The 66236-nt window shown below is 48.9% G+C and overlaps 1 protein-coding gene across 2 annotated transcripts; it reads right to left on the minus strand.

The window, feature by feature from the left end:
* Positions 1-28804: 28804 nt before the first annotated feature.
* On the minus strand, positions 28805-60739 carry FAM174B (family with sequence similarity 174 member B). Of its 2 annotated transcripts, XM_027083146.1 has the most exons (3): positions 60262-60739; positions 42600-42731; positions 28805-31329 (listed from the first exon to the last, which is right to left on the minus strand). In XM_027083146.1, the coding sequence occupies exons 1-3, from the start codon at positions 60606-60608 to the stop codon at positions 31326-31328; spliced, it is 483 nt and encodes a 160-aa protein (XP_026938947.1). In that variant the 5' UTR covers positions 60609-60739; the 3' UTR covers positions 28805-31325. The 2 variants fall into 2 exon arrangements, with proteins under 2 accessions (XP_026938947.1, XP_026938948.1); XM_027083147.1 differs by lacking the exons at positions 28805-31329; positions 42600-42731 and adding an exon at positions 56524-56918 and having other exon boundaries at positions 60262-60709.
* Positions 60740-66236: the final 5497 nt, after the last annotated feature.

A 66236-nucleotide genomic window follows, 5' to 3' on the forward strand; every position in this document is an offset into this window, starting at 1 on the left:
ATGAGAATTAATAACCCGGGAACTAGCGAGCTATAGCAGCGAGATATGACTCCACATTCACGGGGGTGTGGGGGGGGGACTCCCAGCGAGCTCTTGGGCCAGTGCTCTGGGATGTGAATTTCAGGGAAGTTTATAGTCCTTGAAGGTGCTCCTGGGGAACAGGGGTTATATTTGGCCTCCCAAACTTGGAGTCAGATTGAAAGAAAATGCAGGGCGACTGCTAGCAACCGTAACCCCAAGGCAAGTAACTACTACCTACTGTAAACCAAACTACCTTGTTTCCCTTTTTCTGTTTTTTTTTGTTTGTTTGTTTTGGTTTTTTGTTTTTCAGGGGGAAAAAAACTAATAAACAGTCTACAAAATAGTCTAGTGTCTAGGGCGTTCAATAAAGGCCAAAGAGGAACAGCTCCCCTAGCAGGGCGGCGTACAGGAACTGTGGGTGGTGTCCCAAAGGGACGGTGGATGCCGAGGGAATCCTGCCTCTCCCCTCATCCAAGTTTACCTCCGGTTCCAACCTTGCAAGACCTAGGATTCATGAGTGGGGAGCAGTTCCTTGGCTTTGCTCTGCCTCCCCTCTCAGCTGGGCTGGTGTAAGCGGTCTGGAGCCTCCCTTCCCCAGTAAAAGCACTGGCTGTGCGCCCGGGGCAAAGTCTAGGGAGAGGTGGGTTTCGCTCAGCTCACCTAAGGGTGTTCACCCCCGTCCACACGGCTCTGGGAACCCATCCCAGCACACCTGGAAGCTGTCACTGAAGAAGCCACAGGGTTGCCTCTTAACAGGGGCAAAGCAAGCCAAAATGCAGCGTGTGAACCAATTGCCCCTGGACCTCTCCTCGGTAGGCCCATGATTCTCACGGCCTGGGGCCCCCCCTTCTGCCTAGGGGTTTCTGAAAATGTGAAAGGGTCTGTCCCTGGGGGCGGCCTTCACCAACGATGCAGCCTCCAGGACCCACCATGGCTTGCTCTCCTCTGCTCCTCCGCCAGGTGGGCTGCCCTCTCAACACTTAGTCCCTCATTGTTCCCCAAGGTGTCATTTGTCTCTCCTACAATGCAACCTGCAGTTAGGGTTGGAGGCACCCACAAGCACCTTTCCCCCACTAAGTTGGTGCAGTTGGAGGACATGGGGCAGAGAGCCAGGCGGGATAGGAAGGCTGGCATGCTTCGTTGTGAGATTGTCAAGTAACATCAGTCTCCTTGGAGGTAAAATCTGGTTTTGAAAGTCTTTGTTTTGTTTCTTTAATTGGCTCTACCTTCTAACCCAGAAATTCCACTTCCAGAAACTCGTTCTAAGACAATTAAGTATGTGTTCAAAGATTTGTCTGGAAGGATTTCCATCAGAGCCTTATGTATAATGGCAAACTAAAATTAAATAGCACCTAACTCTCTAAGACAGGAAGCTATTTCAATAAATTTGGGAACATGCCCATATGGGAATATTATCTCACCACCAAACTGGATGCTGTAAGGTTACATGATTTGCCTCCAGAAAGGAGACCTGAGTGGCTGGGAAGCGGGCAATAAAAGGTAGCTTTCCACGGAATCCTCTTTTGTACCCGTTGCACTTTGAACCATTCCAATCATAGATAATTAGATAGGTAGGTAACATTTTAAGGAATGTTTTGAATTATAGTAGCTCAGACAGAGACAGGTATTCAAGAAGTATTAAGTGAAAAAGATACGTTACAAAATACTAAGGTTCTGCGTGATACTATTTCTACAAAAAAACAAAATGTCTGGAAGGAAAATGACTCCAAAGCAACAGTATATATTTCTAATGGATGGAATTACAGGTGATTTTTATTTTCTTCTTACTTATGTTTATTCCCCAGCTTTTCTACAAGGAACTTGCAATCGTATTTGGCATGGGCGGGGGCGGGTGCAGGGGCAAGGAAGCAGTAAAAAGATATTTTTAATTTTTAAAAAAATGCTCCAGTGATGAGTCCTGCACTTCCTCTCCTTCCTGTCTTGGTCAAACTTCGAGAAAGAACACAGAGACACGCTGTCTCTACTTCCTCACCCCCCAAGCTACCCAACTCCACCCGAAATACAGCCTCCTCCATCCCTCCCTCCACACCTGCCTCTTCCTGGAAAGGGTCTGGCAAATGCCCCACACCCGCTGCCAAACCCACCGGATGCCCTCCGCACCGCCCCGCCTTATTGGCCTCTGTGCTGTATTTGTGTTCAGCGGATCTGACAAACATTCATTTAGTGCCCATTGTGTGTCAGGCACCGGTAAGGGGATAGCAACCCTAAAGCTCGTGCCTTCAGGGACTCCCTCCCCGGGCTGGTGGGAGACCACATGGCACCCTGCCCCGCCCCCCTCTGCCTGTCCCTTACACCTCTGTCCCCAGGAATCTCTGCTCGCGCACCACTCTGCCTCACCCTCCCTGGGCTGCATCTCTCATCGGCTCCTATTACAGAAGCTGGTGTCCAACAGCCCCACCTGGACAGAGGCGACAGAAAGACACCTCCCCTTCTGTTTCCCCCCCGAGGCCACAAGAGACCTCGTCATCCTCACCCCCACCTCTGCTCCTTTCTTTGTTGGTGACATCTACCCGGGACCACCCCTACACAAGCCATCACCCATCTCCTCCACTCAAGCCCTCGTCCCTGTTCCCCCACGCTGAGGGCTTCTTCTCCTACCGGGTCTGTTGCAGCGGCCTCTTGGCCTCACTTAGGTCTGTTCTTTGCAGACTGGAGGCCAAGTTCCATCCAGAAGGCCCCGTGGGACCCCTCGCAGCCCTGTTGCTCACCAGTTTCTGCAGGATAACAGCTCTCCCTGGTTCCCCCTGCTCTACACGCACCTCCCACTAGTTTCCTGGACACTAGCTCCCATCAAGTCCCCACCCTTGGTCTGTCACACCTCTGTGCTTTCGCCCAAGCCAGGGTGTCCGCACCGCCCGCTGGTCCCTTGGGCCGTGGGTTTCAGTCGCAAGTTCTAATGGCCTGGCTGAGTCCTGTCTTCATCAGGGTTCAGCTCGGGCTCCCTTCGCTCTGGAAACTGCTCGGGAACTCGGGCCCTGGGTGGGTGCCCCTCCTCTGCGCCCCTGTCTGTCACAACCAGAGCAGAGCGCTCACCCCGTTGTGTGGACGTGACTCACACACCGGTGCTTTCCTCCCAAGCCAGCGGCCAGCTCCCCTGGGACAGTCACTGTGAATAATCACTGTATCTTCAGCTCTTGGCACGATGCCTGGCCGACGCAGGCCTGTCCTGAAGTGAGCCATTGGCTGCTACCATCACAGAAAGAAACCAGCAGAAAGTTGGCCCTGGCCACAGAGCTTTCGCTTAAGTCCCAAAGCATTACAGGCCCGAGTGGAAGCCATCTGTCAGAGATGCCTTTGTGCATGTTGTAACCGACAGCCCGGACACCCCAGTGATGGGTCCCCACCTTGAGAAGGGGCACCGCGGCCTGGGCACCACCCCAGGTGTGCCCCTTCGCTGTTCATCCCAACCCAGCAAGGAGACCCTCCCCACCCAGGGGCACAGAGTTGGTCTGAAGGCCTTGGTCCACCAGGAGAATGGGGCCCTGATCCCTCTGGCAGGAGACACCCCCAAAGGTGCACAGACCTCCCACGAGGAATGAAGAGTGCCAGGAGGGCTCATTCACAAAGGGCCTCAAACCACAGGCAGTGAACCTTCTCTCCCAATGAAGGTCTACCCAGCCGCTGTATTTGTACAAGTGTTAAAAGGCATTTACTTACTAAGCATTTAAATAAAATATACCTTCTACAATTTTCTGTACCAGTTTTTGGCATTTTTCTTTTTTCTTTTCAAATATTCAAGGTACTCAAAAAAGGAAAAGACTGGGGCCTCTTTCCACCTCCAAAATGCCCTCTCAGGGCTCACGCAGTGGAGTCCAGGAGTGTCAAGGCAGGGGTGGCCTCTTCTCCAGCCCCCTCCCAGTCTTCTCCCCCAAGGCCCTGCACACACTTGGTGACAACAGAGCACAGCAGCCCAGGGAGGCAGGGCCCCCAGAAGGGGGGTGGCAAGGAGTGGACACCTCCACCTTGGGGACATCCAGTCTCCTCTCCTTGTAGCTGTGAGAAGGGGAAAGGATGACTAAATCCAGCATACACATCTTCACACCATCTCTGTGGGTGCATGCACTCGTCACCCACCAAGAAAGACACAAGAACCGTGGCAAAGCACAGGCACACCCTAGGGAACAGGAGTGGGGCCGTACGAGGGGGCCACAGCCCTCCGGCCACAAACCTCTGTTGGACCAAGTCTCCCACATCAAGTTTTTCTTCTGCTAAGGCAGGCAGAGCCCGTGGGAAATGATCAGGCAGTGACCAGAGGGGTCTCACGGGCAGCCGTGACCGGCCTAGAACCCATGCTGGGAATTAAGTTACTAGATGGATTCATCACACGTTCCCTGAGCATTTCCAGTGTGCTAGCTGCTGGGCTCCCGCACAAAGGTTTGGACCACGTCCCTGAGGCCTGATAATCTACCAGGCTGCAAAACCAGGCCACCAACCGCTGAGAATTTTAACGAGAGAAGATTCCGATGGCAGTTGACGGCAACAGTTGAGTGAAGCCAGGGGCCAGCAGGACTCACAGTCCGGGGAGGGGCACAGAGTTGGGCAGCACACTTCAGGGTCTGCAGGGAAAAGCTGATGGGAAGCGGCGGGGAGGGTGTGGTCAGTGGAGATCGTGCTGGCTACAGGGAAGAAAGTGACAGGGTCCGGAGGGCGGGGGCTCGGTCATTGCTATCAAGTGGCCCAAAGGCAGGCTCTGACAACTTCTGTGTGCCCATGTGGGGACAAACTCAGGCCTTTGCCACAGTCATTGAGCTACCTGCCTCTCTCTTAGCTCCAAAGGCAGGCATCCTGGCTGCTTCTGGGGCTGAACCATAGGTGGGGATGGTGAATCAAGATCTCAGCCACGGCAAGTTCAAAGGAGCTGGCCGGTGCCAAGGCTGAGCAGGAGAAATGGAGCAGAGACGTCTGGGAGCGGGCACCTTGCCGAGTGTCTATCAGATTGCGTACGTGCTGGAGCCGCACCAGACCCACGGTGTGCCGAATATTCCCGGTTCAAGGTGCCCTACTGCCTCAGTAATGTTTTGCCGTGCCCCTAGGCTAAAAGAAATACCTGATAGTTCCATTAATAAGCAGTTAGTTCCAAACAACTTAATCGCGCGGAGTCTGACAGATGTCGCTGTGTTCACTTTGAAAATGTTCAAATATTCAGTGGCACTCAGGAATTTGCTGCAGTGCCCTGGGGCACCTCGGTGCAGAATTGGGGAAACACAAAGACAAACCATTGATTAGGAGTCCTGGTTGAGTCCTTCAGTGCTTACTACCTATTATCAGAGTGAGAGATGGCAGGCATGCTGGTCTCAAATTTTTATAAGTTATGTTTATTGCCAAGGCAGTTTCGGAGTGAGTTGTTTCATTTCCCCAGCCATCTAATACCAGCCTTCTCGGGAACCTTTGCTCGTAAGGAATAGTTTCGTTCACTTGAGTCCACACTGTCAAAGTTGAAGCAACTGGAAGGATGCTCCCAAGGGTCTCAAAGTTTCCCCACTAACATGGAAAGATGTTTAACCTGCAAAACACACCCCATGTTAAAGCAACAATAGCAGTGAGATTCTGTTCTGGACAGTCGCACGCTTGGTCTCATCCTAGCTGTCATTGTCCTATATTCCATGTGTCTGTTTCCATGCTTTCCCTGATCATACGAGAGCCTTGTGGAGGTCAGAGGTTCTGGCCTCCATCCTCCTCTGATCTCTCCCCAGGGCACAGTGACAGCCAACTACGGAATAACGAAAATGACAATAATGCGGTACATACTTCGCAGGTAGCCTCTGCTCGGTAAGGAGCACCAATAGGATCCTTTCTGGTTATTCCCAAATGGGAGTAAACAGAAATTCCAATCGGTAGAGAAACAGGCCTGGGAAGTAGCTTAGACTAGACCCAACACCTGAATCCATCCCTTCTCTTTGTCAAGTTAATTTTTCTATCCTCTTCATGGTGTATTGAAAGCCAGGGAGATGGGGAGCCCTGGAAAGGGCGGGGGGGTGGCTACATGAGGGAACAAGGGATGGGGGAGGGAAGTGAGGGGGAGTAACGGGGTTTTGAAAGATGAAAAACAATGCACACGTTATCGAAGCTCTGAAAGTCGGAGTTTTCATTTAACTCTGGAATCTCAATTTCAGCTATTTCTTCATGCTGCCTGCACCCCGGGGCACCAACACCTCTCCTAGTTTCCACAGTGACTAACAAGCACAAATTTTGAAATCTTTGGTGAAACTGTTCTAACTAAATTAAGCATATAGTATATATTTAAAGCAGCGGGCTAGATACTGTATCTTTTATTTTTCCTTATGAAATGTGAAATGTGCCATCTCTCCGTGTAAAGGTCCCACCACCCTGATTCAGGTGTGCTTGACACAGTGCATCCTCCCAGCTGAATGCTGTCTCTACCAGAAACCAGGCAGGAGTATCGTGTGTGCGCGCACACGCACATTTACATTCTTTCTCCTCCCTCTCAGCATTCTGGACGCTATTCTCTAAACCTCTGTCATTTGTGAAGCATTCCCACCGTGAATGATCAAAGGCTTGCCCTCTTTTCTCTTTCTCTACTGCAGCTTGCAGCTAGCCGAAACGATGGCTTTGAGTGAGGAATCAGGCAGGGCCTGCCCCCTCCTCAGACCCCTGTGCTTTCTGTAATGGTCTCCCATGGGGCCCTTTGAAACTGATCTGCCAGGAAGAAGACCCCCATCCCTGGCACCTCCAACTCTTCCAGCGGTTCTTAGATTTCATTCTTTTAGCAAAGCGTGCTAAAAACTTGAGCGTGCATGCTCTCGCCCATCCCCTAAGCTCAAAGAGCGTGTCCCAAAAGGCCACTGACACTCCCTGACAAATTCCTTGTTTCCCATTCTGCCTTGCCATCCTCCAGGTCTTCCAAGTTCTGCTGGGCTCTCTTTCCAGTCTATATGTCTCAGAAGCGAACATGAGCCCCAAACCGATACAGAGCGGCGGCATTTAAACAGCTAGAGGCACCATCAGAGTCCTCCAGAGGAGGTTTCTCATCACAGCCCTTCCCATCTGGGGCCCCCAGCATGTCCTCTCGCCAAGGAGAGATGGGGCCCCACCGGTTGGTCACCTCAACCCAGGCCTCTGGGTCCATGAGGCCAAAAGAGGCCCCAAGCTTCAGGCTTGGTCTCTCTCTGTGCTACTCCAGGGCCAGCTGGTCCCAGCAGGGATGTTCTAGTCTAGACCAATGTTGTTCAACTTGCTTTGACCCCCAAAACCACACTAAGAAATATGATTTTTCATCACCACCCAGTACAGATATCTAGATATCATAGAGGTATAAGCATAGTTATAAGTATGGAGACATGTACATACATTGGAAAAAAAAAAAAACATTGAAAAACAAACACCCTTTCTATATGCCATACACTGAGGCTTTTGTTTTTAATCTGTTGTTGTAAAGTGCTGGCTGTAAACCACTAAATTGATTTCACAACCCACTAATGGTTTGCAACCGGCAGTATGAAAAACACTGTAGTGTGAAATAGAAGGTACGTCTAATTCAGCCTTGCACCCCAGCAAGCAGCCTTTTATTCTTGAGGGATACAGAGGAAATCTCCAAATTTGAACAGATCCCAGAACAACCCTCTGCACTGGACACGTCCCCCTGGGGAGGCTGCAGGAGGTCGGCTGCTGCACTGCCTTTTGGGGCGTCTCCGCTCCCAGAAAAGTCTCCTGGAGGCCAGGCTGGGCGTGGGCAGGGCTCAGCCACATCCCTCCCCATGGCTGTCTTCCCTGAGCCTCCCTATTCTCCTTCCCTCTCTCCCCATCGTTTATAAGACTGTGGGGTGAACTGCGTCTGAGCCCAGGGTGGCCGCAGCTCTGGTGGGAGGGGATCGAACAGGGAGAAGTGGGCGCGAGGGGAAGGAAGGGCAGGTCAGGTCCTGCTCCTGGAGGCGGCGGGGACGGGCGCTGTCCCCCTCCCCAGCATCCCCAGGACAACAGTCAGTTGGCACCACAGCCCAGGCACGCCTGGGCACCAGCCTCTGCCCGCCTTCCCCCCGCCAGGTGGAGGACCAGATCTTTCAGATCTCAACCCCGTTTCTCCACCCAGAAAACCCTTTCCGTAACAGAGACCATCCCTGACCTCAGAATCCAGTGGAGGGCGGGTTGTCACCCATGCCCCGAACGGCCAGGCTTTAGGGAAACCTGAGATGATGTTCTGCTCCAGCTTAAAGAGAGTGAGACCCTGGGAATCACTTGACAGAGGATTTTAGTTCCGACAGAAGAAATCTGCAGTCTTCTGGCCCCTCCCCCATGGCCACCACTCGCCATCCCCCGTCTCCGTGAGCGGAGTGGGGGCAGGCAAGGGGCCTTTGCCACCCCAGCCGGAAGCTCCTCTGCCGCCAGCCCACATCCGCACTCACGTTCTTTTCTCCATCCCTCACCGGGAGGTGAAGGTCGCTGTGTGCTTGAGACACTCACTTCCCTGAAACGGGGGGTCCTTGTGTCCATGACGTGACTTCCAGCCCCAGCAGCCTCTCTGCTGACCCACAGTCAGGTTGTCTGTCGCACCCCCTGGCATGTCTGGGCAGCCAGGGTGGGTGCAGCAAACACTGGGCACAGGGATGGCAATTTCCACTCAGACCGCTCTGGGGCTGGGGCAGTGCTGGTATTCCCTGTCGATGGGTACAGAGAGTTTCCACTTCTCCCTCGAGAGCAAAAGGAGCCACATCTAGACTCTTCTTTCCTCTCTCCCTTTGTCTCTGCTCACTTCATCTCAGCCCAACCTTGACATTAGTATTGAGTTGATGGCTGCCTCTCTCTACCACTGAAGACTGCAATGCCCCTAGACCTGGCCCTAGGGGGTCCTGGGAGCAACCAGCCTGCAGGGCGAGCGAGCAAGGTCTTCTGGCCTTTTGTTCAAGGCTGAGGCTTCAGAGAGCCACAGAACACAATCTGCGCCCTCGAGGAATTTACAGTGTCTTTGGAGAGATGGGCAACCAGGCAATACAGGCAGCCATATGAGGCAGCAGACGGAAACTAATCAGTTTGTAAGATTCCTAAAGAGGGCTGGGCAACCACGGAGTGGGGATGCAAGCTGGAATCTGAGCAAAAATCAAGGCCCTTAATGGGGAGAGGAGTCGGGGGTGTGAGCCAAGTGCTCAGCAACAACTGGGGAAACGTCTGGGCAGGGATGGAAGGTGTCTGCAGGAGAAGAGTGAGGGCCACGGAGGGTCCAGACGCTCACCCCAAGTGAGAGTCTGGACGTTCATCTCTGGGTGATGGGAAGATGTTGAAGGTTTTGTGAGCCAGGAAGAAATGCCTGGTTAGCGGTGTCGGGGGAGAATCACTTGTTAGCGGTGGCTGGAAAGGACTGGAAGAGTTGAGCCTGGAGACTGGGAGACCAGTAGGGAACCAGTGTAGAATTTCCATGACTGACAGCCAAGCCCTGGAGTCATCTGGAGACGGGGTGTGCCTGAGCGGGTGGGCGTCGCAGTGAAAGGGCTGGGGCGTGGGAATCGACGCCATCTGTTAACTGGTTGAGTTGGGGTCAAAGGTGATGTCCGGTTTGGGAGAACTGGATGCCATTACCCAAGGGGGGATCAGCTGTCATTGGAGAGCATAGTCCAAAGAGTTTCTTTGCAGGAGTGCTGGGCAGTGGGGTTATTTGGAATTGCTACATCCTTGATGTGGTATTACAGAAATCCATCCCACCAGGTGGACGAGGCAGACTAATGTACTCATTTTCTCCCTCTGGGCTCTCTCCCACCACCCCATCCCTTCAGGCATTAGAGTAGGTTGCCCGTGGACCTGGGTGTAATTCTGCCTTGAGCAAGACTGGTCTTTCTTAGCTGATAGATTTGCAACCAACTGCCCTACCTACCAGGCGACCCAAGCAGAGGTCGAGCCACACCCCTGGCATAGCAGGTCCTGGCAGTTCATAGAGGACAGCCAGTGTGCTGCCTGGAGCACCCCTGAGCCCCTCAACTGACTTGTCACTGGGGAACTGTAGTGCCACTTGTGTTTCTATTGGCCCAGTGGAGTGGGCAGAAGCCCCACCTACATCTTGTGATTCGGGCCTCCCTTCTTGCCCAGTAGGTTGCTGGGAGTGATGGGGATTCCTCCAGAAAAGTGTTAATGCCCAGGAATAAGGTCAATCCTGTTTCCCCAAGGTCTGATCATGTATCTACTCTTGTTCCTTACGATGCACAAAGTCAAGTCTACCTTAGACCAGACATCAAGGCCGGTGCTTTGGGCGCCTGTATCTGGCTACTTGCCCTGAGGTACCATTTCTATTCATACCCAGGATATACGGGAGGTCCTACCCTCCTCTCCTTTTTGGTATTGCCCAAGCATCGCAGGGCCCTTGGCCTCTGCCTCTGGAATAGCATCTGTGGTCAGCAGTTAGGATACCTCTCCCAGCACTCTGGTCCCTGGCCCCACCTAGATGGGGGGATAGCTTGTGTGGCAGGCAGCAGGAGTAGGAGGGGGGAGCAGCTGCCGCAAACAATGATCAGAGGGGAGAAGTCCAGCCCGACCTCTGGGGGCTCTTCCCCAATCCAGGGCTGGTTCTTTGGAGGGTCCAGTATTGTGGAGCGAGCCCTCCTGTGTTTTTCCCTCTGTTCTTTGGTCTTGATGGCAGCCCTCATGCCACCAAAGACAGCTGTCCCTGCCGGTGCTGGATCTCAAGTCCCTTATGCTTGGGGCCCCGCAGCTCAAACCCTCTTTGGCCTCAATGCACACAAGGCAGCGGCCTGAGCCATCGTAGGCTGTGGCCAACCAGACACCGGGACTGCTGCTCCAGGTGGCGGTGTGGAGGCATGCTGGTCCCAGTCTCAGAAAGGCTGGTGCCAAGCAGAGGACATGCACAGGGCCCTCCAGGCCACAGTGGCCTCAGCTCTAAAATGAGGTCTTTGGACCTGGGGAACTGGAAGTGTCCCTCCAGCACTGGCAACCCATCATTTTCTGAAACCTCATCGCTCTTTCATCTCCAACCCTGCTCAATTTTTCCTGCCTCTTACCTGTCAAAGACGCAAGTAGGAGTCAACACAGTGGCCTGGTGACTATATCATGATCATTTGTCCCACATTTGCCTGAATAGAAACCAGGCGACAGCACCTGGTTTCAACGGGAGAAGGACTCCCGTTTTGAAAGCACTTTCATTCCCTAAGCATTGACTCAGTGTTTCCCGTGGGTACAGGGAACCTGCCCAGCAGACGAAAAACGAACAAATGACAGACCCTGCCTCCACACGCTCAAGGTTCGGTAGGAGAAACAGACAAACAAGCAACAATCTAAATTCCGTGGTCTTTACTGGTGGACAGAGCCCTGCCTCCTCCCAAATTAGCATAGGATTCTGGACTCATGGATCCAGCAGTGGGGAGAAAGCAGTGATATCCCTCCCAATTCAACTCAATAGCACCGAGACCCATTTTGCTTTTCCTTTATGCTTTGGGACCTTCTTTGTTTTTCGCTTTACAGGTGTTTGGGATCTTTACATCTTAAGACACTTTTATAAATTTGGCTGATGTAACACTGCTTCTTCCTTCCCAGAACTGACTTCAGGGGATTAGTACCCCAGGCTCATTTCCTGATGGGCCAGGGGCACCAGAAGAGGGGGCAATCTTGTCTGAACGGCTCTTCCCTGGGTGTATTAATGGTGGGGCTGTTGGCTCTGGGAAAGCTGGGGGTATTACTGAGAATTGGTGGCAGGAACTGTCCACCTGTTTGTACCAACCGTCACCCCAGGACCTCCCAAGGGAGTGCCAGTTTGTCCTTTTTTCTTCACCCTTCCCCTCCTCAGCCCACTTTCCTCCCAACCAGAGGCCAAATCCACCTGTTTGGGTGACATTTGTAAGCCACGGCCACTGTTCCCCCCACCTGCCCTAACTCTCCTGGGGCTGGGAGGCCCCACCTTCCTTCCCTACCATTCACCTGCCCCATCAATCTTGACAGGAAAAGCCTAGAAGTACTACAGTCTCAAAGTAGCATAGGAGTGTGTTGGCTGGCAGGGTTGGTGGATGGGGTCCTTTCCACAAATAGCTTTGAAGCTGCCATTCAGCACATTCCTCCCCCCGACTGAGCAGCACCCCGACCGGAAATAAAGTGGCTTCCAACAGCACCCAGACACCACCTTCTCTCCCTGCACCTGGAGACTGACCTCCTCCAAATCTTCTGTGGACATTTCAACCTTCCAGAGGATAAAGTGAAGAGTAGATTGACAGGATCTCTGCCCTCAGGAAACCAGTCGTCTAGAGGGATAAGATAGACATTAATCAAATAATCACTCAAGTTCTTACTGGCTGCTCTCACTGCTGGGAGGGAAATGCCCAGGGTGACCTGAGAAGAGTGCAGATTAAAGTGGAGAAAGGGACTTTGGGAAACTCAAGTTCCCTCTACTCCCGGATGAATTCAACGACTCAACAGCTTTACTAGTGGTCTGAGATGGTTTCTTCCTAACTTCCCTTCCAAAACGTGAGATAAAAGGGCTCCCCTGCAGGTAACTCTAATGTTGACTCCAATAAGACGTGGCCTGTAGGGTTTGAATGGTTCCTGGGGCTCCCGGGGGCCCGAACAAGACTTCCTCACCCACCTACTTCCACTGGCTCCAGCCTAAACACACAGAAACACTGCAGCCGCGCGACAAAAATAACCAACAACCTTGCGCACTCAGGAAGGTTCGGTCCCTAGACTGCTATTTTTATTTTTTAACTCTTCTCTGTTCCACATTCCTATCACTCGTTTTCAAAAAGGCCCAAATGATTTTGAGCCTGGTTCTAGAAATAGAAACTTAAAGCACTTTGTAGCTGCCCCTGGTGCCTGCCCCCCTGGAGAGGCCCTGTTGGCTTGGGTCTCCTTCCAGTCCCTTCTTGCCATGGACGGGGTGCTCAGAAATCCCTCCGGAGAGTTTACCTGCGGCTGCATGGTCGAAAGAAGACCCACCTCTTTGTTTCTCATCATAGGTTAATTTCCAGCAGGAAGGCGACACTCCCTGGGGCAGGTCTAAATGTGCATTTGCCCCCAGATAACCCTTAGCTGAATCTGTTGTGCAGCCCATCTGGACCCCAGTTGGCTCACCTCTCAGGATGCAGCTAATATTCGTCTGAAAGCTGTCTTCATTTCTTGCTCAACTCCCTTTCTCTAGGAAGAGTCCTTGAGAAGCACCTAGCTTGACCAGAAAGGAGGTCAGAAAGCTTGGCTTCCAGGAATGGATTCAACAAGTGTCACTTTGGTCTGCCTTTCTCTGGCTGATTGGAATCCCGCCAAAGGACAGTGTTGGCTCTTGCAAAAGTCACCAGGAAAGAGAAGCGGAACCTGACTAGCTCTCTCGTGCTGTTGAGCCTTACTACCACATGGTGTCGCTGTTCAACACTTGATTCTGCACAGCTCCCTGGACTTGGGCTAAGCCTGCCGTGCGGACGCCCTGCCTGGCTGGTTGGTCCCAGAGCAGGCTGCAGGCATCTTAAAAGGAAGATGGTCCCACTTCGTAGATGTTAAGTTCACTCTAGTTTGCTCCACCTTTGAGCACGCATGCACACACACACATACACATGCGCACACACACAGCACTCACAGTCACTATTTTCCAAAGCACATCCAGTGTGCCTGAGTGTCTGGGTCAAGGGTCGCTTCCACCCTACCACACTCTGTGCTAGAATCCCACCCTTTCCCCAACTTATGCTCTCTTTGCACCTTGCTTATGTTGAGCCTGAGTCAGCAGTCTTTTCTCAAGGTAATATTTTATGCCTGAGTTTGGCCTACCCTCATCTACCCCCAGAAGAGTGCAAGATTTTGACACTATCAGGAATTAGGGGTTGGAGTCTTCGCCAGAAGACCTTAGGTCCTATGCAAATAACCCACCTCCTCACCTAACTAGCTTTGCATTCAGGGCAAGTCACAGAAGGTTCTATAACAACGAAAATCCATAAAAAATGACTGCTTGCTCTCACTGTTTCTGCATAACTAAGAGGGATGCTCAAGTGGATATTTTTGGGTTTTTTGGTTTTTTTTTTTTTACGTTGCGCGGGCCTCTCACTGCTGTGGCCTCTCCCGTTGCGGAGCACAGGCTCCAGACGCGCAGGCTCAGCGGCCATAGCTCACCGGCCCAGCCGCTCCGCGGCATGTGGGATCTTCCCAGACCGGGGCATGAATCTGTGTCCCCTGCATCGGCAGGTGGACTCTCAACCACTGCGCCGCCAGGGAAGCCCCATGCTTTACTCTTATAATTCTTAATTTTTTAAGTTTTAGTAAATGTCATTTCATTCTTAATTAAATCAAGTTTTTGCTGTCTTCAGCTAATGTTGTAACAAAAGAAAAAGGGATTTAAGCAAAATGGTCTAGAGCCAAATTGGCTTACTTGTTTATCATCTCAAGGGAAAAAGCTTTTAGGAATAACATAGGCTATAGCTTGTGTTGAGTTTTGACTCCATTGACAAGAAACACTTTGAAATGTGCTAAATGAGATCAATTCAGATCCCTGCACTGATGCCTGTAGGAATTCTGTACTTTAGTATCAAAACAAGGCATATAGAAACTGTCATCTATCAGGTAAGAATTTCTAGTATAGGTTCATAAGAATACAGTCTTATAGCCATTCGCATTTGTTAGTGACTTGAAACCACTTTTAGATGAACCAGATACAAGTCCTCCACTGTATAGGGGTAGGAATAGTTGAATTCTCCTCCATGCACATAACATGATTTCATTGCCATTAATAGACAACTGGCCCTATACCCCAATCAGCTATTGCAAATTCTGCCCCCATAACTTGGCTATATCCCCATACTTTTATTAACTGGGGTGACATTTTGAAGACATGTCTTTCTTGAAGGATGCAGGAAACTACTTTGCTCAAAGTTAATTGAGCATCTTATAGTGATTTCAGAAATGTGTCTCTAGGCTAAGGGGGCAACAGGTTACAACTATTCAGAATGATTCAAGCCAGACGAAAAAGCACAGTCAACAAATGTGAATAAACACGTATTGTGTTTGGTTTGGTGGAATCAAAAATTAAAACCTAAGATTGAAATTTAACTACATGTCACAGCTTCAAAAATAGATCAAAGCTTTAGAAATATATGATTTTTAATTGCACGAATTTCCACACTAAAAATACTGGCATGGGTTCATGATTGTTATGTTTTGTTCCTAAATGGTAAGAGAGAATGGTCATGCACATTCCACATTTCCACGTATAACACGTTACGGCAAAAGAAGGCTTTTCTTCCCACCTCCCTGAAGTGCATGTTCATTTTCCTCTTGAACACCGGTTTTTGAGGTACCTCTTGATATCAGCGTACTTCAGAATGTTCTTCAAACTAAGGATTTTGATGAGATGAAGGCAACCTAGACATCTGACAAGGGTTATCCTGCAGCACATCTGTAGAACTATTTTCATGCTTCCGCTCTGCATTGACTTGTAATTCAACATCAGGTTTCCCTTTTCTTCCCAATTTAAACTAACAAGTCCATTCTGGGTCTAAAACAAATACCAGAGGACTAAGGTAAAAGAGTTAAAACTCTTCGTTGGTCAGAAAGCAACTTGGCAGCTGGCAGTGATCAAGTGAGAGCTCAGCCCCTCAACCACTAGAGTCCTGAAGATGCTCAGAGTCTCCCTGAACTTCCTCTATATGCAGCCAACACATGCACAGAGCGTCCACACTTTGCCTTAAAGGGGAATTGTTTAAAAATACGTATAGATTTTTTTTTTTAATTAGACACTTACCTCCTTTAATTCCTCCACATGCCTCTCAGAGTTCATGAACAAACATTTGGGAAACGTCTTCTAGGACACCTGATGGAAAGACACAATGACTAGGACTCTGAAAAGTTTCAAGTGTTTGTTTAGGGGTGCTTTTGTCACTTGGCTCGTTTGGAGGGTGACATTGTTCCTACAGGCCTGTGTGTGCTTTCTCAACCCCATGCTCTTCCAACCCATGGACTTGTTAGGATTCTCAGCTTTCCCAGAAGATCTCAAACCCACTCCGATTGTACTGCATGTTAACCAGCATTGTGAAGTACTCACACATGTGGGATTCATCAGGGATGATATACCATCCAGTTGAGAAAAGGAGGGAGACTATCCTGAAATATAGGCCAGTACATTTGGCACTCCAGAACTGCCTTGTTCAAACCCGGTCCTCATTTTAATAAACCCCCAAACCGCATGCTGTCCTTTTAAGTTATCTGAAGTTTCAAAATAAATTCAACCCTATAACTTGAAAAGTCAACCCTCAAGACAACAAGAGAGCATGTTCAAACTCTATAATAGAAAGGAAGATCCAAAATGTTTGATATATCTGTAGACTACAGTATGATATGCACCAAGATAATAGAAGAGCATCAACTGGAAAATTCTTAGTATTAATAAGATATTAAGGAAGTGGTAAGATACAAGATAAATATACAAAAATCTCCCAAATTGATACCTTTCCTATATTCCAACAACTGGCAGAATATATAGGGGGGAAATTGCACTCATAAGAATATTGAAAAAATGTATAAACAACACTAATGAGAAATGTCTAAGACATATTAAAAACAAACTTTTGACAGAGATTAATAAAAGAGAAAAGTTCATTGAAAGACATGAACTGCGATTCAAACACTGGCTATATTGATGCCGTTAATCCTTGCCAAAGTAATTTTTAGGTGAAATACAATCCTAATTAAATTCCAGTGGGATTTTTTTTAACTTGATGAAAGATTATAAGCTCATCTGGAAGAAAAAAAAAGAAAAGATGAGAATAGCTAAGAATTGTTTAAAGAGTATCAAGAGATCAGGGAAGTACTTTCCCTAAGAGATAGATTTAACTATATTATTATTATTAAAGTAATTAAAATAGTGTGGTGCTGGTGTAAGACTATGCAAACCAATCAATGAAGTAGAACCAGACAATCCTGAAATCTATTATATATTTTTTAAAAACTTAAATCTGATAAAGGGATCACCAAAAAGAAATAGTTGGGGGGAGGGGGACAAATTAGGAGTTTGGAATTAACAGATACTACTGTATATAAAATAGATAAACAACAAGGACCTACTGAATAGCGCAGGGAACTAGAGTCAATATCTTGTAATAACCTATTATCGAAAAGAATCTGAAAAGGAATTGGTATCTATATAAGTGAACTAACTTGCTGTACACCAGGAACTGACACAACGTTGTAAATTAACTATACTTCAACTTTTTAAAAAAGCAATAGTTAATGGTTGAATTATCTAAAAGCGAAATTAGAAAATGCGGCTTTTGGGGGGGAAAATCAAATTTTATCCCTCATACCACACTCCAAAATAAAATCCCAGTGTGTTAGTATAAAAAAAATAAAGAATCCAAAAACATCTAGAAGAAAATAGTGGAGTATATTTAACTAAAGCCAGGATGAGCGAAAGCTTTCTGAGCACGAAACAAACGAAAGTGGTGATCGTAACTGAAGAATCAGTTATTTAAAAACAGTATCAACAGCCCGGTGCTTTGTGACCACCTAGAGGGGTGAGATAGGGAGGGTGGGAGGGAGACACAAGAGGGAAGAGATATGGGGTTATATGTGTACGTATAGCTGATTCACTTTGTTGTACAGCAGAAACTAACACACCATTGTAAAGCAATTATACTCCAATAAAGATGTTAAAATAAATAAATAAATAAAATAAAGTTTAAAAAAAAGTATCAAAAACATCCTACATAAAACATAAAGAGAGAAGATTAAGTGGTTAAACATTTTTGAGGGAAATGAACAATAGGCTTAATCCAGCAAATACTTCTATACATTAATAAGGAAAACAACCATGGGCAAACTGAGAAGCCAGGCATACGATTGTTAGAAGAAACACGTGTGTAGCTAAATTCATGATAAATGTTTGATCTCAAGGTTAATCAGAAAAAAGGCATGCCAGCAAAATGAGACCACGTTTGCAGTTAATCATTACGTATTTTGACTATATTCACAGTTGATCGGGTGAAATGGGGCAGTCTTGGGTGGGGGAGAGGTGCTGCTCAGTCACCTCCAAGAGAACCTGCCCCAGGGAAGCAGAGCTGACTGACAGCTCCAGCTGCCCGCCCCCTCCTCACCATGGAGGCCCCTAACCAAAGCTGGAGAGTGAGGAATGTCCTTGTACCAGCCCATTCCTGCCGGACTCTTGGAAATCCACCTGCTAGAAACTTGGGTGGGGATTTTCCGTCCCTGTCCAAAACTTTCTTAAAATCGTGCAGCGATCCAAGAGTCTCCTACCCAATCCTGTCCTCTATCGCCTCCACAGACATCAGACCTGAAGGCTGTCCTGCCTGTCCTCTTCTCTCCACCATTTCCCCTCCCCTGGCATCCTCCTCCCCAGATCCATCTGGGTGTGTGTCTCTCAGACACCAAACTGGCAAATGAAGTGACACAAGCACTTTCATACTGATGGGAATGTAAATGAGCACTTTTTGGAAACTTCTGCATAATGGAATTATGATACTCCCTCATTCAGTAGACTCTTGTGTGGTCAGTAAATGTCAGGTTTGGGAAGAGCCCTGACTGGGAAAATACTCGTGTTATAATCTTAGCCAGGTAGAGTGAGAAACTACTTTGACGGCATGGTATCAATTTTACAAACCATAACGTATAATGGATACATACAGGGAAAAAAGGAAGCAAATCCACCCAGATGTACAGGGTGACTATCTCCAAGGATGCAATGATGAATTATTTTTTCCCTTTATACTTTTCTGCCTTTTTCATATCTTCTGCCAAAAGTATAAATTCTTTCGTAAGCAGAAGATGTTGCTTTAAAAAAAACCATATTCAAACGTTAAGCCCAAACAAGAGGGTTCAGTAGATCCAGAGCCTGGTGTAATGTCCAGAAACTGCTGTGAAAGGCAAGAGGACCTCTGCCTGGGCTGGATGGAAAGGGTGACATTGAGACAAGTGGAGTGGCCATGGTCATAGGGAAGAAATGATATGCAAAGAGCATGATCTGAACCACCAGTGGGAATGAGGGCTTCGGAAAAAAGGAACAGGAAATAGTAAGAGAGAGGTCCAAGTCGGACCAGCAAAGAGTCTTCAAGTGTTACACTAACTAGCAGTGGACACACCTGAATGTTGTTGGCATGGCCAGTTGACTAACACCGCTTTCTCTTCAACCTTCCTCGAAATCCCCCAACTAAACTGTTCACCCAGAGAAAGCACTGACACCCCTCAGTAGCCAGAAGGAGTTCAAGTCTTAATGGTCATGTGTGCTCCTACCTGACTTGACAGAACCCATCTGGAAGAGAGCCTGGGCAGCCGCAGCCCCTGGGGCAAACAGAAACGGTGGTGGTACCATCCCCACCTTCCGATCCAGGGTCTCGGGGCTTCCCTTGAAGAAGCTTTTTCTTGGAACTTGTTTTTCTTCTCTTTTACTTAGTCTGTGTTTCAGATTTGAAAGCGGACATTTGGGAAGGAGTTTGTGAGTGTAGTGGTGGTCACACACTCCAAGAATGTGACTCTGAACATCCTCATGTTCTAGGATGCGGGCATGTTGTTGTACTCTGGGATGTGTAGAAACCTCAAGAAACACTGTGAAGGTGGGAGGTCATGATAAACAGAGCCAGTACAGATGCTAATCTCTGGGAGAGCTCTTCCCGGTAGAAGCACGCCTCACTGTCCCTCACATGGACAGTCTCTCTACTCCCACCCAAATTCAGTCCCTGTTTCCAAGGTTACTACATATACGACTGCCCATCTACTACCCTGTTTCCCAGTCACACTGTTAGGTGTGGCCAGGTGGCAACGTTCTCTCCAAAGTGAGCGGAAGGGTGTGTGCCACTTCCAGGCAGCCCATGACACCTCCCAGGTGTTCTCCTCTACATTTTCCCATGTCACATGCCTGGAATGATGCTGATGATGATAGCAACCTTGGAAGCCACTTGTCATCAGCCTGGGCGCCTCAGGGAATCTTACAGCAGAACTTCCTCCTCCAGTTCCAAGAATGTGGAACTATTGCCCTGGACTATTATGTGCGAAAGAAATAAACATCTATTGCGTTCGAGCCATTGTATTTTGGGTCTATTTGTTTTAGCAGTTTGGCCTACCCTCACGTAATCTCAAAGACCTGAGTTTTCCTTTATCAGTCCACTAAGTGACTAGATACACAATTACTTACAAATAAATATGGGTGTTGACAACCTAGGGAAAGAGGCAACTAGGTGGTGATTTCAATGAAGGGTTACACATTCATAAACTTTCTCTAACATCTTTCAGAGGTGTCAGCCTTTGTTTGGTGTATCTGCATCTGAATTTGAAGGCAGACTTGGAAAACCGTTCTGAGGAGGCATCTAATTGGGGATTGTTTTCCAATTCCACAAACATCTCCTGAGAGCCTCCCAGGTAGACCAACTCCTGCAAAGGGAACTGTGTACAGAACAGAGGAAACAGCCAGCCCTTGCCCCAGCTAGTATAAGCAGGTGCCGTATAATAGATAAGTATCAACAGTTTATTTTTGGACTCTGCCCTTTCTTCCTGCTTGACCCAGCTGCTTCCCGGCTCGGGGCACACCTTGTCTGATTCTGCCTGAAGCAGTTGACAGGAGTTTGCTGAGCTTGCGGGTGTAGGGGCCAGAGCAGGGGTTCGGGATGCCCTTCCTCACGCCAGTCCTGACATTGCGAGCTGTATGTATGTTTCAAGTGACCGCCTAGAAACAATGGTGTCCTTTATTGGGCTTCAAGAAAGCAATCAGATACAGAGACCCAACGGATTCCTGCCTGCCAAGCTCCTTCTGTAAGCCCTGGAGAATACCGACACGGTGCTAATGTGGCACATATAAAAGAGAGAAACTAAGAAGTTCTGGAAGGATGGGCTGGTGCTTTCTCTCCACCCTTAGAATGCTCCTTTGGAGGAGAATTGTGTCTTAGGAAGAAAACTACAGTTGTCAGCACAGTATCATCCATGACCAGGAGGAAAGCAAGGGGGTACCTGGACTGGGGAGAGACACTCGCCCTTGGACAGCTGCTAAAACGCCCTCATGAGCCCTCTGTGATGCTCCCAGAGTTTACATTTTTAAAACACATGTAAAGTATGTGCTTGCATGGTGCGCACCATAGAACCTGATGGATAGCCTCTCCCCAGGCCCCATTAAAATATCCCAAAATGTGTCCATACCTGCGGTAGGGGACGGACCCTCCCTAAGTGCTTTATTTATTCATGGTGGCAGATGGAGAAGACACACCAACTGCCCTCTTATCTAGAAGAGGACATCTTGCCTCCAGGGAGGCACGAAACCACGCTGGCCTCACCTGTCTGCCCCTAACTCTGGGACTCAAGAGCTTCACCAGACCTGAGGCAGCTCCTCTGTACTCCCAGGAAGCTAGCTTCTGAGGGGGAGAGGATGGAGCACCAGCCCTGCCCTCATCAGAGCCGTGTCTCCATGTCAATTCAGACAGAACTGACACTCTGTCTGAGCCCCAGTGCCGGTGGGGCTCACAGCCAGATTTAGCAGGTGACTAGGCACAGGTGTATTGCATCCCGGAAAAGATACTGTGCTGTGAACACACCAGCTGTCGTCTCCCTTCCCACCTCCAAAAGTTCTGTCATCACCTCCATTACCTCCTGCGGGCTTGGGCAGCTCAGTGAATGGACAGCCCTTTACCTGGCTGAGTGCGATTAAGGGGTTGGCACATGCAAGCTTAGACCTACAGGGGAGGACTTCCCCTCCTCACAGGACAGGACTGGGGGAGGAGAAGTAGCTATTGGTGGGAGGGGCCCTGCTGGTGGCATCTCTGAGGACTGGATGTGGCTCAGCATGCCACCCCCGCCTCCCTGCCTCGTTGAAGCAGCCAAGTGTGCAGAAAGGACCAAGAAATGTCTGGTTGCCCTTCCTCACGCCAGTCTTGACATTGTGAGCTGTATGTATGTTTCAAGTGACCTCCTAGAATTGGTCTGTCTGCGGAGAATGGTGAAGGAGCTGTATTTCACATTTGCTAATTCAAGCAGAAGTCTGAGGCCAGGGGACAGTGAGAAGCCCCCTTCCAGAAAGGGGCAGGAAAAACGCAGGCGTGCTTTGGCTTTCTGTTGACCTGTCGCCTGGAGCACTGGTGATCATGGGATCCCACAGGCCGCAGATGATGCGGTGGCGTCCCCGCCCAAGACAGCCAGGAGGGGCCCATCCAGCAGACCACCCTCCAATCTTGCACAGCAGCCCTGCTGGTCTTAAGGGAGCTCAGTCATTGACACATTTTGAGAAGTGCTAAATTGCAATCATGCAAATATGTGATCCATCCCATTTCTTAATCTGTGTAATGGAAAGAAAATGCAAATGAATGCATCCAGAAGACATTTAGGACTGGATCAAGTCTTTTTTTTCAACCGCTGCAGCCTTCTGAAGATAGACGTTTAAACCCCAGCCATGTCACGATCTCAGCTCCTAACATTGGGCTGAATGAACTTCTCCTGTAGCTCTCTTAGGTGACATCTGGGCCACCCAGGGAGTATGCCACATGCTGCATCTGACTGGACCCCAGCCCACCCCCTAGCCTCCCGAGCCCCGCATTCCTCCCTGCGATGAAAGCCTGCTGGTGCCAGCACTGAGCTCTGGTTTCCCTGCAACTCGCCCCAACCCACGGGTCTTACACTTAATAAAGGGATCTGCTCAGCCCACAGAGGCTAGTGATAGAAACTAAAGAAATTCCATGCACCCTAAGCTGCTGGCAAATACAAGCTCTGGAGGGAGCCGTCCTTGTTCAGGAACAGGTCGACCTGGGGGGCGGAGGGGGGAATTGTGTAGCACAGGGAGAGGGAAATCCTACTCCGAGGGCTTAAAAGAGTGAAAGACTCCTAACGTTATCCTCATGCAGGAAAACGTTCCTAAGAATATGAAATCTAGACGGGCAGGGCTTTTTTGACCTGCTTTGTAGGCTGGAGTGTCCCCCGAGCTCAAAATAGGGCATGACGCACAGTAGGTTCTCAGTAAATATTTGTGAAATGAATGAATGAATCAAGTCCTGTGCAGTTACGAAGTTGAGGAGGGTCCCTGCCAGCCGAGCTGCCGAAGGCGCGGTTACCAGAAATGCTGGTTACTGATAGCTGGCTCGCTACCAAAGGGCATCCTTCTCCCTAGAGGCTATGGGAGAACCAGGGGAGGCAGGAGGACCTCCACCCTGGCTTTGCAAGCTCAGAAGCCTGGTTTTCCTTGGTATCCAAAACTGATCACCTCCAAGGCCAAGGTAATCATTAAGAAAAAGAGAAAGACTCCATCCCAGGGACCCTCCTCTCTTATCTTCTGAGGTCTGCAAACCCCTCCAACAATCCCAACTCCTCTCTCCTCCTGGGGTGTCTCCAGGACACACGTGGAGTTGACAATGTAGGAAGTATGGAATCAGGACAAGGCACATTAACAGGGGAGCCTGGGTGAGACTCATGTTATCTGAGGCTTCTTGGCTCGCAAGCTGGTACAAACTCTGTAGAAAAAATAAAAGCAATAGTATATAATATACCAAAAACTTTTGCCCTGAGATCCCATTTTCAGGAATCTATCCTGAGAAAGGATAAGAGAAGGCAATCATAAGATGCTCGTAAAAGGTTTTTCAAAGCATTAATTATAACAACGAAAACTTGGAAGCCACATAGGGGTCCCAGGATAGGAGAAGGTTCAGATAAATGACAGCACGTTCCTCAGGAAACCCATCCGTGCCCTCAGCTACGCTGTAGGACTAAGAGATGGCAGGAACCTCAAATTCAACCAAACCAACCCTGCAAAGGACTCTGTAAATTTGCAGGAAATGTGGGGTTTTGTGGAGAAGACTTACATTGCAGAGTGTGCAGCATTTGACTCAAAAGAGAAAAAGTTCCTGTCTTCGGTTTTTGTCCCAGAGTCTCCCGGGCTCACCTCCAGCCTCCTGAGCGCCCGGCCACCATCTAGACCCTCTGGACTCAGCATCCCCATTGCCTCTCTCTTCCTCCTTATTTGATATTATAACAAGAAAGACCTAAATACAATGTATCCTCTGCCGAAGAAGGGATCATTGGCACAGCTGTCCTTGAGACGTGGCAGAAGAAGGCCTTAGGTCAGAAGGCACAAGCTGACCACAATAACATAGATGATAGATAGATAGATAGATAGATAGATAGATAGATAGATAGATAGATAAAATACATATATAAGTATACGGGAAAATAATTGGAGTGAATTTGAAGAAATGTAAATGTAATTTGATTTCCACTTGGGCCTCTCTTTTTATAACACTGCCTAAGTTCAGGGAAAAAAAAAAAAACAGAATACCCTACGTAAATGCTTAGGTGGGAGTCCCCTAAAAATATGTGAGCTCTTTATCTCTTCAGGCAATGTGATCCCTCCTCTCTGACCCTTTGAGGTCTGCAGGTGCCTCCAGCACTCCTGACTCCTTTCCTTCCAGGCTGTTCCTATCCCCAAAGTTCCTGAGGGAAACATGGACTCAACAGCTGGTGAATGAAGACGCCAGTTCTAGAGGCTTCCTTGGGTGGCCCAGAGGCCCAGATGAGCCAGCTTCCACCCCTGCCCCAGGGCCCAGCTTGCCTCCCTCTGCCCTTCCCCTACACCAGCTCTGCTGGATGTTGTTTTCCCACAGTGGGCATCTCTGAAGCTGGTAAGAAGTCCCATGTCAAGGAGGTACCAAGAGAAGTAACTAAGACTTCCCTTGGTGGAAATGGCCCACTAGGCCATTGAAACCGTCCCCTGAAGACAGTTTTTTTTTTTTTAAAAGGTAGAATATTATAAAATGAACAATCTTCTTAAAGGCATCAAAGAGATAACAAGATAGTAGGGAATTACTGGGCAGAGTTATAGAGAAGAGGACCCAGAAGAGTAAACCCAGCCCTCGAAGCTTCTTTTGCCTTGAGGATTCAGCTAAATCTGCTTAGAAACCGATCTGTGCTTCCAGTGGGTTTGTATACAAAAGCCACGGCACAGTACCCACCAAAGTTGGGGACCCTACCGAGCCCTCCCCTACCTCCCTTACCCTAACCCTGAAGGGCTATGCTCTCAGAGTAAAGGTGAATGAGCCAGTCCTCCGTGGACTTGCAGCTCAGCTTCCTGTCATCGAGTTGATTCAGGGGACCTCAAGCTGTGAACTTGGATTATGGTAGTGCCGTCTGGTACTGCCAGCAGTCATGTGTCAGAAGCAGAGAAAACGATAACATCATCCTAGGCTTCTAACTTTTCCTACAAAGAAAGAGCCATCCTGTAACTCCTTTCTCACCAGGAACTCCTGGCGGGTCCCCATCCCTAAAAAGACTCATGGGAGTCACCTCGCAGGGATGCTGAAATGTCTGAGCCGGGGGCAGTCCCAAACCTCACCCCTCCCCAAGCTGCAAGGAGCCTTCACTGTTCCCTTTTCTGAGGTGAAACTAGATCCAGATGCAGGTTCTCTATGAAATCAACTGTCTTGTTGCTAGAGGCCTCTTCTTGCCAAGTGAAATGTAAGATCCAAACTAGAACAATTAAAACCCATCACCCTCTTCTTCCACATTTTTCTTTGCAAGGAGTCACGAGGCTCTCTTAGGAATCAGGTAGCCCTGCCCTGGAGAGGGCGTCTGACACTGGGAAACCAGCTCCAGTCTCTTCAATAGGAAAGTAGGTGGGGGTCTCAGGACACAGCCCACCTGGTAGCCATTTCTCCTGCGCCTCACTCCGGGTCCTCCCTCATCCAGCCCTGTCCCTTCAAATTCAATTCAGGGCTGACCACCGCCTGTGCTCCATCATCCCTTAGAGCTCTCAGCAGGATGGCAGGATTTTTATTTGCTCCATGTCTGTCTTTTGCTTAGTATAAATTCCACGGAAACCGAAGCTAAGTCTGTTTTGTCCACTAGGGTGTTCCCAGTTCCTAGAACAGTCCCTGGCACAGAGTAGGGTGAATGAATGAAATCACAGCGTTTCCTATGAAGCCCGGAGACTCAGGACAGTCAGCTTCGGGGATTCACCCCTGCTTTTGCTGCAGTGATGGACTCCCCCTTCCTCTACAAATACTGGGAGTCCCTCCCCTTACCTCACTTCATTCTCTTCTTTTGTCTCCTCCTTTTGTACGAGACTTTTCAGGATCAACGAGGGCTTTCAGAGTACTCTTATAGTAAAGTGCTGGTTGACTCGATTTGTCACTCTAAAAACTTCCAAAGTCGCTCACTGCCGGGTCTTCCTACTACTGTTATTGTCACTGTCAAAAGGGATTACTGTCCCTCCACTCAAGTGCCCAGACTTGGCACAAAAAAAAAGAATTAACAGTCCATGGCCTCCTGGAAGCTGGAGCATCATGGGGAAGGCTGGACCAGTGAGTGCTCTGATGACCTTGCAGTTATGTCAACAAGTACCTGGGGTACGTCTGAACAATGGCACCTTCTGAGAGAAAGAGTGTTGTTTGCTTGGGGCAGGGCAGTGGGGGAGAGTGTGATCGGGGCTTAGGGCAGGAGGGGAGGTCCCGAAAGCCTGAAATGGACCATCCCAAGGCTCAGAGAAGAGGGTGAACTAACTGCAAGCAACAAGCAGGGGGATTTGGAATTTTTTTTGGTTATGGGGGAAGGGATGGGAAGAGTACACAGAGGCAAGAGAGGATGGGCGAAAAGAGCAGTGTTGGCAAGAGTATGAGGCTGGACGTTGGGAACAAGGGGACATTCCAGCAGCAAGAGGATGGAAAGCATGTTTACAAGCAGGAACATGCAAAGCCCCTTTCTAAAAGTGTGTGCACTTGTGCCTGCGGTTCACACGGTTAGCCCTCCCCCGGAACACCCCCTGTTCCTCCAGAAAGTCAAAACACCGCCCCCAGACATTTTATGTGATTGAGTTTTGATTTGAGTTTTTCACCTGTAGGTTGCTGAGAAGGAAAGGAAACTCTGTAGTACTTTTTTAAGTTTTTTTCCCGCTCACCAGGAAGAGTCAAATATCCATGTGGGTTGACAACCAACCCTCCTCTCGGACTAGCTGACCCTTCCTCAGACATGAGGGTCATCTTCCCAGGTACCCAAGATCTCGGAAACCCTGATCCTCCAAACAGGGTGGTTCTCTTGGGCATGGGAAGGAAACTGTCACCCCACCACGTCCCTGCTCTCTTCTAGGACATAAGTGACATCCTCAGCCTTGCTTTCTGGCCTCCAGTATCTGGGACGAGTTGGCACAGGTGACCCTTCAATTAGGACTTCCAGGAGCCATAACAGTAACTAGGGCTCTTGCAGGAGAGCGGGCAGGTCCGGGACGATGCTGGGCCTGTGGCCTAAACCTCCAGGGTCAGAACTCAGAAAGCCATGAGTGGTGGCGAAGCAGGGTGCAGGAAAAAGGCAACCTACCTTCTTGCTCTTCAAGTTGTGGCCTCTCCTGGGAGCTTATTGGAAATGCAGAGTCTCAGGCCACAGGCCTGCTGACTCTGGGCTCCCGTGGTGAGCTCGCGTGCATCTTCACGTTGCCTTGGCCTCCGTGGACCTCACAGTGGGCCCCACTGGGACCCGTGCCCCTCCTCCTGCCCCCAGTTGGGCGTGCCCTGGCGGGGCCTCCAGACCAGAAAACATGCAGCTGAAGCCCCAGCAGGAGCAGCCCCGGTTGGTTATGGCCAACATTCTGGGGTTGCCACTCTCGTCCCCCTTGGTGAAGTTCAAGGCTTTCAGACTCCATAGTCACTGAGCTCACTGCTTTTGGGAAACACCTGACGGTGGTCTCCCCCGGCGGCACGGCACTGTGGATCTGAGGTTTTTTTATAGGTGGGTCCAAATCCACTCTCTGCCCCGCGGGCAGTCACCACACCCTCTCCAGTCTGGACGTGGGGGAGGGGTGCCCCCGACACACCCCTCAGCAACCCACCATCTCCCCGCCAGGTGGGGCGGGAAAGCCATGAGGCACAGGTGTAGAAGGGAGAAGCGGAGGAACCGGAGAACCGTGCTGAGGCGACACCCACAGCGGTTCTGGGAAGGCTTGGTGGGGCTCTGATGGGTCTGCCGCGGGGTCAGGAGCCCCAGCGTACTCTGCCCTCCCTGGACAGGCTCCACACGGGCAGCAGCTGCCCTTTGTGGGCTCCACTCAGTGACACAAGGACAGTCACTGAGCTGCTCAGCCAGGGTGGGGACAGCCGAGGGTCAGAACTGCACACAGCTGGGTGGTGATGGCCAGGCCTGGCCGCGAGCAGAGATGATGCTGGACCATGGTGAGCCGAGCTCTGCGCTCAGGCAGACATCATCCTTCCCCAGGCTTCAGGCTGAAATATCGAAAGAGGAGAAAAGGAAAGGAAACCAACCGTCGTCTGAGTTCTCCTTGGGGGTCCAGTTCAGACCCCAGGGACCTCACTCCTTGTACTCGGCATGGGGCCCCTCTTGTTCTTTGCTTTTGCCAGTAGAGATCAGAGATGGGGTCCCTCGTCGTGCAATTCTACAAAACACAATGCTAAGGCTCTTTTTAAAACCGTTTTAAATATTTGTGGACACCAGGAAATACTCATAATGGTAAGTGAAAAAATCAGGTTGTAGGACCCAGATGTGTAGAGAAAAACACGAAAAGGCGCTCACACAGAAGCCCAGAGGCCACTCGTAGCGTAAAGCAGAGCTGGCCCCTCCCTTGTCAAGTCTTCTGAGGCCCTCGCATCCCTGTCACAGCCCTTTATGCTCTGTCATCCCTCTAGGTCACGTGTCTGGTCTTCTCCCGAGACTCAACTTCTCGAGCCTTCCAATTAACACAGAGCCCAGAGTAAGTGGGCATTCAATAAAGGTTTGCAAAGGATAAATACAGATAAATGACGGAAGGAAGGAAGGAAGGAAGGAAGGGGAGGGGGACGTCAAAATGCTGTTAAGGGTATGGTTATCTGGATAACTTGTTTTATCTTCTTTATAATTAACTATCTGTCTTCCCAAATGTCACCCATGAAAACATCGCTTTTATAATAAATCCATGTTTAATCAAAATTCTGCTCCTTAAATCAGTCTGAAATGTTTTCTTATAACTTCCAGTCCTATTTTTAAGTGAATCCAGAAGACACCGACTAGATCATGTCTCTGTAATGGTCACACCTTCCAGAACCGATACTGGACACGTGATCTGACAAGTCCCCAAATGCTCGCAAAAGAACGGGAACCGGGTCTTTGGAATCGGGGTGCCCCCAGCTAAGGAACATCTAATCTTTCACCGAGGGAGGATGGCAGTAACGCTGGGGGGTGTGGGATCCATTTGGACAGTGTTGTCCCTTTGGACCCCAAAGTTGGCCCCTCTGAAGCGCCCATGAAAAGAACAAAAAGAAGGCGGCATTAGAGAAAGGAAGTCATCCCACCCAGGTCCGATATTCCTTCCAGCCCAACTTTGCTTCCCCGAGACCCAACTCACTCTGCTTTTAAGAAACGGAACTTGTCTTTGCAGAGGAAGAGCTGGTTACGCAGGTAAAGGAAGGCCCCCTGCAGCCTCCTGTCCCCATCCCACCCTCCTTTCTCCCCTCTGCCTGGGACCCCACTCTCCCCAGCACTGGTCACCACAAATGCCTTGCCCACAACAGGGGACCTCTAGCCTCCCTACCACCACCAGCTCTCTCTGCACCTCTGGAATCCCACAGAACTTTGTCACTCTGGCAGGACTTAGAGGCAGAGGGGCCTGGGTGGAACCTGACCCCTGAGGTCGATCCGAGCCCCAGCACTGAGGCACCCAGGGCTTCAAACCCAGGCCCAGTACCTCCTCCTGGGCACCCCTTCTGCCCTCCTCTGAGCCTCAGGCCCACATCCCTCATCAAAAGAAGGCACCTTGCTGGCCTCCATCTCAGAAAACCTCCAAACTGATGCATACACAGTTCACGCCAGAAGCGTTTTTTATTTAAGAGCCTCTAGTGCCAAAGCTGTGGCGTCTGGAAGGTCATTCTCGGTGGCCGCCTCTGCCAGGCCCTGTGACGAGCACCTGGCATACAGAGGCCGGCGTCCCTGTGTCAGGCAGAAGAATCCAGCTTCTCCGCAGATGGCTCAGACGCGGTCGTCGGAAAGGCAAGTGTGAGCCACGGTTCCAGTTCAAAGGTCCGGACAGCGCACAGCTGCTAGGCAGCCCATCCCGTTTAGTCACCACCCTGGCCCATGAGGACATGGTGGAGGGTAGAGATAAAGCAGCCCCCCGCCCCCCTCTGGCAAACAGGGTGGAGAAAGGGAGAAGGAAAGTCAACAAAAGAAGCCAAATCCCAGGAGGGAGCCAAGGACCAGCAGGCCACTGTCCTCAGAGTGGCCGCCCCTCTCTTCTGCAGAGGCTAAAGTGCCACCCTGATGGGCCAGGGCTGCAGAGCACCCATGCCCAGAGGGCCTTGGGGACCAGGGGACCCCAAAGCAGGGCAGCCCCTTCCCAGGAAACTGAAAAATCTGAAGATAGGGGCGAGTAGGGAAAGGCCAGAGTTTTCATCCCAAGCAGCGGAGCAGACAATAAACAGGCAAATTTGCAAACCCTGCAGAATGCCAGAAAAGAGGAGATTAAAAAAAACTACAAAATACCTTTCCAGAGAGAACAGAGTAGCCCACCCCCAAAGGCACTGCTCGGAGACTTTTGCAGAAGGATATCCGTTGCAGCAAATAACCCTCAGGAAATAGTGAAATGAGAGGCGTCTCTCATCCTGAGGAGTCAGCCCGAGGCCCTGCTTCCAGCAAGGGTCGGGCACTCGAGCTGCAAGACAAGCCATCACCCAAACCCGCCTGTGCAAGGGGCCTTCCTGCAGTAACCCTCTGGGTCCAGGTGGGTTCCTAGGCCAGTCTGGCCTGGACCAACTGCAAACGTAGTCCCTGGCAGTGGGCTTTTTTCAGCCAACCAAACCACCATTCATTTTAATTATCACAGTGATTTTTTTTAAATTCCATGCCTAATTCTGCTGAACCCTTTCGGAAAAGGAAAAGAAAAGGAGCCACAGGACGTGTTTCCATCTGCTACAAGCTGAGCAGCTCCGAGCCCTTTTGCGCTCTGAACTTTCACGCGGCCACCACCAACGAAAGGTCAGAACTCGACCGAGCCCAGAAAGGCCACAGAGGGTCAGACATATAGAAGTGCGTAGATCCGGGAGAGCAGACTGTCAGAAACCCTAAACATGCCGCTGAATATCCTTTAGGCTTTTCTCAGGTTCCTGATAACTTCTGATCTCTTTTACTTTTGTCGGCAGTTGCTTTAAAATTATTTTTTAAATCAGCATGTTTCCCCTTGCCCCTTAGCAAGGCAAAAGCCCTCTTGAGGGAATAAAGGGTGACATTTTAAAGGAGCGTCCAGAGGGTGGTGTCTCCTGCAGTGACATTCGGAGCCGACATTCTACACACAACTGTGCCAGAGTTTCATAAATAATGTTTGTTATGGTTTCAACACCTCGGACGGGACAGCTTCCAGATCCTTCACACCCCCCAGCTTCAGCCGACCAGCCACAGGATGCCAACACGCTGGAGAACAGGTTTTACCTAAAAGAAGAAGAACAAGTCAGTGGCCTCTGGCAGAGCCGCACACCCATTGTGACCCCCTCCGTAACCACGACCATCCTCCAGGCCACGCCGCCGTCCTAGCAGGGCAGTTGACACCCCTCCCCATGCCCCTCCAGCAGTGCCTCCATCTCTCTCGCCCCCCATCTCTATTCCTGCCACACAAGCTGCCTTTTCAGCCCTTGAAAACGCCACCCTCCTCAACCCCAGGACCTTTGAAAGTGCTGCCTGGAACGCACACCCACTCCTCCAGGTAACGCCTTCCCTTCCCTCAGCTCCCACCTCAGGATGCTTTCCTAGGTCCCCGCACAGACCCCTAGTACACCACCTCTCTTATCCTTGTAATCCTCCTTCCTAGCACTTCTGTGGGTGTTTACACCGGGGCTCGGCAAACCTTCCCTGTAAAAGTCCAGAGGGTACTAAATATTTTTGACTTTGCAGGTCCTCTAGTTTTCGTGGCAACTGCTCAACCCTGCTGCTGGAAATGCTTGGCATGGCTGTGTTTCAATAAAACTTTATTTGTGGACACTGAGGTTTGAATTGCATTTAATTTTTACATGTTATTCTTCTTTTGCTTCTTTTTCAACCATCAAAAATGTAAAAATCATTCTTGGCTCAGAAGCCGTACAAAAATAGGCAGTGGGCTGATCTGGCCCAGGGCCCTTAGCCTGCTGGCCCCTGGTTTATGGTTTATGTAATTATCTGATTCGTGTCTGTCTCTTGCCTAGACTGGGAGCTCGCTGCAGGTGAGACCCTTGTCGGAGCTTGTTCACGTTTAAACCCCAGCACCAAGCACAGTGTCAGACAATTGTAGGGGGTGCAAGAAATATTTGTACAATGGGTGAAAGTTGAAAAACTGAATCTATTCAAGACATCATCCAAAGGGACTTAGAAAAGGAGGGAAAATTTGAGAGGTCCCCAGCATCTATTAATGTTTGAACATGGGCATTACATAATCACATGGAAAAACAGTGGAGACTTAATAGAACTTATCAAATAATAAACTGCTTTTCATAACGTTATATGATCCCAAATATAAATATCAGGTAACTAATTACTGAAAGATATGGACATCATATTTTTAGGAAATACACACTTAAGTACCGGGGGGAAAGGGACATGAGAGATGTAACGCATTCAGAAAATGGTTCAGAAAAAAAGAATCTGAACACACACACAGAGCCATCATAAGACGAGTGAGGCAAAATTTTAAAATAGGAAAATCTAGGTAAAGGGTATCTGGGTGTTCTCTCTACTGTTTTTGTCTTGCAACTTTTAAGTTTGAAATTATTTCCAAATTTAAAAAAAATAGACATGGGTATCCTCGTATTGACCACTAGGGTCCCCTGTTCAACAGATTAGAGGAAGAAAAAGATAAATCCCCACGGCCATGTCCACGCTGTGAAGGCTGGTTTTCTTGCGTCACCCACATGCCCCCTCCTCTGGGCTAGGAAGAGGGGGGCTCACCCCCGCTTACTGACATCCACGGAGCCCAGACACCCCCACTCTACAGATGCAGCCTGAGGACCTCAAATGTTAAGACTCCCAACGGCCTTGACCCCACAGTCAGGTCTTCCCCTGCATCCTGCTGCAAGTTCAATGTTGAGCGTGAGGGGTCGGGGCCAGGGGACTGGAGACGGAGCAGCAAAGCTTTCAAAAACCAAGAATCGGACCAGAGTAAAGGGACCCGATTCCCAAGAGCTACCCAGAGCAGGTGTGCATATGAACAAAAGCAGACTACCATGAGCCTGCTGAATCTGGAAACAGCAGACCGTCAGAATTCGCAGAGATGTGAACTTTATATACCGCCAACGCATTGAAAATTCACCTTCGCAGGTGTCCCAAGATTGCTATTTTGTTGAACTGCATCTTCCGGATGCCCCAAGGGCACACCCCGGGATGCTCTGCCAGCTTCCCTGCCTGCACCCCAACCCCCTGTGGGCAGCTGTTGACTCCTTGTGCCTACGGGAAGAAATGCGCAAGTGCGCGCGCACACACACACACACACACACACACACACACACACAGGGTAGAGACGGAGCAGTAGGGGAGCCACCACGAACCATCAAGCACATCTGATTCCGCAGGCTCCCTCCTCAGCAGAACTAAATCTCCAGGGCTGCTCCTGGAAAAAGAAAACAGATGTGCTCGCCTGCCCCACGGGGAGCAGCTTCCCTGGGCGCGTGCCAACACCTCAGAGGTCACCAGCTCTGGACCTCAAGTCCAAGCAGTGTGCTTCGCTGCCCTTCAGACTCTCTGGTGTGACTGTGACTCGGGCAGCTCTGGGGAAAACCGACAGAGGGACTGGGGTGAGGAGGAAGGTTGTAAAGTCCCAGCCCTCTTCTTTTCATCCCGCTGTTCCCCTGAGGCCATGAAGCTTTGGGGCTCTCCCCTGGGGAGGGTCCTGGGGGGACAGGCTCACAGATGCAGCTCACCCGGTTGGCCCTACACCCGCTCAAACTCGCACCTGTCGACATGCTATTACTTCTTCCTCGGATGCCCTCACTCCTCCCTGCCCGTCAATGTGCTCCAGGCTCACTCCCTTGTCCTTCCAAACCCCCTCTAAGCTTCATCTCCTCTGGGAAGAGGTGCCAGGGAGATGTGCCCCTGGTGGCTGCCCACAGCACCCTGTTCTTTCCTCCCTGTGGCGTTTACCAGGTCCTCTTATAAGAGTCCATGTTCCTGGACACCCCACCTCAGCACAAGCTCCCAGAGGGCAGGGCCAGGCTTACCCATCCTGCACTTGCAGTGAGCTGGGTGCACGTAGAAGATGACAAGCAGAGATTTCTAAGAGGGATCTCTGGGCCCTTTCCATCCTCCAGAAAAGCCAAACTGCTATTGACATCCCTGCTTTGTCACTAAGATTAACCAGAAAGGTGGTCCATGCAGACCCCGCTCCCACACTCCCTGGAAACTCCAGGTGAAGTAAAGGCACGTTTAGGTGCCATGACCCATGCTTATTCTCTTCCGACTTGCAACCGTCCTGTACAGCGACATTGGGTTACAGCCATCCCAGAGAAGGAGAGGGACATGCCCCAACCTGTCCCTGTCCCATGTTTTACAAGAAGTTTGTCTGTTGGCAGAAAGAGCCCTCCACACAGGAGCACCTGTCTCAGCACCTGTCTTGCACGCTGGCAGCTGACCCCTCGGTGCAGCAGACGAGGACACCTCAGGAAGACGGCACAGCAGCCACGGAATGGAGAAGCCGAGGGAGGAAACCAGGCCACGTGTGTGAGTTCTCCTGAGACAGACAGACATGAGGACCACACCACCAGGTGCCGGGGGGCCCTCGGCAGACTTCCCACTTTCATCCCAGGACGTCGAACACAAAAAAGAACAACTGAATAACGTGGCTAGCTTTTACAAAAGCACTGCTAGTTAGGATTATTTGTGTGTTTTCCTTTTTTTCCCCCTTTTCTTTGCCTGATCCTTACACAGCTCTATAAACTGTGTGTCCATGTAGGCGGGAAACTAAGTCAGATTCACTCAAACATGGATGGGCCTAGAGCTTATCATACTAAGTGAAGTAAGTCAGAAAGAGAAAGACAAATACCATGTGATATCACTTATATGTGGAATCTAAAAAATGATACAAATGAATTTATTTACAAAGCAGAAATAGACCCACAGACATAGAAAACAAACTTATGGTTACCAAAGGGGAAAGGGGGGGAGGGGGAGGGATAAATTAGGAGTTTGGGATTAACAATATACACACTTCTATATATCAATATAAAATAGTTAGCCAACAAGGACCTACTGTGTAGCACAGGGAACTATACTCAATATTTTGTAATAACCTATAAGGGAAAAGAATCTTTAAAAGAACAGATATATGTATCTGTGTAACTGAATCACTTTGCTGTACACCTGAAACTAACACAACATTGTAAATCAACTATACTTCAATGAAAAACAGAATCACCTAGCAGTAAATTTTCATCGCCACACAAATTCCCGTTTGCATAGTCTCCCTCCTCATAGATATAAAACTCAAATAGTTTTAAGGTGCACGATACCTCAGCTGAGAACTGCCCCCAGAATGCCAATATTGCTTTTCAGAGAAACAAAAATGCCTCAGGAGATGCCCATTTATATATAACACATAAGCTCGGAATTCTACAAGCAAGAGGGCTGGCAGAGAGTTATTCAACCTGCTTTGGGGATGGCCTCTGATGCCGTTTCAGGTCCAGGGAGGATGCTCCAGCCACCCTGGGGAGCCCACAGGTCACCAGGTCCCGTCTGATTCCTTCCAGGCCCCAGAAGCTCAGGGTACCGGTTGCCTCTGCAGCGGTCCCCATGCTGACGCTTCTAGCAGCCTCACTCCGCATCCTCAGGTGATGAGGGAGCGTGGGGCGGGCCGAAGGGCCCTCCGAGCTCAAGGATTCTAGAAGTCACTGCCCTGAGTGTGCTTAGCAGGGCCTTAGCTTTGTCTCTGCCATAGGGTGGCCATGGGGACCCTGACCCCTGACCCCTCAGTCTAGGATAAGCAAGTCAAGTCCATTTTCTCCCTCTCCCACCACAGCCTCCAGGGGCCTCTGGCTGCAAACAGCCACCAAACGCCTTTTGTTCCAAAGCCAAGATGCCAGGCACAGCCCCCAGAGGTGCAGGGGACATCTCATCCGTTTCTAATTATATTCCCTCCGGAAGCCCTGTCCACAAGAGGGTGGGAGTCAGGCATTTCTGGGGCGCATATCTGCACCCCACGGGCCACGTCTTTTCCACACCTAAGAAGCAGAGGCACCAAGCCCGCCCTCCCTCCCGGCCCCTGGAGACCAGGACTGGCCAGAGCTGCGCGTCCTCCCAGCACACCTTCGGGCTGTGCTTGTCATGGCTCCTGGTGCCACCTACCAGACAAACAGCAGGAAGAGCGGCATCTGCCTCGCCTCAGGGGACACCTGGAGGGTGTCACAGAAGGCTCCGGAGATAAACCACGGAGGCCCAGAGGTCCACGACATCAGCCACACCTGCACGCTAGGCCAACCAAGCTCAAAACACACGCAGCCAGGATGCAAATGCCTTTTGAAATACGGAACCATTTCAAAACCCCAGGGGTCTCTGTCCTCCATTTAGCCATCATTTCTCTCTTCCAATTAGCCTTTTTAAGTACAGAGTTGGAAACTCACTTCCACAGACTCTTTTCCCTCCCCGCATCTGGCCCTAAACATCGGAGGCCTTACCTCACGCGCTGTGACATCCCAGTGGCGTGGGAGCCTGGGAGGAGGGCTGCCCACGGAAGCCTTGCCCTGCCTGCCTTCTCTCCACCCCACTTCCTGCCTGGCGGATGCTCACGGGCTCTAAGTCAGGAGATGTTATCAGCGAGCTGCACGTGTAATACAAGGTAGGTTACGGCCTTACTGCCCAGGTGCCAAAAACGTGAGTTTCCTCTTTGCACTCACTCATAAAACCACCCAAGGCCATGATTCAGCCACATCCGATTTAAATGTCGTCTGTCTCCCAGGGGGAACCAAAAAATTTACTTGAGCCATCTCTAAACAGGAAAGATGAGGACCTGTGAACAGATCGTCACGTGCAGACAGAGCAGTTCTCAAAAACGCTAAAGCCAACATAAAATTGGCCTTAAAATTCTTGTTCTGTCAAACGTATTGACCTGAAAAGTCATTTGTGATACGCTGTTCGGGTGGAAAAATGGTCCAAAGCAGCACGTGTAACATGGTCCTATTTCTGTAAAAAAGAAAATTCCACGGGTACGTACTCACACACACTCCAGTGGTTATCGTTAAGTAGTGAGATTAAAGGTGATTTTATTTGCCCTTTTTCTTATCCGTAATTTCTATACCACACATTACATCTGTAATAAAAGCTATGACCTGGTCTTTTTAAATGGTCAATCATCTTTGGGCCTGAGGACTAGAGTGGTTTTGTGTCCAGTGACTCACCCCCAAGTTCACTCACATCCTTCAAACAGCACCAACTTCTCACATGAACCACTTGAGGTCCGTCCTTCACAACAAACAGGGAAGCAGGATGGCGCCTGGACATCAATAGTTTTCTCCAATCTTCAAAAAAAGCAAGCATCAAGGTCCAGCCAGTTTTAGCATATTCTACTAAACATTTAGGAAACAAATAATTCTAATCTGATACTAACTATTCCAGAGAAAAGGAAAATAAGGAACCGACCTAACTTGTTTTATGAAGCTAGTAAAACTTCTACCAAAGCCTGAAAAGGATATTACAAAATAGGAAAATGACAAACCAATCTCAGTCACTAAGAGAAACAAGAAAGTCCTGAGCAAAATATCATCAAACTGAATGTAGCAATGTGAATAAAAAGATAACATGACCATGACCAAGCTCCTTTATCTCAGGAATGCAAAGTTGGTTTAATATTAGAAAAAAAATCAATGAATATAAGTTCACCACCTTAACAGATTAAAGGAGAAAGTATAATATTCTCTACAGAGCTAGAAAAAGAATTTAATAAAATCTGACATTAGCAAACTAGGACTAGAGGGAAGCTTGCTGGGGAAAAAAATCTACAAAACCCTACAGCAAACACTGCTCTTAGTGTCAATATTGAAAGCACACCCTTTAAGATCAAAAACAAGACAGGATGCCTATTATCATCACTTCTATTTAACAATGACTTAGAGGCCAAGAGTGAGTATAAAAAGGCTTAAAAAAAGAGAGAGATAAAATGTTGAAGGACCTGGGGGGAAGGGAGGCAGTCTTATTAGTCTCAAGTGATATATCTACATAGAAAACTCAAAAGATTTGCATTTACACTACTAGAATTCATAAGAGTTTAATGAGGCTGCTGGATTTTTTTAAAAAATCAACTGCATTTCTAGACCCCATGAACAGAAAGTAAGAAAGTGATATTTTTTAAAAAAGAGATCAGACTGAGGTCATGAATCGTGTGGCAGCGGCTTGCAGGGGAGCCTGTCTTTGAAGCTGTCCCCAAAGTGACAGCAGAGAGAAGCCAGCAGCCCCAGAAGCAGAAACCCGGGCGTGGAGACTGATCCTGTGGGATACAGGGGTCATTACCGTGGATGATCTGGGATGAAAGACTAGCATGAATGGACTTGCTGAGTCCTGAGTTCCTGCCCAGAATCGGGGTGGAGGAGAGGCATGGAGGTGCCTGGGGGATCTTAAGTGATTGCTGTAATTAAAAATTACCATGTGTGAAAGGGCCCCATGCTATCGCTGTGTCTCATAGAGATAGAGGGCCCATTATTTTTTTTTTTTTGCGGTACGCGGGCCTCACTGTTGTGGCCTCTCCCATTGCGGAGCACAGGCTCCAGATGCGCAGGCTCAGCAGCCATGGCTCACGGGAAGAGGGCCCATCGTTACAGTGGCCAACAAAAATCCTCCAGAGCATTGCAACAGACCAGGGAGCAAGCTCGGACTCTCAAACAGCAAAAGTATTACCTGCTACCTTAACACCTACCAGGTAGTTCCATGTAATCATTTGCCTTTGGAAACAAAATCACTATGTTGAAGAGATATCTGCACCACAACGTTCACAGCAGCATGAGTTACAATAGCGAAGACATGGAAACAGCCTACGTGTCCAACAACAGATGAATAAAGAAAATGTGATACACACACACACACACACGTACACACACAGACACACACACGATGGAATACTAGTCAGCATAAAACAGAAGGGAATCCTACCATTTACAAATACCATGGATGGACCATGAGGGCATCACGTTAAATGAAATAAGTCAGGCTGAGAAACACAAATACTGTACGATCTCACTTATACGTGGAATCTAGAAAAACCGAACTCATAGAAAAAGAGATCAGATTTGCAGTTATCAGAGGCAGGGGGTTGCGGAGGGGGAAATTGGGTGAAGGCGGTCAAAAGGTACAAACTTCCAGTTACGAGATGAATACCTCCCGCGGACGTAATGTACAACATGATGACTACAAGTTAACACTGCTGTATGATAGACCTGAAAGCCGCTAAGAGGGTAGATCCTATAAGTTCTCATCACAAGGTAAAAAAAAATGTTTTTGTAACTATGTGAGGTGCTAGATGCCAACTAAACTTATTGTGGTGATCATTTCGTAATATATGTATGTCATTATGCTGTATACCTTCAACGTATACAGTGCTGTATGTCAATTACATCTCAATAAAACTGAAAAAAAAAGTTTTAATTTTGAAATCATTTGCCTTTGATGGTGAGTTTCACAGCCAGGAGCAATGCCAATACAGCGCTAACTGTTCCTAGGAAAGGAACTTGCTCCATTATTTGAAGAACTGAGACTCGTTGTGGAAGGTTCTTAATCTGACAGTGGTTTCAATACTTTCCTCCTCTTTGTGACAACAGACACGACCTCCACCCAGCAGTCTTTAGACCACAATAATATTTGTATCCAGATTCTCTAGAGGGGCCCCTTTTCCAGCTTATACTCAAGAAAGAGTCAACAGTAGACTTTCTGGACAGACAGTGATATTTCTTTGCTTAGGGTCTTTTCTTATGTAGTCGGGTCTGAGGCTACCACAAAAATGGCTGCATCTATCCTAGCCCCCGTGGAGTCGGCTCACACACCAAATATGGATGAGATCCCATCCCACGGCTCAAAATCAAAACAGTCTGCTGATCCCCTTAAGCCATCAAGGACTCCCTATCGTACAATAACCCCAGGCCTGCAGGATGCAGCTGAGCCTTTCCATTGTGACTCATAATGAGGACATCGTGGTCTTCCCATTTTGTTTCATTTCTGTGCCTTGAATGTGAGACCGATAAAACGGCTTAGCAATAAAATCAGTATAATCACTTTCTTAAGTATTTAGTATTTTGCAGTATGGGTGCAGGTTAGTAATTGTTTTGATTCTTCTCAAAGGGGGTTTCTTCTTCTCTATACCTAAACTGCAAATTATAGCTAATGGTTTGTTCCTCCACGCTATCAATAACCAATCCATGTCAATGTTGTGCATTCTTCATAAAATTTAGGTGTGATTTGTTAACAAACTCTGTTTCCAATATTGGTATGTACGTGAACATGATAATACAGACATTTTTTTTCAGACATGAGTATAAATAAAATAGTATTTTAAAGTAAACAGTATTTTAAAGTAAAAAAAAATTGGGAGATTGGGATTGACATATATATGTATAAAATAGATAACTAGTAAGAACCTGCTGTATAAACAATTTAAAAAAAAATTTTAAAGATACATCCTACCCCCAAAAAAATTTTTTTTAAATAAAGAAAAAAAAAAAATATATATATATATATATATATCTCAAAAGGTAAAACACCTGGGAATATATCTAGAAAAAATTTATAATACATTTATGGAGAAGTTTTTGAAAGACATCTTTTCCAATACCTAAATCAAAGGAAAGTTATTCCATGTTCATGAATGGGAAGAGTCAACATAAAGGGCCTGATTCTCTTTTTTTTCTTTATTGAAGTACAGTTGATGTACAATGTTATGTAAGTTACAGGTGTACAATATAGTGACTCAAAATTTTTAAAGATTATAGTCCATTTATAGTTATCATAAAATACTGGTTATATTCCCCGTGTTGTACACTATATCTCTGTAGCTTTTTTTTTTTTTTTTTATTGTTTTGTGGTACGCGGGCCTCTCACTGCCGTGGCCTCTCCCATTGCGGAGCACAGGCTCCGGACGCGCAGGCTCAGCGGCCATGGCTCACGGGCCCAGCCGCTCCGCGGCATGTGGGATCTTCCCAGACTGGGGCACGAACCCCTGTCCCCTGCATCGGCAGGTGGACTCTCAACCACTGTGCCACCAGGGAAGCCCCTGTAGCTTACTTTATACCTAATAGTTTGTAGTTCTTAATCCCCTACCCCTATCTTGCCCCTTCCCCGCTTCCCTCTCCTCACTGGTAACCACTAGTTTGTTCTATCTGTGAGTCTGCTTCTTTTTATTCTGTTATATTCACCAGTTCGCTGTATTTTTTTAATTCCACACATAAGTGATATCATACAGTATTTGTCTTTCTCTGTCTGACTTATTTCACTTAGCATAAAGGGCTGATTCTCTTTAAATCAATCTACAGAGTCAATGCTGTTCTAATCGAAATCCCAAACACTGTTTTCTTGAATCTAACTCCTTTATAGCCAAGAATACCCAAGGCTGTCCTGGAAAAGGACAAGTCAGGAGGTACAGAAAAGCTGTGTGTGATGCGACTCTTACGGGTCAACTGGACTGGGTGACACGGTGCCCAGATATTTGGTAAAACGTTAGTCTGGGTGTGTCTGGGAGGGTGTTCTGGCTGAGATTAACAACTGTCTGGGTAAACTGAGTAAAGCAGATCGCCCTCCCCCGCATGGGTGGGCCTCATCCAACCCACTGGAGGCCTGAATAGCACAAAAGGCAGAATAAGGGGGGATTCGCTCTCTCTGCCTGACCGTGTTGGAGCTGAGACATTGGTCTTCTCCTGCACTCTCACCGGAACTTACACCATCGGCTCTCCTGGTTCTCAGGCTTTCAGACTTGGACCTTTATAATAAATCTCTTTCTGTGTGTGTATATCCTATTGATTCTGTTTCTCTGGAGGACCCTGGTGGGGAGGGAGGAATCTCCAGATAGGGTCCAGCCTGGATTTGTGTCTCAACTTTGCCACTAGTAACTGTGACCTTGGGCAACCCATGGCCCCTCTCTGGGCCTCCAAGCCCTCATCCCTAAACTACACTTGCCCCCAGCTCTAACACTGAGAATCTCACATACCCAGAGTAGTACTTCCCAAAAGAAGCCAAAGCCCAAACTACAATCCTGAAGTTAAAAAGTCATTCTGACTTTCCTACTGGCCACGTTAAAGAAACACACCTGCCTTTGGAATTCAGCGGTAAATTCCATCCAAGGAGTAACCCCCACCCCACGCTCTCCATTACCAACTAAGCAAGGCTGAAAAACAAGTTTCCATTTGTGTGCATGGCGCGTGGTACATGGCGGTTGCTTGGACCAGATTCCCCACAGTCTGTACATGACAAGCTCGTTGTCCGAAATTCAGCTCTCCTTTCGCTCCCACAAAGCTGACTTCTCAAGGGTTCTCATCAGGAAAGAGTTGAGAATAAGCATTTCCCTGCAAGCATTTCCCTGCTGGCTTTCTGGGTGCTGCGCGTTCCTGGGAGAGATCAAAGCAGTTCCCCCCTAGAAGCAGAATACCCCAAGGTCAAAGACTTAGCCAAAGAACAAGAATACACGCCTGGCCACTCACTGTCTTCAGAGGTGAACTGCCCCACCTCCCCAAGCCAGCGAGCCCAGGAGAAAGCAAGCCACTGTTCCCAGCCGGTACCTGTATTTGATGTCAAATACTGTGGAGTCCTCGTCTTCGTCATCCTCTTCGTTCAACGGGGCCATTTCCACTCGCTCGGCTGGAGTGGTGATGATGTCATACTTGCGGGTCTTCTTCAACCTCTTCCCCGACCTGGAAGAGGGGAAGCACATTCCTGAGAACTCAGCGATGCCCACTGGGGTAAGCCACGCTGCTGGCCCTAGCCTGGCTCCCAGGAGATCTGGCAAATACCCCAGCTCCTCCACTTCCGGCCATGGGACCTTGGGCGGGTTCCTGACCTCAGCAACCCTCGTGGTCCTCACCCACACCTGCCCAAAGCACCATAAAACCCAGCGATCAAGATCTATAATGCCCAAATGCAAGATTTTAAAAGGCAAAATTAATGCAAAGAAAATACACGATGAGCAAAAGACCAAAATGTTCAACATGGATGGAACTGAGCCCTGCCCCTGGGCTGGCATGATGCCCCTCATCCCTTCATCCCCTGGCCCCTCACCCTCATCCCAGCCCTGCCGTGTTGGCAGGTCACTGCTCCAAGCACAGGCGTCACAGCCTGGCACTGTGTGCCCTGCCCCATGGGCCAGCCAGGTGGATTAGAACGCAGGCTTGCCCACTTTCGACCTGTGTGATCATGGGCAAGTCAGTCCATCTCTCTAGGCCTCAGTTTCCTCATAAATAAAATGGGATGAGAACAGTATCTGTCCCTCGGAGGCGAGGGAGGATTAAGTGAGATGAGGCATTTAACAAGCCTACACACAGCAAGCTCTCGGCAAAAATGACTGTCTGTGAAAATAATCAACAAATGGGAGTTAAACGTGCTACAGCCTCTCTCACACGACAAGGACTTGTACAAATGAGTATTGTTTCCATCACAAGGATTTGTGAGCATTGGGAGTTATAACCCTATGCTTTTACCTCTGGGACGGTAGACGGTCACTGGGGACCACGGGGAAAGTGCCGAGCAAGCCTTTCCATCCCCAGTGTCAGACCCTCTGCACAAAGCACGAGACATTGACCAGGACACAGCTGACAGTTTATGATGCCACAGGGAACGATATTGTTATTATGACTACTGATGCTCTAAGCATTTCTTTCTGCACTATTTTGAACTTTTTCCCAAATGCCTTGTATTCTCTGATGTCCCTCCTTTTTAAAAAATATTTGAAACTATCTATGAGAAACCAGCCAAACCCCCCAGAATCATTAAATGGGGCATTGAAGAATCATATTCTCTAAATATGCTTCCTGCAGACTGTAAGCCGTACCCAGCTGGAGACCACATCAAAGACACATGCCCCGTCTCTCTGACCCCAGCACACAGAAACTCCTCAAGAAGTTTGCAAAACAATGAAAACAGAAGTTCACCGTCAAGTAAGAGTTTCTTAGCAACAGCAACTTGCTCTTTTCTTACCTAGTGTTATTTATCAAAGACATGATTTGTGAAAGGATTGTTTGCATAGAAAATATAAATATTTATCTATACCTTTGGCTTAAAGCAACCTGTACAACCTATAGCACTGCTCCTTGTGGTTCTTTGTGTAGAGACTTTGGGAAATCAGCTATAAAGCCTGACAATCCCCTAGCCTCATTACAAAGCAATTTGTCCTTCCTGCTTTCATCACAGGCACGCACGCAGAGGTGTGGGTGTGAAACTGCGTGGATTTCAAACACGTTGCAGCACGGCGCAAACACCAAGCCAGGTGGTTAAGAGGTAAGAGGGGCACAGCCGGTCACGTCCCCAGTGGCCACGGGACAACAGTATTTTGGAAGCAGGCTTTGTAAAAGGGAGCGTAAATGCTTACGGTATAAATACCGCTGGTCCAGATTCTCACAATCAACAGATTCTTGTTTTCTCTCCACCTCCCCACAAAGGAGTAAAATAGATCTTAGTGTTCTGCCCCAGATGACATAATCCCTGACCAATTCAATCTCCAATACTGGATGGGGAAATTTAAGCCCAGAAACGGCTCCATATGCCACAGCAACCCAAGACAAAGCCACAAGGAAAACCACCCACCCCACAAGCCCTCTAGACGAGGCTCAAGGTCCGGATCTACACGGACGCACACATCACACTTTTCTCAGAAGTCTCCTATCTCTGCCCTGACGGGTCACAGCTGTTCAGAGGAAGCACCTGGCTTTGCAAAGGAGCCGGACTTGCCCTTCTGTTAACTGTGCCCAGTGCCAGGGCTGCCCATTCCCAACACACATCTGGACAAGCATCTGGAACGCTGGAATAGGATTCGTCCTGTGGACCCGAGGGTTTGAGAAAGCTCCTGTAGATGCCCGAAGAGACTGGCGCCCAGATGGTTTCTGGATGAAGAGTCGCCATTGTTTGTAACTGTTTTTCAAATATCATGAGGCTTATTAGAAAAATGCAAAATCTGATTCATAAACCTCGTCCTGCACTTGGAACTTGAAACCTCACTTAGTCTTTGGCTCTGGAGCAGGGCTGACGGCTGCCCCTGGGAGAAGGTTCTGGAGGCTCTGACTTCAGCCCTGCTTCATGGAAATGGATCCCCAACGACCATAAAATCACCTTCCTTCTTCCTGATTGTTCATAGAGTCTCGTGATGAGAAAATTTACCTGCTGAGCTTAAAATAAGACCCTTGAACACTTACCACAGGAGAAGCTGGAACACAGCCCAACCTCTAGAACACCATGGCCTACTTGCTCTAATGACAGCCATTCCAAGCAGGTCACCTGAGAAGGTAATTTTAAACCTGAAGATCACACCAAAGGTTCAGTGATGGTTAATTTTATGTGTAGACTTGACTGAGCCACAGGCTACCCAGACATCGGCTCAAGCATTATTTCTGGATGTGTCTGTGAGAGTGTTTCTGGTTGAGATTAACACTGGAATGGGTAGACTGAGTAAAGCAGATTGCCCTCCCCAACTCAGGTGGGTCTCACCCGATCACTTGAAGGCCTGAATAGACAAGAAAGGCTGACATCCCACAAGTGAGAGAATTTCTCCTGCCGGACTGCCTTTGAGCTGGGACCTCATTCTTTTTTTTTTTTTTTTTTCCTGCATTCAGACTAAAATGGAAATCTTAGCTCTTCTTGGATTTCAAGCCTGTATGTGTGCAAACACACACACATACACACACACACACACACACACTCTTGGTTCCATTTCTCTACAGAGCTTTGCCTAAACCAAAAGGCCATTAGCAAGAGCCCTCATACAGGCATCAAACACCAGTTTTGACACAATGAGCTGAAGACATTACATTTCAAATAATCAACTCTCTGAGCCACAAAACCTTTCACAAAAAAGTACTTTCTGCTGTTTCACTACTGGACATGTTAATAAGGGAAAACCAGGACTTGTGAGAAGTTGAAAGAGACGCAGCCTCACCCATGGCAGAAGGTGACTGGCTGCGCCAGAGAGAAACCACATGTATGATTGGAGTCGCATGGGGAGGGATGGGTGGAGGGGGCCTCACCTCATGTACTTTTCAAATTAAAAGGTGAGCCCTTCCTTTACTAGCTGTGTGTGTCAGAAGCTGGGAAATGCATGAATAGTCGACCAGCATTTCCCACAGACCCTTAGATTCCCAACCCTCACTGTCCCGGGTCAGAGAACGGAGACACCCTGCCTCGGAGAGGAAGACGTGAGATAAGGGGAAGACAGATTCGTTCAAAGCCTACGTGACCTCACTGAGTCCTGCTGTCTCTTCTGAGTGTGGATGCTCTAACTCATCTTTTCTGATCAACAGCGGTCCCTAAGAGCTGAGCTCCTCCCGGGTGCCAGCTAAGCAATTTACATGTAACATCACATGCAAAACATATAAATCGCCCTATAAGGCAGCGCTGTTATCTCTGTGTTCCAGACGAGGAAACTGAGGCTCAGAGAGGTCGATCTCCCCAGGACCAAGGACCAAGGGCTGCTCCAGCACGAACCTCCCTGGAGGCTCACCTTGAACCACCTCGTGCCAGGCGAGAGGCAAGGCGCCAGTTCCCCCACTCACTCCCTCTGCAAGCCCACTCCACACCGCCACTAGACTCCGCCTCCACTTATCTTTAACACCAAGAAACTCTTTGCCCTTGGTACACACTTTCTGGAACTTGTCGCTTACCACAGCTCACACATTCCTATTTCAAATTGATCTGGGCAGACTTCTCGTCAACTCTTTCTAACGGTGACTCCCTCAGGACACGCGTTGGTTTGGGGCAGCCCAGCCTCCGTCTCCTCCCTCCTTTGGGCATCTGTATCCTTGGTGAATGCCCCTCTCCATGGTCCCCGTGGGTGAGGAGGCCTGACCACTGGCCACACCCCCAGCTCCAGGAGTGGACCATGGGACTTAAACCTGAGTCAGAATCAGTGTATTGCAACCCCCGGGGCCATGGCTGGGAGGCTGGGGGGAGTATGGGACTAATCAGAGCCAGTGACCTTTGCTAGGCAGGCAGGAAAGGGGTCAGTAACTCACCCAGGTGAGAGCTGCATTGCCGTCTTCTAGAAATGGAACATAAAGCCAACATGGTAGAGGACAGATTGGAGGGAGAGACCAGCTCCAAGTCTACTATGATGCCAGCCCACCTTGACACCAACAGTGCTACTCTGTTTGTCACCGAAGCCAGTCTGGTCAGGGCTTTCTGTCACCCACAAACAAAGGAACCCTAAACGTTGTCACAGGGTCTCGAAGGAAAAAAGGCATGGCTGTAATGATAAACACCATCTCGGGATTCTCCCACATTTTAACAGCAAACCTTCCACAGGTAAGTATAATTTTCCCATTTTGTCAAATCCTTTAAAACCCTGGGACTCTTCCCTGTTTCTGGTTCTAGAAGCAAGGAACCATACATATAATGCACCTCGGTGACAACATCGTGAAGGTTTTCACTCAGGGAGACCTGTGAACAGGTTTTCCGAGACGACAAGCATCCTTGGTGATCTTCCCACAGGGCTGTTCACCAGCATCCCAGTCTGAGGAAAAGGCTAAGGCTACACAGCTTCAGAGGATCTGCAGTCACCCACGTGTCCCCAGGGGGGAGGGCAGCGGGTCAGCCTCGAGGACACAGCTTGAGAAAGAAGCAACGGGTTCCAGACAGAGTCCCAGGTTAGTCCCAGACTTGGGTTCCTATCCCGGTGTTTCTGCTTACAGCCCTGCTTCCTCACCTACCCAGGGGTGGGTGGGAGGCACAAGCAGGAAGGAGCTTTGCCACAACTGTCACAGCGCTCCCCGCCCAAGAAGGGGGAGATTCAGGGAAGAAGGAAGGGAAGAGATATTGCTGGCCCACCTGCAACAGCATGGCCCCTTCGCCGTAATTTTTCTTTTCTGGTACAAGGTCCCGTTACACCCAGTGGCCTCCACGGAGAGACGGTGGCATTTACTTAAAGGGTGGTTTTAAGTAAATGTCCACGTTGTGCTTCACAGGACCCAGCAAGACCAGAGAAGCTCGAGAAGAGACAAAGGATCGTTCCACTGGGGCCAAAACAAACATTTCTAACTAGACAGAAGAGAAGTTCAAATTCTCTTACTCTGAAATGTAATCCTAAAGCCAGAGGGTTGGTTTACTCAAAGGCCCGCTCAACAGCTGGTCGGAAACTGGTTTCCCAATGCTCCCCGGCGCACGGCTCAGGCAGACACGGAGGCTGGGGAGCAGAGTGGGAGCCCAGAGGACCCACGTGGAGAGGGGCCTGCCCTCCCCACCCTCCCCTGCAAAGAGACACAAAACAACGCAAAGCCGGACGGGTTAGTTTGCCGTCAGAAGTTCAGTCTGGGGGTGCGGCGGTCAGATCCACAGGCTGCACGTCCAGGGGTGCGATTCCGTCTCAGCCCAGCAACTCCTTTGTCTGTGAGCCTCCTGGAAAGTCCCTCACCCTGAACCCGAATTTCGTATCCACGTCACGCACTTCCCCGGTGCAGCTAGGGTGCTGGTGGCAGAGCTCACCGCGGTGGGGCTTGGGAGAGAGATGAGGAGTGACCGATAACGAGCTCACGTTTCTTTCTGGAATGACAACAGTCTTCTATCATTGACTGGGGTGATGGTGCGCAACTCTGTGAATGTACTAAAAACCATGATTTGGACACTTTAAATGGGACACCTGTATGGCATGTGAATTACATCTTATAAAGCTGTCATTAAAAGCAGGAAAGATAGATATGTACGTATGTGTATCTATCACATTCATTCATTTCTATACTTATAAAATCTCTCTGGAAAGAGTCACAAGAAATTGACAGCACCCAGAGAAGGAAGCTGGGAGGCCGAAGGGCAGGGGGGGTTAAGAAGGAGATTGTTCACTATACCCTCTGGCTCCTCGTGAATTTCAAACCATGTGAATATATGAGCTATTTTTAAAACAAACAAGTACATAAATAAATAAAATTCAAATACGGTAGTTAAGATAAAAATTTAAACAGACCACGTGTGTGTCAGGCCTGCCTCTGGGACAGGAGACCCTTCTCCTGGAGAGGCCCGGGGGCCCCCCTGTCCCACCCAGAGGCTGCCTGCCGTCTCCTGCTCACCTGGTGACTTTAGGAGCCAAACCCAGCATCTCTGGCCTTTCCTCCCCCTGAGCTGTTTTCAACGTGAAGCCCACTAACGTAGCTCTGTGGCTCAAGGGCCAGCCTTCTGCTGAAACCACACTACTCGTCCCAAAGAGCATGTTACCTTTGACATTTGGAAAATTAATACAGAAGATGAAAACGGCATGTGTAGGGGAGAGATCGGATCAAGCGGCTGCCGTGAGTCAGCTGCCCGCCTTCGCACCCGGCCGAAGCTTCCAGTGCTCTGAGGACAGAGGCCTTTCCTGTTTTGAACCTCCGACCTCTACCCTGCATCTTCCCCCCTCAGAACATGACAAAACTGAGCCTTCCCTAGAAAACCAAGCAAACTTGGAGAAAGGACACGACCCCAAAACCCACTGTGCAGCCCCACCACGTAGGGAAGCAGGTGCCGGAGAGCCAGTGACAACAGCGCCATGTCTCCCAAGAAGGGGCGATGACCTGGGATGGGCCCCAGGCTCGGGGGCAAACCCAAGGCTGGCGACCAGGGTACAATTCCCAAGCCCCAGCCTCCTCCCTTTCCAGCCTTGGGCACAGCCCCTGCGCTCTACCCATCACCATCCTTTTAAAGCAGTTTAAACGAGCCCAACACCAGCGTGATCTGAATCTCATCTGGCTCCGCTCCAGATGGGCAACTTGAGACTCTCGGTTACATGAGACAAAAGCATTTTCCTCTAGTGCAGTGAGAGCTTCAGGACCTCAGGCAGCCCAGCTCTAAGAGGGCTCCAGCCAAGCCCTCCCAGACACAGGTGTTCCAGAGACTTCCAGGTACACGAGCAGCGCTGCCACACCTGACGCCTGTCCTCCCCACCACGCCAGACACTCTGCTCCAGTACCAGCACCCAGTCAAGCGGGGTGACTCAAACGCCCCAGAGCCCACAGGCGCAGGAAAGCAGTGAAGCGAGCCTGGTGTGATGTAAACATTAGAACAAACGCGGTGACAAATGACAGCCAACGCTCGGTCTTGGAGTCAAGGAGACACGAGGATTGGCACTCACAAACACAGACGAGATGGGACGGTGGCTACCCAGCTCTCCGCCCCCCCCACCCGCCCCTCGTTACAGAGGCACTGCGTTTCCAGTATTCCCATCTGTTGAGAAAAGCAGATCTGGATTTTGATGTGAAGACTCCCAATTTTAAGTGTTCTCAGTTATCTCAGTTGTTAGAAACACTGCGTATATGTGAAATCTAAGAAAATGATACAAATGAACTTATTTACAAAACAGAAATAGACTCACAGACATAGAAAACAAACTTATGCTTGCCAAAGGGGAAAAGGTGGGGGGAGGGATAAATTGGGAATTGGGGATTAACAGATACACACTACTGTATATAAAAATAAACAACAAGGACCTATTGTATAGCACAGGAAACTATATTCAATACCTTGTAATAACCTACAATGGAAAAGAATCTGAAAAAGAATATATATATATGTATGTATGTATGCATAACTGAATCACTTTGCTATACACGTGAAACACTGTAAGTCAACTGCACTTTAATAAAAAATGAAAACAAAACCACTGTGCAGATCAAAACAAAACAAAAAAACGTATCTGTGGGCCGTCAGTCTGCAACCTCTGACTTAGCTTCCTGGCCATGGTTTATTTGGTCCTGGCTGCCACGCATGAGTGACACTGAATAATTGAGCTAAAATCATGGGCCCAGAGAGATGGCCTGATTCTCACTGTCAACTGAGGTCCTAGATCTGTTCACCAGCAGTTCAGTCACGATGAAGAGGTACTAGTCATTACCTATACAGCCTAGCTGTTCCCCTCCTCTCCTGGGCACTGTCCCCTCAGGATTAACAAAGTGACACCACTGTTGACTGATCACAACGCCGGCCTCCAGCACCCAATGCACAGTGTGTCCCGGGCTTCCATTTCACACAGGACCACATACCGTTGACTAGTCTTAGGGTTCCTCTTCATAACTCCTCAGGGTTACGCCTCTACCTGCCCCCCACCCTTGTTTCCCTTTCCTTCCCTCAATCCCTGAGGGACAGATCCAACTCTCATTCTTCCAAGAAAAAATAAGTACGCCCCGGCTTTGACCTGTTTAAGGAGCCACGTGAAATGTGGCCACAGCAAATGCCCCAAGACCTGTCCCTCCAGCTCCCAAGTGTGTTTGCAAAGGGTTGGGTCCGCTTCACCCGTCTGTGAGGTGCCAGGAGAGGCAAGCGAGGCCAAAAGTGAGGAAGGAAGCCTCTAGGGGTGGCTCTGTTGGTTCAAGGGCAGTGGCAAGATGACCGAGAGGGACTCTTTGGTGGACCCAGGGACACAACCACAGCCTTGAAATTCTGGGGTCACTGTGCTTCGGGACACATGTCATAAATGACCCTTTCAGCATCCACTTGTCCCTGCCACATGGTAGGGGAGGCGCGGGGGTGTCAGTCCTTGCTGCCACTGCCCCCCACTTCAGGAACAGTCCACACTGCAGGGACAGTCACTTCTTGACAGAACTCCCAACCCCGCCACCGCAAGCCGAGATGTCCAGCTGCGTGGCTGGCGTTTCCATGGTGTTTCTGTCACCCTCTTTCTCACCAAGGCTTCTCCCCTGCCTGACCATCCCCTTCACCACGCCCACCTCTCCAGGCCCTTCCGGTCCTCCTGACACTTTCCTGTTCATCTTCCTCTTCACCCACTCGAATCTCCAGCCCTCCCTACTGGTCCTTCCAGCACCTTCCACTGGTCTCCCCCGCCATCCTGCATCCCTGAGGCAGCCACATCACTATTCATCCATTCACTCAGCAAATACATGTTAAGCACCTAAAAGGGGTCAGCATTACTAAAGCAGCCCTTTCATCATTACACTCCTGCATTCAAATCCTCCATTTGCTCCTCTGACCCACTACTAATCCCCAAATCCTCTGGCTGGGATTCCTGTCTTCCAAAATCCGGCTGCAACAGGAAAAGGAGTGGGGGAGGAATGCTGGATTGGAAATCAGACTCCTGCCCTTCACCAGCCATATGGCCTTAAGCAAGACACTTCATCACTCTGCAACTTGATTTACTCATCTGTAAAATGGGATTCCGACAGGACACTCCTCACAGGAATGAGGAAACATATAAAATGTTTAGCACAGAGGCTGGTATACAGTAAGGGCTTAATAAATATCAGTTGCTATTATTATTATTGTCACCATAATTTCCAGATGATCATTTTCACAAACGCTGCCCACCACAAAACCTGCTCGGCCAGCCAGTCCTGGAAGAACCTCTTCTCCCACCCCATCAGGTCCTAATCCTTCTCCTCATCCCCATATGCCCTCCCTGACCACTATGTCCCCCGCCAAAGTCCCTGGGGCTTTGATAAGTCCTCTGGCAACTTATCAAGTGTTGCTTTTGACACATGACTCCCCTACAGAATTAGATTGCCTTTCACCTGCCAAGCAGAATCATACAAAGGCATTATCCTATCTTCCAGATTGAATTGGAAACTCCTTCACCTCAGCTGTATCCTCTCAGCACCTTCTAGGCTTCCAATGGGTCATTAAATACACTGGTAAGATTGCTCCATCCATTCAGCCATGCTCTCTCCTGGGTCCCTGGCTGAGCACTGGGGAGACTCAACTGACCAGGCTAAAACCCAGCCCACCACATCTTGGAGGCCCAGAAGAGGCCAGGCTGAGCATCAGAACACCTGGCCTTGAGTCCTACTTTTCCTACAAACTCACTGGGTGACCTTAACAAACCCTTCCCATCTCCTGGCCTCAGTTTCCTCATCTGTACAATGGGTAGAAGGAGGGAGCTCAGTGGCACTCTGAGTGCAAAGAAACCCCACACCCAAGAGGTTACAAGGGCCTGAAGCCCTCCCAGGCCTGAAGAGCCCTACCCGGGCTCTTTGCCATGGCCCCTCTTCTGCTCCACACCTGCCAGTGAGAGGGGGCTGCCTCCTCCCTGCACCCTCAGGAAAATAAATAGCAAGTCTGGATTCCTGGCAGATTGCCAGGAAGATTAAATACAGATTTTTAAAGTGAAACCATGACAACATGATTCTGAATTCGTGGTCCCAGAATTTCCCTTTGTAAATAGTTAGAACCAAAACATCAGCCATAAAACTAAAATCCCAGGCACAACCTATGAAGCCTTCTCTGCTTAAATCTGGGAGGGTTTCCCTTCTGTGACACTCTCCGTACAGGATGCATGCAGACACTGACACTGGGGACCCCCACCCCACCCCTAGACGTGCCCCGTGTCTCCAGAAGGGGCTGTGTTGGCAAAGCCCCCAAACTCGATGAGTACCTGGGCATAAGAGTTTACAGGCAAAGCCAAATAAGCCGGGGGGCTCAGGGTTAAATTAAAGAGAGATTTTCCTCCCTTTCCAACTGGATAGAAGGGATCAGTGGCAGGTCCTGAGTCCTCACAGGCCTGTCAGTAAGGGCAGTCATGAGGCACCTCCTTCCCCAGGGGAATTCAGCTGTGTGCGGGACCCTACATGGGGTCCTAGGTGTCCGGGGAGGCTCACGCAGGCTAAAGAGTCACCAGTTTCATATCTGCAAGGCTCAGAAACAGATGCACTTGCCTGATGATCTTGGCCATATGGCTGAATCCTCATTTACAGGCAAAAGCAAGACCAAAAGGTTGGGTATAAATTACATCTGTTTTCAGAATCGTTTTTTTAAGTACAATAGGACACTTGGCTGCTTAAAGGGGAGCCAGGGGTTTGATTGACCCAATCTCATTCCAAACATCCCAATAGCCCTGGGAAGCAGGTACTTTAATTAGTGCTGGGAAGCAGATGCCCAGAAAGGTTCAGTAAACTGCTCACGTGGACAACCAGGAGGCCCGCACCTGTGCTACTGCCATCTTGGGCTGGATCATTCTTTGTTAAGGGGGTCTGTCCTGGCTACTGTAGGATGTCCAGCAGCATCTCTGGCCTTTACCCACAAGATGCCAGTAGCATCCCCCTCCCCAAGTCATGACAATCAAAAACGTCCCCAGAAATTGCTAAATGACCCCAAAGCAGGCAGAATCCGCCCAGGAAAGAACCACTTGAGGGACCCTATTCCTCCCACATGCTATGACTTCTTTTTCATCTTGGTGGAAAACTGAATCAAGGGCATACTCTCTACCCTGTTTTTTTTTTTTTTAATCTGGATTTTTGCTGGGTAAGATTTATTTAACACTTTCTTTACTGTGGTGTGTAAGGTTAAACATCCATGGGAATTGGATGAAAGTACAACCTTCCAATAAGACCAATAAGTCCTGGGGATGGAGTGGGCATTATGACTATAGCTAGCACTGCTGTGTGATAGATGGGAAAGTTGCTAAGAGAGTAGACCCCAAAAGTTCTCATTACCAGGAAAAAAATGATTTTTTCCTTTTTTTGGCATCTATGAGATGATGGATGTTCACTATACTTATCGTGGTCATCATTTCACAATATAGGTAAGTCAAGTCGTTATGTTGTCCACGTTAAACTTATACAGTTCTGTGTATCAATTTTATCCCAATAAAACTGGAAAACAACGAAAAAAGAAAACCCACTTGAAAAGTAAAAATTAAATTAAGATAAATATGTTTCACAACTATAGCTTCTCCCCCAATTCAAAACCTTGGTCAAGCAATCAAAAATGACCTCCTGATAAACAACAAGGTCCTGTATTCAGGGAATATACACAGGGAACTATATTCAATATCCTATGTACAGCACAGGGAACTATATTCAATATCCTATGATAAGCCATAATGGAAAAGAATATGATAAAAAATATATATATGTATAACTGAGTCACTTTGCTGTACAGTAGAAATTAAACACAACATTGTAAATCAACCCTACTTCAATAAAATTTTTTAAAAATGACCTCCTGGTGCTACACGAGCGCCACAATCTCAAAGTCATAAAAAGGGGCTTAACTTTCTAACCAGGGCTCTGCCCCAAGCTCCAATTTATTAAAATAATATTGATATACTAATGAGCAATAACTAAAAACTTTTCAGAACACTTTCCCCAAATCCTGAAAGCATTAAACTTCTAGCTGTTCTCTTAAATAACTTTTATTCTTAGGACAAATATAAATACACAGACAATGGGAGATCCGGGGAATCCAGGAGAAGCAGGAACGTTTTTATTCCTTTTCAAAGACCTGGCTTAGTAATTCACTAAGCTCCCGTGGTTCCGGCGTCTTCAGGACACGACAGCGTGCAACTCTGCCACTGATCCAAGTGCAACAGCTGGGCAATGTCAGATCACTTAGAATTTGTCTTCCTCTTCGTCCCCCAGGAAGCACCAAAACAACCCTCCTTTCAGATAAGACGATTTTACACAGCTTTTGAAATAAGTGGCTGGGCATGCAGCCAACAGAGATCTGGGAGAAGTGTGGCCTGGGCAGGAGAGCTGGGAGACTCGACAGGACGGGGAAAGGATCCCCAGGAGGACATGAAAGTCGTGGTTTCAGGTGGCAGTTTCTAACTTGTCTCCACCTCGTTCATAAGACACCACAGAGTAAAGTCAGATTCCCCCTCAGATCTCAAAGGGTAAAGTCAGACCTCAGAGAGCATGGGGGGCAAAAGGTACTGAACAGCGGCCACTGGCTTACGCTTGTTAACCCTGAATCCATGAGACGCTTTCCAACATCCAAAAATTGGAGGAGTTTTCTACTTCCTAAACACAGCTTCTTTATTGATTTCCTTCCAGCTCTCATAAACATGTCAAGCAACAGACCTAGGGAGGCTGGCCCTACTGCAAGCCAGGCAGAACTGCACACACACACACATGCACACGTGCATGCACACACACACATATACCTGAAGGTACTCTGGCTCGAGGGCGCTCTGCCTCCAAACTGCCTTTCCCTCCCTCCAAGTTTGTCTCCAGTCTTTAAACAGTTTTCCTTAATGATTCCAATACATGAAAAAACTGTAAATGATTCTGCAGATGGGACATCAGATTGATTAATAAGTATGGGAAGAGACAGCTACTCAACCTCAGTAAGAACTGGAGATCTGCAAAAGCAAGCAATGAGATACCCAACCATACCCATCTGATTGAAAAACATTAGAAAGTCAGATAATACTAAGTGTCAGATATGATGGGAGGATCTGAGAACCCCCAGATACTGCAGGTGGGAGGGTAAACTGGTACATACTCAAGGAAACCGTGTAAGAGTACCCCTGGGACCCAGGAATCCCACTCCTAGGGGTCCACCCCAGACTCTCTCATACAGGTCCTCAGGAAGACACACCTAAGGATGTAGCAAGGAGCTGAGTGCACAGACAGGGAGAAAGAAAATGAATAAATGTCCATTGAGAGGAAATTCAGACAATGTAGAAATATATCATAAACAATAAATAAATACATAATGAAGAATCTCCCACAGTCACACATGTACACACGCATACAAAAAAGTCTTTGCACATCCATATATATATATATTATTTATTTATTTAATGAGCTCATACTACACATGCTGTTTTGTAACCTGTTTCACTCAACCAGCATATAGTGAGTATTATATTAGCATCATCATTTTTCACAGCTGCACAGTATTTCACTGTAAGCACTACCATAATTTAGTTAACCAATGCTCAATTGTTAGATACCTAGGTTACTTAAATCTCTTCACTGTTAAACAGAACTGCTCTGGACTTCATTGGCCATGCATCTTTGCTTCCTCTCCTAAGTAATAAAATTAGAAGCAAAGAATAGGTATTGCAGTAAAAACTGTGCGTACCTTAGAAATGGGACTGCTTGGTTAAAGGTATATATCTTTCTTACCACGATACACATTCTTTGCTTCTAATTGTAACAGTTTCCTTGGATCCACATTCTTTCTGTTGTCTGGCAAAGCGACTCCTTCAGGGAAAACAGACACACGGGTTATGTATAAGCAATAATACTTACTACACTCTTCCTCCTTTACCTCCCTCCCTTCTCTGTATCCATCGTTAAGGAAATGGCGGCCACTGTCCAAATAAGTCCCGATCTCACAGGTTCCCAGCATCAGCCATGCAGCTCATCACAGAGGACATTTTGAGACGCATCAGCAAAGCATCAGCAAAGCAAAATACTTAGGGGTTCATTCATTTGCTAAAAATACCTTTATCAGATGCCAGCCTGTGCTTGTAGCCACAGCAGGCATTAGAGAGGCACAAACGATTAAGGGCCAGTCCTGCTCTTAGGAGCCCTCCGCCCAGTAAGTTCAGCGACACTCTTGACTCCAAGTAGAAAATCCCAAACTCACATGTGCTCTGGAAGGGGGCCTTGCTGGGAGGCTTCTCAGAGGAGGTGACACACAGGCAGGCAAACAGCAATGAGCTGGCCACGTAGTCTTGGTGGTGGAGGGGACCCCAAGCAGAGGGTCAGAGGCACATGCCGGGCTAAGGCCACCAGATGCCGCTGGAGAACACCTGAAGGTCCAGCAGGGCGGGAGCAGTGGGCACAGCTGAGATGGGGGCTTGAGAGGGAGGCGGGGCCCTGGTTAGACACAGCCAGCTTGCCAGCACACTGAGAAGCCTGCGCACGGGGGGATGAGTGGGCAGAAGAAGGGTGAAACCAGACGAGGGAGGATGGATGGGAGTGGGGACAAGGCTGGCTGCAGGAACGCCAGCCTGAAGGGCACTGCTGTGACTCCGGACACGAGGGAGGGAGGTGAGTCAGGCAGAAGGGCTGGCAGGTGGGGAAGCTCCCGTGGAGGAAGGGGTATGGCCCAGATAAGACAGTCTCAGGGAGACTTGAGAGGCAGAATAGCCAGGATGTGGTGACTGCATGCTAAGGGGCTAGGAGGGGAAGCAGGTAAGGAAGACGCCCAGTCAGGGCAGCAGGCCTTCAGGAAGCCCGATGAAGCGAGCGTGCAGCGGCCTGTGGAAAGGTCACAGTACAGACCACAGACTTGTAGTGTTCTAGAGTCTACCGGATGACTTACTCCCCGCCCTGGGATGCAACTTTCTCCTCTGCAAAGGAGCACATGGGACCTGTGTACCATCAAGGCCCTTCCCAGCTGTAAAATGCTGTAAGTTCCTATCCACATCAGAACTGGGGTGTCAGCTGAACCCCTGGAAACTCTCCCCAACAAGAAGGCCTTCCTGGAAAGAGAAGGCACATCCATAAGGAGCCTCTCCTGTGAAGTCGGAACCTTCCTCCAACGCCCAGCTCACAGGCCAGCAAGGACCCATCCCTTCCAGCCCTGAGTACCGGCTCTCCTGCTCAAACACGTGCCCTCACATCTGGCCCCATGCTGCTTGCTTTTCGGCCCCGCTCCTGGGTAATACGGAGCAGACTGGCAAAATACTTCAAATACCGTCTTAAGAAGTGCACCGCCTTGTGGGCTGAGCGGCCTATTTTGAGCAAAATGTTTCAAACCTCCAGGCTCAGAGCTGCTCTAGGCACCAACGTTCAACGCAACTGAACAATCAGGAAGGCAGTAAAGGACTACGGCGCATCTGCTGAAGGCCAGGCCGTCCCTGGGCACGGGGACTGGACATGCCCACCGTCCAGGACTGTCTGCTGTGTGGGGGAGCCACCAGCCTGGCGTGAGAAGGGCCGTACGGAGGATGCACAAGGCTAGGGCTGGGGGAGGCCAGAAAAGGAAGCAACAGCCTGGCTCGGATGTCCAGGAACACTACCCAGAGGACGGAGCGTGGGAGCTGGGCCCCGGTGGCTGCATGCAGTCATGGCAGGTGTGCAGTGGCAACTGGCCCAGGAGTGGACGAGCACAAGCCAGCCGCAGGGAGTGTCAGGAGAGAAGCGACAGGAGGTTCAGAAGGGCTGGCTGATGGCCACAAGGTGCACTGGAGCTAGTCTGTAAGGGTCTGAATGCCACATCCAGGTAGTGGCTACAGGGAGCCACTGAAGTTTGCAAGCAGACGATAAAGGGCAGCGGGAAGGATGGGGTACAGAGAGGGGCAATTCAACGTCTGCTGCACATCAGGGGATCAGCACAGTGGAAAACAATGTAGCCGGAGCCAGGGCAGGGGATGGGGCGAGGGGATGTGGGCCCACAGTTCCCCCTTCTCCATTTTCTCAGGACCACTACCATTTAATCCTATGGCCCCACAAAGAAACACCTTGACTCAAAGTCACACGGCAACCAATAGCAAACCTCAAGGGAGAGCTCCCAACCCGGCCTTTCCAGATCTGGTTTCTGCTCCTGCTCTGAAAAAGCTCACAAGCCCCTGGCCCCAAACCTCCAACAGCTGATCAAACACCCAAGCACACTGTATACACTTGGAAGGGGAAGGCACAGGCTGTGAATAACTGACACACACATGCCCAGATTTCCCAGAGGCCCGCCTGAGTAACAGGACACATTTGGTTCATTTCCCGCAAAACCAGAATTTCCCAGGCATTAGGGGGAAATGCAACCCTCCCTGCATCCCCTGTAGCCCTCTCCATCCCCCTGCTCCAGAGACCCCGGCCATCCTTTCTAATTTCCCACTTTCTCCCTGAACTTGAGCAACCTACAAAAAGCCTCTCCAAGATCCCTCATGCCCCTGCACATCTTCATTGCGGCAGTTCATTCAGGCAGGGTGGTAGGCAGAAAGTCACTGAGGCCACCAAGGATGGCCAAACACCCTAAAGCCCAGCTCCAATCCCTGGCGCAATGCGCGCCTCCCACAGGTATCCCCACAGGCTAGACACTGCTTCTTTTGGTAGCAGAACGGATGAAAAGAAAAAACAGCAGGTGGTGCCTGAGAAGCCCTCAGAGGGAACAGAGGGAGGCTCAGCAAGGTGGGTAAGGTTCAAATCCTACTTCCACCACTGAGCCTACTTGAATAAGCCACCTTGCCTCTCCGGAAAATTTTTCCTCATCTATGAAATAGGTATAAAAATAAATTCCGTGTAAGGGTGTCATAATTCGGAACGCGATGGAGAGTGTTAAGCATTAGTGGAGAGTGAAAAGGAATTCAATATTTTTTATATATTTATTGATATATATAGATACATATCATAGCTATAGCTACAGCTATAGCTATAGATAGAGATATCGTTCGAAGGGGAGAAAATTCCTAAAGTGTGTATCAGGGAAAACCAGCCGAGTGCAACCCTGTGGAGCAGGGCCGGGAGTCCCGGGCTAGCGGGAGCGCACCCAGGCGCCGGGGCCGGAGCATCGGTGCGCGCAGGTGCGGCGGGCGCGCAGTGACAGCAGGTTGGCGGTGCAAGTTGGGCCGCGGGGGCTGCAAAGGGGCGGCGGACCCACCTGAAGACGCGCAGCAGCAGGCAGGCTATGAGGAAGGCGGAGAAGGCGCACGCCACGATCACGGCCGCCTTCAGGGTGGGCAGGTCGCGGAGCAGGCTGGAGATGCGGGTCACCAGGGCGTCACCGCTGCTGTTGGAGCTGCCGCCGCCGCCGCCCGCCGCCTCCCCGGAGCCCATCCCGGTGGCGTTCCCGGGCCCAGGGCCGGGCGGTGGCCGCGGCTGGCGCTCGGATCCGGACTGCGGCGGGGCGGCGGACTCGGCTCTGCTGGCGCGGGCGGCGGGCGCGGCCAGGAGCGCGAGCAGCACCAGCAGCGGCAGAAGCCGCGCGGCCGGCGGCGCGGCGCGCATGGTGCGGTCCGGCGGCCCGGGGTCGGGCTGGGCGAGCGCGACGGAGCCCTGGGTCCCGCACCGGCGACGAGGCCTTCACCGGCTACTCCCGCGGCGGAGCCAGGCGGCTGCGCGGTCCTTGGCAGGAAGCTGCGGCGCCCGGAAGAGTCCGAGCCGCCCGCCGCCGCCGCGGCAGCCGCCACCAACACGTTGCACGGAGTCATTCGACGGGCCGCAGCCCCACGTGGGCGGGGCAGGCCACCAGGCCCGGTGCGGGCTGCGCTGCTCTCCGGGCGGCCCCAGTTCCCTCGGGACCTGGCACCCCCTTGGAGAAGTAACAATAGCCAGGCGCTGTGCTGCACATTTCACATTTTCTCTATTTCATTTAATCCTGCAACCCCCTTAGGAGACAGGTATTTCTGTTACCCTCCTTTAATAGTTGATTCAAGACCCAGAGAGCCTGCTCATAGCAACCCAGGTTGTGTCAGACTGAGAATCGAAAGACCATGGCACCCGGGGCAAGCCTCCATTCTACAGATGCGGAAACTGAAGCCTCCAGAGTGAAATGGGCTGTCCGATGCCCTATGCAGTGCATATAGTTCAACATCTCCCCAGTTAACTTCTTTTTCTCTGAAAGAGTTTCTTATCTCATGGCTTCGATCTTTCAGACATTGTGCACCTCTGCTTACGGACTGGATTAGGATGTGCATTTCTGCATTCATACCTTTGCTGTGGAATAGTCTTCCTCCCAGGTTGAAGTTTCAGACCCCAGGGAGTAATTGGCTTGCTGCCTCTGGTTTGTAAGCTAAATGATACTTAAGTGGAGAAAGACAGTTATGGATGTTCTAGTGTGAGACCCAAAGTCGGGAACTGATGCAGGGCACAGAGGGCTTTCCTGGATCACTAGGAACTATACTGCAGGCCTCAGGTTCCACCTTTCAGCATGAGGATGGATCCTGGCAGGAAGCTCTCCAGTAACAGGTAAACACACATGACAAGTACTCAGTGACCTTAAACAGCTCACTCCTGGTCCTACTAAAAAGAGCAACAGATAAATAAAATATAGTACAGTGTAGTAGTTAGCTATTGCTTCCTAACAAATTATCCCCAAACTTCACAGCTTAAAACACACACATATATTATAGCAGAGTTTCTGTGTTTAGGAATCTGAGCATAGCTTAGCAGGGTCCTCTGCTTCAGGGTCTCTCACAAAGGTGTCAGCTGGGGCTGGGGTCTCATCTGATGGCTCAACTGGGGAAGGATCTGCTTCCAACTTCAATCACTGGTTGTTGGCCAGATTCAGCTGTTCATGGGCTATAGAACTGAAAGCCTCAGTTCCCCACTGGCTGTTGGCCAGAGGCTGCCCACCGTTCCTTACCATGTGGGCCTTTCCAACATGGCAGCTTGCCTCACCGAAATGTGCAAGTCTAGAAGACAATAGAAAGACCCTGTTAGCAAGACAGAAGTCACTGTCTTAGGAAACCTGACCACAGAAGTGACATCCCAACACCTTTGCTATATTCTGTTGGTTAGAAGCAAGTTACAGATCTTATCACAAGGGAAGGGAAGTGTACAAGGGTGTGAATATCAGGAAGCAGGGATTATTGGGGCATCTAAAGAGCTGCCTGCCACTTATAATGTGACACATGTTGATTTAGTGGGATGAACAATAATCAGGTTATCAGAAGTCATCGCCCAGGAGGTACTATTTGAAATGCACGTTGAATAGTCCAGCATGCCCCAGTGGTGAGAAATTTAGACAGATCACATGCTTTAGGTCTCTTCCAACTCTAAAATACCACTTTATGGTATGTCAAAAATGTGTTGGTAGAGAGCCAGCATTTTATCATATCATCATGATAGAATTTAGAAAAGAAATTTCTTAAAGAACCACTGGCGACGTCCATGATTTTGCAGCACTGACCTCTAAGGCATAAACCTCAGACATCACAGGCTTATTTTTTTTTTTTTTTTTTTTGGTACGCGGGCCTCTCACTGTTGTGGCCTCTCCCGTTGCGGAGCACAGGCTCCAGGCGCGCAGGCTCAGCGGCCATGGCTCACGGGCACAGCCGCTCCACAGCATATGGGATCTTCCCGGACTGGGGCACGAACCCGTGTCCCCTGCATCGGCAGGCGGACTCTCAACCACTGCGCCACCAGGGAAGCCCACAGGCTTATATTTTTATCCTTATCAAAAATTCCTGCATGGTAGAGTAAAGAAGGCCTGGGCCTTGGAGCCTCTAGCCAGGATGAGAGGTCTGACCGCTGAGTGGCCTTGGCCAAAGACTTAACCACAGAATTCAAATCTTTAATGTCTAAAGTGAGGATAATAATACTTAGCTCAGGAAGGTCGCTGGAAGCATGCCTAAGAAGGGAGAAAACATTAGTGCCCTTATCCTTCTTTTGCCACAATTCATGGACTGGAGTAGACTTGCTTGGTTGTTTAAAATTGACTTAACACCAAGAATGTACATAAATGTTAGATTATTTTAGTAAAGTGAAACTGTAGAATCTTTCCTTCTTCCTGATTATTTGCTGTGCAAACCATCACAACAAAGAACTTACTTATAAATTGCCCTAAATTAGAGTTCCTTAAACGTTTTGAATCAACCAACCATAAACAATGACATTTTAACATGGAACACTGCTGACAGGCAACAGAAACCAACTGGGGCTGATTTCAGGAAAAGGGAGTTTATCGAAGCATGTTGGGTTGCTTCTAGAATCAACCATAAGCTAAAGCAGAAGTTCTAAAAGTGTGGTCTGGGGACTCCTGGGGTCCCTGAGACCCTTCCAGGGAACCTGCAAAGCCAAAACTAATTCCATAATAGCATTAAGATGTTATTTGTCTTTTTCACTGATGGTGCAAAAGAAATCGTGCTGAAAACTGATGGTGCCTTAGCATGAATCAAGACAAACTATACTCATAGGCATTGTATTCTTCATGACCATGCGCAACAGAAAAAAAAATAAAAAGAGCCAGTTTCACTTTATAGTGTCTTCGACAGAGCCATGAAATGATTAAATCTTGACCCTTGAGAACAGAACATTTTACTGTTAGATGTGGTAAAATAAGAAGTATGCATAAGTCTCATCTGCTGCACTCTGAGCCATGATGAGTGTCTCAAGAAAAAAACACGTGCGATTCTTAAAGTTGCAAACTGGACTAGCCACTTTTTTCATGGAACACCATAGTTAATCAAAAGAGTGCCTGCCAAACTTCAGACCTGGTCTTTGGCAGGCATTTTCTCAAAAATGCACAAGAATGAGCCGGTCACTTTAAGGATGGCAACTGACAGTATGGTAGCCAATGATAAAATTCAAACCTTCAGACTAAAATCTGAATTTTTAGAAAATTTATCCATTAGGAGGCTTTCTGCTGTGAGCTGGACGCTTCCCAATACTTCAAGACTTCTCTGATGAGCTTGGTGGTGATACTAAAAAGTGTGGCGTTTTTGATATTATATAATGGAATATGTCAAATTTTGAAAGATCTGCTTAAATCAGCAAGCCAATTTTTCTGCATGGCCAATGTTACAAAATCATGCTTGGGTAAAAGGTCCATTCAAAGTGCAAGGTAGACCAATGGATTTTGATGAAGTGGAGTATAAAAGTTCATTGGGGCTTCCCTGGTGGCACAGTGGTTGGGAGTCCTCCTGCTGATGCAGGGGACGCGGGTTCGTGCCCCGGTCCGGGAAGATCCCACATGCCGCGGAGCGGCTGGGCCCGTGAGCCATGGCCGCTGAGCCTGTGCTTCCGGAGCCTGTGCTCCGCAACGGGAGGGGCCACAACAGTGAGAGGCCCGCTTACCGCAAAAAAAAAAAAAAAAGTTAATTGATATGGTTCCAGATTTCACAGTGTAATCTTTAAGAAACTACTGCTCGCAAATTTTGGTGTGAAATTAAAGAAGTATATCCACACTATCTGAAAAGGCTATTAAAATTCTTCTTTTTCCAACTACATATCTAGGTGAGGCTGGATTTTCTTCATATTTTTCAGCCCAAACAACAAATCGCAACAGAGTGAATGCAAAAGTGTATATGAGAATCCAGCTATTTTCTTTTTTTTTGATAGAAATTTATTTTATTATTAAAATATAGTTGATTTACAATGTTGTGTTCGTTTCAGGTGTACTGCACAGTGATTCCGGTTTTTTGCAGATTATATTCCATTATAGTTTATTACAAGATATTGGGTATAATTACCGGTGCTATACAGTAAATCCTTGTTGCTTATCTATTTTATGTATAGTAAATAGTTTGTATCTGTTAATCCCATATTCATAATTTGTCCTTGCCCCCTTCCCTTTCCCCTGTGGTAAACATAAGCTTGTTTTCAATATCTGTGAATCCATTTATGTTTTGAATATGGATTCATTTGTATTAGTTTTTCCAGCTATTTTCCATTAAATCAGACCATAAAGAGGTTTACCAAAAAATGTTGAAACAATGCCACTCTTCTATTTTTTTAGAAAATATAGTTATTTTCATAACAGTGTATCGATGTTAAAATATTAATGTATTTATTACCCTGTTTCTAATTGAATTAATATTTTAAGGTGTTTTCATTTTAAATCTCTAATGCAGTAAAGATCAGTAGGTATAACCCACGTAACAAAACCTCTTTGAGGTCCTTCATTTTTCTTAAGACTGGAAATCAAAAAGAGACCAAAAGTTCCTGAGACCAAAAGATTGTTTGAGAGATGATGAGCTTAGATAATCAGGCTTGGGTGGAAAAAAGAAGCAAATCAATTAGAATATTTTCTGCTATGAGAAACAGAAAAACCCAACTTGAACTGAATTAAACAAAAAGGAAATCTCTTCTCATATAAAGGAAGACCCAGGTGGTTGATTCAGCAGTTACATGATGTCTAGGACCCTGGATTTTTCCATCTTTCTGCTCTGTTGCCCACAGCACTGGCTTCAACCTTAGGACGGTTGCAGTGATTGCTGGTCACAAGAACACTGCAGTGACAACTGGGGTAACCTGCCTTCTAGTTCATACACATCAAGTGAGAAGGAAAAACCCTTCTTCCAATCGTGGAATAGAAACCCTCCTCTTGGACGTCCCTGGTGGCGCAATAGTTAAGAATCCTCCTACCAATGCAGGGGACCCGGATTCGATCCCTGGTCTGGGAAGATCCCCCATGCTGCAGAGCAACTAAGCCCGTGCGCCACAACTACTGACTGAGCCTGTGCTCTAGAGCTCATGAGCCACAACTACTGAAGCCCACACGCCTAGAGCCCATGCTCCACAAGAGAAGGCACTGCAATGAGAGGCCCGCACACAGCAACGAAGAGTAGCCCACTCGCCGCAAGGAGAGGGAAGGTTCTGTTAGAGAGGAGGAAGAGAAGATACGGATGCTACATAGTCTTCCCCTCCCATTCCAACAGGCAAGAAACAGGGAACTGGGCTTCCCTGGTGGCGCAGTGGTTGAGAGTCCGCCTGCCGATGCAGGGGACACGGGTTCGTGCCCCGGTCCGGGAAGATCCCACATGCCGCGGAGCGGTTGCGTCCGTGAGGCATGGCCGCTGAGCCTTCGCGTCCGGAGCCTGTGCTCCGCAACGGGAGAGGCCACAACAGTGAGAGGCCCGCGTACCGCAAAAAAAGGAAGGGAGGGAGGGAGGGAGGAAGGAAGGAAGGAAAGAA

Source organism: Aethalodelphis obliquidens, unplaced genomic scaffold, assembly GCF_003676395.1.
Source record: "Aethalodelphis obliquidens isolate GAN/ISIS:26980383/991018 unplaced genomic scaffold, ASM367639v1 scaffold49, whole genome shotgun sequence".
Classification (NCBI taxonomy): Eukaryota; Metazoa; Chordata; class Mammalia; order Artiodactyla; family Delphinidae; genus Aethalodelphis; species Aethalodelphis obliquidens.

Bases quoted from the DNA above. Each gene is read 5' to 3' on its own strand.
- FAM174B (XM_027083146.1), bottom strand. From the start codon at position 60,608: ATGCGCGCCGCGCCGCCGGCCGCGCGGCTTCTGCCGCTGCTGGTGCTG. The intron at 42,732-60,261 runs GTGGGTCCGCCG...CCCCTCTTCCAG, and splicing joins CTGCTGCTGCGCGTCTTCAG to GTCGGGGAAGAGGTTGAAGA.